A 72,089-nucleotide genomic window follows, 5' to 3' on the forward strand; every position below is an offset into this window, starting at 1 on the left:
TCTCCCATTACCAGCATCCCCACCAGAGTGGTACATTTGTTACAACAGAAGGACCTACATTGACACATCATTAACACCCAAAACCCATAGTTTACATTAGGGTTCATTCTTGGTGTTGTGCATTTTATGGGCTTGGACAAATGTACAAATGCTCCTCAATTCAGAAGGGGTTATGTCTGGATAAACTCACTGTAAGTTGAAAATGCATTTAATACACGTAACCTACCTTAAACCTGCTCAGGACACTTACATTATCCTATATTTGCATAAAATCATCTAACACAAAGCCCATTTTATAATAAAGTGTTGAATATTTCATGTATCCTGTCACTAGCTTCGGAAAAGATCAAAATTAGAAATTCAAAGTGCATCGAAATTGCAATGGTTTCACATCATTATCAAGTCAAAAAATTGTAAGTCCAGGACCATCTATATAGTGACATGTACCCACCATTATAGTATCATACAGAGTGGTTTCAATATCCTCAAAATCCTCTGTCCTCCACCTATACCTATTCATCCCTCCCTCACTCCTTCCCACTGGCAACAACTGATGTTTTCCTGTCGCCATAGTTTTGACTTTTCCAGAATGTCAAATAGTTGGAATCAAACCCTGGGGGCAGGATTTTGAAGCTTCCTGGACTCGTTCCCAAGGTAGGCAGAGAGAGTTGGGCCAGTTCATGTCACTATTGGGTCCCCTGAGATTTCTCTGTAATTGTAAGAGAACAACAAAAAGAAACCTTTTATTTTTCTGTATTGGGATGGGATGAGGGGATGTTAAAGCACAGAATGGTGAAGAGTGAAGAGAAAGGAACATTCCAAATGCACTCTAGCAAGGGGATAGGAAAAGAGAGGCAAAGTTGGAAGTGAAGGAGGCAGCCTGCTCTCTTGCTCCCCAGCTTGAAATTGGGGTGTGGAGATGGGCATGGGTTGAGGGTGTGGTAAGGAGGTAGCTGCACATCTGGGATGACTACCTTCTCAGGTTCCACTGCCATTGCTAAATTGACCCTTTCTCCCTTCTCCCTCCTTCTCTACTCCCTTTTCTCTGTAGTTCAACCCTAGCCTGCACAGTGAAAAAAGTCACATCTCATAGAAGACATGAGAGTGAGTCCTGTGCTGAGGACCAGCCACCTTGGTGTTCATGTGATGGTTCTTGGGGATGGTTCTTGAGGTTGAACTGCAATGCCCCTTCCGTGCCACATAGTTTTGCTGGGTAACTCTCCTCACTAAAATGTTCAAGAAAGGAAGGAGACATTTGCAAGATATAGATGCTACGAGAATGAGCCATTTGGATCCCTGACAAAAGCCTGCATTTTACCCTGGCCCACTCCTATTCAGAGATTGGCTTCCCAGTTTGGGCATCGCTCAGGCTCTTTGTTTCTTGTTTGCTTTTTTTCTGAAGTATCTGGTTGTTGGGTGTTTTGCAGCTCAGGCTCGCTTTTAGCAACGGAAAGAGAAAAGATACATTACAAACCAAGCAAGCTTGCCACTTGTTAGCCACTAAACATTTGGCATGGCAACAAGCTAATGCTAATGTCTCAATTCAAGGTTTGGGATTGTATTAGTCAGGAATCTGCAGAGAAATAGAACTCATAGGATATATGGAAAGAGATTTATTATGGAACTTGGCTGTCGTAATTATGGAGGCTGAGAAGTCCCACAATCTGCTGTATGCAAGCTAGAGAGTCAGGAAAGTTGGGGGAGTAGTTCCAGTCCAAACCCAAAGGTCTGAGAAGCAAGGGAGGGTGTGGCACTAATGTAAATCCCTGTCCAAATTCAAAGGCTAGAGAACCAGGAGGGCTGATGTCTGAGGGCAAAGATGGATGTCCCAGCTCAAGCAGAAGAGACTGACTTCTCCCTTCCTCAGCCTTTTTGTTCTATTCAGCCCTCAATGGATTGATTAGGTGATGACTGGCCATATTAGTGAGGATGATCTTCTTTACTCAGTCTACCAAATAAAGTATTAATCTCTTCCAAAAATACTCTAACAGACACAACCAGAAATAATGTTTTACTAGCTATCTGGGCATCCTTTAGCCCAACCAAGTTGACACATAAAATTAAGCATCACAGAGATTATGTGTGAATTGGAGGTCAAGCTAACAACTGAGAATATATGTTCTCAAAAGTGAGAGGCGAGGAAGCAGGTGGAACAGGGGGTGGTGGGAGATGATGGGTGGCAAAACGAAGAGAGGAGGCTGGGAGGTGGAATCCTCCCTTCCCCAAGCTCTGGAGTTATGCCTACCACAGACACAGTAAACTTCCTCCGGAGAGAAGAGGAGCATTAGTGCTAACTTGTGGGGCAGCTTATTATTCATGTTGGAAATAGGGGTTAAAAAATAAGGGAGAAGTAAATGAGAAAAATCCCTGCCGTGCTGCAGAGGGTGGGAGGCCTCATTGAGTCCTCGGATGTGTTGTAAATGTGGAGTTTCTCCAGGCTGATTAAGTGGAATTAACTCCGTGGTCTGGGATCTTACAACCTCCTGTTGCTCTCATCTCTCCAAACCCTTGTTTTACCTCTACAGAGCCTCCTGGAACCCTGAGGAATTTATTAATGAGGTCCAATTATGAAAAATTTCAGGATTTTAATCAACTTTGGATGCAGGGCTGAAGGTCCATCTCCTACCCCACCCCCCAAAACCGTACATTAAACAAGACCTAAGATGAGCTCTTACTTGATTTCCCCTCATTCCCCCACCTCCAGCCCTCTCATCCTTTTTGTCCACAGCCTCTCCACCCCGACTTCTCCTCCGCTGCATCCCCCACCCCTGGCCTTCACACAGAGCAGAGGACTTCAGTTACTCCCTTAGTTTAAAAACTGCAGGACAGGCAGGCCAGTAGCCCTGGCTGGCTTCTGTCCAAGCTCTCCCCACCCTCATTTGTGGCTTTCATCTAGGTGTTCAGAAGAGACTTTTCCTGGCCATTTCCACCTTGTCTTCTGCAGCAAACAATCTTCATTTCCTCCTCCAGGATATTTTTGAAGACAGATTAGCGGCTTGAAAAAGCACTTGGAATAACTCTTTAAAAAGGTTTACCAAACACCGGTGGAAGGAGACAAAGGCAGGGTGGGAGAATCAGACCCAAATTATGCTCTATTTATCAGCCTGTGTTGCCTCAGGCCCCAGGTAGCTTGGGTTCTCCTTGGCCTGTGGAAACTGCAAACTTCTGGGGCTCAGTCTCTGCAGCTGTTCCTCATGCTGGGAGACACGGCCCCTCCACCAGCTGCTGTGGGAATGCCACATCTGGCATTCCTGCAGCTACTTCCTCTCCAGGGAGAAGCCAGGGCTCCACCCTGTGCAGTTTCACAGAATGATGCCGAGCCTCCTGGGAGCAAGGCTGTGAGCTGCTAACATCCTCCCAGGTTCTGCAGGGGTTGGAGGCTCCGTTCAGCTGATTAAACATTCTTCATCTGGGAAGACATTTAAAGGGATCGTGGCACAGCATGGCCAGGTTTTCCAGAGTTGAAAATTCCTTTTATCAAAGTGGGGGGCATGGTTATTTCTTCAATTTTTTCAAAAAAAATGAAACTAAGTCGTCTGGAAAATTGGCCTTCAGAGGTGGGCGCTTTAGCTCTGTCTCTTTGACGAAGCCTTCCCTGTCCACTGTAGCCAAGAGGAACTTCTTAAATTAGCTAAGATTCTTTTGGTTGCAAGCAACTGAAAAGCCACTTTATCTCTAGGTTGAACAAATTAGAGCATTTGTAGGCTCCTGAAATCAGGGTGGGAATAAGTTTATTCTTAGGAATAAATGGAGCCTGTGGGGTCCTGAATGTGGCTCGCGCTAGTTCTTGAGAACCAACTGTTTGCTTTTGAGGGATTTTGTAAGCCAGTTGTTAAATATAACATTATTAAAAAATAAATGATATAAACTCATGAGTAAAAATTATATTAAATACAAAAGTAATAAATTCTAAAACCTCATTACTTCTCAATTATTTTACTGCATTTTGCTGTTATCTACACCTTTGAGATTCTTCATATCTGTGGTATTGGTATGGTGGAAACCCTGTACAGTGGTGTGCTATTATACATCTCTTTCCAACTTCATATGTATTGATGTCATGTTGGAAGCTTGAAAATGTCCGTAGTGGAGGCATTTAAACCATAGAAATGAATGCTTAAAACCAAGGCTTAATCTATTGTTTTGTTGATTGTCTAGATTCTAGACTTAAGAAAGTGAGGAAGAAAATGTTGACAATGCAAATTGAACTTGAAAGTGTGTTGTATCTGCAGTTCTTACATTGTGAATAGCATCAAAAATTGCTAAGATCTTTCAGATTTTAAGAACAATTATTTGACTTGGCAAAGCAGTCAGTCATATCATTGAAAAGTGAGTCAAGCTCCAGTATGTGTCTTTCATTTTACTCACCTAAAGAAAATTACCAACCACCATTTGTGTCAGAACTACATTTGGAGAACTAGTTGTTAATGACCAGCACACTGCTGTCTTTGATGTCTCTTATTTCATATTTCTAGTTATTTCTTGGTATTGACTCTCTTTCCTCAGACCAGCATCTTCCAACAGGCTAGAACTATGTGTTTTGGCAACCCCAAAGTTCATGTGCCCAAGCTTCATTTCACAAGAGGGTCAGAAAGAAGGAACTCTCTCACCTTAGTTCCAATTTGAAGACACCAAAGAAGAACTCTGATTGGTTTGATTTGTATCACATGATCAGGAATGCAGAGGTCTATGATTGGCCCAATAGAAGCACATTTTGTGTGTGTGTGTGTGTGTGTGTGTGTGTGTGCACTCGCACATCAGGGACAGGGGGATCTTGAAGACCAGATCCTCAGAAGAAAGAGATTGGGATTGAAAAAAAAAAAAAGAGGAGATGTAGATAGATGAAACAATAGATGTCTTTTTTACCATGTGACCATGTGAATTTAGGCAAGTTATTCAATCTTTCTGAACTTCAGTAAAATTGAGATAATTTAATCTCTTTCATAGGTTATTGTGAGGATTAAGTAAACAATGTGCACAAAGCATTTTGCATATAGCAAATACTCAGATAATAGTCGGGGAGCATTATTTGAGGTCGCATCATTTTTCCTAGAATGTACACTCTGAGAGGGTAGGTTTTTTGCTAATATTTTATGCCACTTTTAGCATCCTACGCAGCATTTTTCTTATACAGCATAAGTGAATATTTTTAGAAAATTTTAATAAATATTTCTAGCAATAACATCTTCACTGAGATAGACTCTACTGTAAATCTACTATGCTTATTATGTACTTACCATTTAACAGATAATGGAAATCACACTCTAGGCCTCACATGCCATCAAAAAGTTCTAACAGATTGAGTGTTTCTTTGAGCAGCAAGTAAGTGTGCATGCCTGGGAAACCCCAGTTTTTTCTGCCTGTTTACAGACCAAAAATAAAAAAGAGAGAGAGAATTCTTTGATCTAAGACAGATTTGCAGATAACCACTTACCTGGAACATATATCATTAGTTTATGTCTGGCTGGTGGAACTTTTTGTTTTCTTTGTCTGTGTTTTATTTTGGGGAGAAACAACCATTAGTGGCCAGCCATTGTTTTATATTTACATGCAAAAAAAGAGACAGAGAAAGGTTTCGAACTGAGGCCCCAGGTCCTGGGGACTAGAATATGCTTTATCTCTAGTATTCCTATCCAAGTTCCTGAAGCTGTCTGGGTGAGGCAGCCTGGGCCCTGTGCACTGGGCCTTGCTTTGCCTGTTTTTTCCATTCTCTGCTCTAGACTCCTCCCCTATCTTATCTCTTGCTAAATCACGGTAGTTCCTACAGTTAATTTGCCCAACTCACTTTGCATAATTTTTCCTCTGAGTTACCCCAGAAAGCTCTAACCAGGTTCACTGATTCCCACTCCAATCCTAGGCTCCGTCACTTATATTTCTGGGCAGCGGCATTCAGTCAAGCGGTTTGGTTTGTTTCAGTTTGTGCCCATCTTCTCCACTGAGCAGTCCTGGTACTCTCGCCTCCCTATGGAACCACAGGGCCCTGCTTGCCCAGTGTGGCATTCATTCCCAGCAGCTCCATCTGGATCCAGTGGCCAACTCCTTCTACCAAGTAGAGCTGATTGGGCAGCAGACAATGGCCAGGAAAACTGAAGAATGTCACTGGCCACAGGCCCGCTGAGAGTGAGACTCCTGTGCTCCCACTGTGTCATTTGTGATTTCCCTTTCTTGTGTCTTCTATGCCAGCATGGATTCAAACCTTTGGTTTTGTCTGGAAGTGTCCAGGTGAATAATTGTTATTCTTAAAATATTCTTCGATGTATGTGCAGAACTTCTGAATTCCATCATATGGAGAAATAAAAGCATCCATTTTCTTCAGTGCTTCATTTTATACCTCAAATTCTGCTGAAGTGATTTAATTTTCTGGGAACCACCCTCTTTTATACTTTCCTGGTGAACTTCCTTTCCTAGGTTGACAAAGCAAGCTGAGGATTTTCCTACTAAGATTTTGAGTTTCCCTGTAGTCCCAGCTACTCGGGAGGCTGAGGCAGGAGAATGGCGTGAACCCGGGAGGCGGAGCTTGCAGTGAGCAGAGATCGCGCCACTGCACTCCAGCCTGGGCGACAGAGCGAGACTCCGTCTCAAAAAAAAAAAAAAGATTTTGAGTTCCAAGCAACAGAAGTTAACTTACCTGTGTATTTATCTATGGGTGTGCAGAGCAACTCCTTGTTATACTTTGATTTACAGAAGGGCAATAGTGACAACCTAACAATGGTTAGGTCAAAAGCAGGTCCCTGCTGTTGCAGAATAGAAGCTACCACAGAATGAGCGTGTACTGTGTGGCTCCTATTGTACCAGGTACTTAATACATGATCTCATTTAGTCCTCAGAATAACTTGTTATGAGGAAACTGAGTCCCAGAAAGGTGAAGTAGCTAGATCAATATAACATGGAACCAAGATTTGGACTCGGGCCTCCCCAGGCCTAGCACAATCCTCTCTTCATTATACTGCATTGCTTGTTTTTCTTGTTGATAGGAAAGAGATTTGGCGAATTATCTTGGTGTCCCTTAAATCACACCAAGCCAGCATCTGTCTTTGTCAGGCAGCGAGTCTTGCGTGTGTACATTTTCCCACCTTCAGAACCTTTGGCTCATGCCTTTACCATCACTGTTTCCCGCTGATTCTAGCAGACAGATGGGCCTCTTACCCAACCTGGGTCTTGAGCAGAGTGGTTCGTGAAGGAGTTGTTCAGAATCCTGATTCCAGGTATAATCTGCATGAACCCCATTGAGAAGGAGCCCCTTCTCAGAAGGTATCAGTGCTCTTGTGGATTGGCAGGGTTGGTGGGGTGGGGTGGGGGAGTGGGCCTTACACAGTTCTTTCAGCCCAGGGCTACTGAATGTGTCACTGAACCCATGACTCTGCTTCCATGCTATTTCACAGAACCATTTAAAGAGCAGCATATGAAAGAAAACATTAAAAAATGTAATTTTATTCAAGAGTACATTCCAAATGCCTTGGTATCGAAATCGCTCCTTCTACACCTTAAGTTGATTTCCCCTAATTTGGTTTTCCAGGTATGTGCAAAGAAATCATCCCTGTGTTTTAGATATTTGAAGTTTCCTAAAACTTCCTGTTCATCTCTTCTGAGCAAACCTTTGCTTTTTTCCCCAGTCTTTTAGGTATTTCCTAGTCCATTTGAGCTCTTAGCTGGTTTTGCATTTTTCTCTGCATCTCATCTAAATTTACCACCTGTTTAGGTTTTAATGTGATAATTAACAGAGTATATTAATATGCCCTGACTTGGAAATTCAATTTGACAAATATTTACAGTTGGCTTTTCTGTACACAGCACAGCTATATGCTCTGTAGGACAAAAGAATGGGTGCTGGCAGGTCCCCACTCTTAACTGCCTTACCACCTGGTAAAATAAAAATGTAATTGTCTCAAAATTGGTCTTAGGGCCAAAGAGAAATGTTTACCACAATGATTTCAAGATACCACTTTTCAGATTTTTTTTTGTCTTTAAGACAGAGAGCTTGCTGTAATTTATAATTTTTCAGAAGATTTGGTCTCAGTGAAATCTGTTGTACTGTCTTCCATGCTGATGTCTCCCTTCTCTGAGTTATTTTAGTGCATATGGCCAGTACTGCACAATTTATTTGTTCTCTAGTTGTTTCCTGTATGTGTCCCTTTTCTACTACCAACCAAGGTGTAAGGTGGGGAAGGTAAGGACAATCACTATTACTTTTCTCTCCCTTAATATCTGCTAAAGTGCCAGACAAATAGTTATGCAAAACCAGCTGGTTTCTTGGCTTATGGGCTGACACCCAGGAGAACTCTTCTTCTCTCTAATGTCTACACACTTCTGATATGCTGCTTTTCATCTGCCAACAATGGGCAAAATCGAATGAAAAACTTGTTAGCATTGTGGACAAAATAAGAGTACTTAGCTCTGAGCGATATTCTAAAAGATCTCTTTTCAATGAAATTCACAACTATGAAATATAGATGTTTAACATATTAATGTCTATTTTGCCTGCTCAGAAGCTTCCCTTTTCCAACCTCATTCTTACTTTTTGGTTATTTCAATATTTTGAACAGGCTGAGGTTAGATAAGTGAGTTCTGAGTAAATGTGGTGTCATTATCATGGCCTTCCAAATAAGTTTATAAATTGTTTTTTAATTTTCAGATCCAGAAAATTGGAGCTTCTCGTAACTTTATAGCTTTTGATTGCCGAATGGCATGACTGGATTTTTGGTAGAGTTATGAAATATCTAATGAAAATATGATATTTATAATCCAAAGTATATTATTTTGTTTTCAAATATCTGAAAGGACTAAATGATTCACATTCTAAAAATAATTCAAACAAATCCACAAAGTATAATTAATACATTAAAGTTTATACAAGACAATTTTACATAAGAAATCCTTTCAACAAATCCCTGTAACTAATTTTTTTTTTTTTTTTTTTTTTTTTGAGACAGAGTTTCTCTCTTGTTGCCCAGGCTGGAGTGCAATGGCCTGATCTTCGCTCACTGCAACCTCCACTTTCCAGGTTCAAGTGATTCTCCTGCCTCAGCCTCCCAAGTAGCTGGGATTACAGGTGTGCACCACCACACCCAGCTAATTTTGTATTTTTAGTAGCGACGGGTTTTCCCCATGTTGGTTAGGCTGGTGTCAAACTCCCGACCTCAGGTGATCCACCTGCCTCGGCCTCCCAAAGTGCTGAGATTACAGGCGTGAGCCACTGCACCTGGCTGTAACTAATAATTTTTTATTGGTATTTAACAAAGTGATACAATTCATAATAGTATTCTCCATTGGTTATGAATGCAGAACAGGAAGGGATTTGGAAAATCAACCCAGGTATACTGAAGAGGGAGGATTACAATTGCACCTAAAAAAAATCTTTCAAACCCAGGGATTAGAATTTACATGAGATAATATTGGATTGTTCTTGTGGAAAACTCAAGTTGGCTTGGGTGGCATGGACATTGGAAATAGACTCTCCCAATGCAAGACAATTCCACTAGGATTTACTGAGTGCTTACTATGAGCATTATTCCCACGCAGACCCTCAACCAAGTATTAACCAGACACAACATTGCTTACTTTCAAAGATACAATGAAATTGAGGATATGAAGGCTGATACAGTCTTATACCCCAAGCAAGTATTTATTGAGTACCTAATGTGGGTCAAGAACCGTACTATATTACATCCTTTTTTGTTTTATTATTATTATTTTTTCAACAGAGTCTCACTCATTGCCCAGGCTGGAGTGCAGTGACATGATCATAGCTCACTGTAATCTTGAACTCCTGGGCACAAGGGATCTTACTGTCTCAGCCTTCTGAGTAGCTGGGACTAGAGGTGTGCCCCACCACACCCAGATAACTTTAAAAAAATTTTTTTTTTGGTAGAGATGAGGTCACGTTGCCTGGTCTGGTCTCAAACTCCTGGCCTCAAGCAATCCTTGTGCCTCGGCCTCCCAAAGTGCTGGGATTACAGGTGTAAACCACTGTACCTGGCCCCATTCTTGATTATAGATGAGAAAACTGAAGCTCAGAGAGGGTAGTTAATTTGCTGAAATACAGGAGCCAGGGTTTGCAGTCAGGCCTAACTCCAATGAAGGAGCTTCCTTTCTGTCCCATTGTCTCCTATGTGGCTGCAACCAGAATTTCCTGCCTTGATAGGATCCTTTCTCCCCTTCATTGAGCTGTGGGTACCACAGTGACCTGGGGCAGGGGCCCACCTACAACTACATAAGATGGAGACAGAAGGGCTTAGATGTCAGGAACAGTCAGTACGCCTTATGAATGGGAATTCTAGTTCCCTGACTTACAGAAATTCTGAGAGAATTGGCACTGGTATTAGCAAGAAGTACTTTGGGCATCTCAGATGAAAGGCTCTACGTGAGTACAGAGGGTGGCTATTAGAGACTGGCATGGAATTTTATATGAAGGAGAGTGCTTACTAATTATAAGATAGCTACTCATTTGTAGATTTATTTTCTAGCTTAATCTCTCATTGTTGCTATTACAAGGACTTAGAAAAAAATGCCCAAAGGTTTATGACCAAGACTCAAAAGCTAAGCTTGCATGTCCTGAATAGACCTATCTGATTAAAATAATAAAAATAATAATAGTGATTAGAATAAATTCTGTTTACACCTTGTCTTTGCCTGAATGGCTTTAGAGTCCTGTAAAACTTTGCCTTTAGTATCTACATTCGTTCATTGGTCTGTGCTTGCCTGAGCATCTGAGAACATTTTAGAAATATTAGAAACTGACAGGACCACAGAATTAATGAGGCATCATCTTTGGAGCATACCTGTTGGGAGGAGAAGAAGGGAAAGCTGAACTTTGTTCTCCTGTAGCTAGATGGCCGCAAATCTTCCAATTCCTTTCATGTTCTTAGCCAATCCCGGTTCAGCCCTAAAGATTGTTATTATAAAATCCCCTCAAGTTAATGTTTCCCTTTGTCTATTGTTTAATTAATGACCCAGGCAGTGGCTCAGAAAGGAATGCAATTCTCATAAAACATTTTCCCACATTAAACAATCAAAAATTATTTGGGGGGAAAAAGAGAGAAAAGCAGGAGCAGGAACTTGGAGTTTTAGGAAACCTTTTACAGAAATTTGATTGGTATTTTTCTTTTCTGGCTATAAATAGAAAGCCAAGGAAAGGTTAAGTGCTAGGGGCGGGGTCACGGAGTAGATGGGAGCTGCCAAGCAGGAGTGGATGTGGACTGTTCAGGTCGTGAGGTGCACATTCTTTGTGTAAAAGAACATTTCAATATTCTTTATTTTGGAGTCCTGTCTTCAAAAACCGTCCATAGATACCATCTACCAGCCTCTTCTTTCTCCCACCTGTTTCTCCTTCCTCTCTTATATAATTTACACTTGATTATTTAAAAATGCAGCCATTGGTCTCCTCAGTCACCTCTCTAGCCTCATCGTGCTATACTAATTAAGGTAATGATAGCTGCTCTAATAAACTCACCCCTAATTGTACATTGGATTGAACAATATAATTTTTTTTTTCTTGGTGATATAGAGTCTAAAATGGTTGTCATGACTGATAGGTCTCTATCCTCCAAGCAGTGATCTGGGAACCTGATCCTTTTGACTTGTGGCTCTACCATCTTCAACATTTGGCTTCCGAAGTCACCCTGAATGCGCGCACACAAGGATGGAAAACAGCACAGAGAAAGATAGGCAGAAGGTCGGTATGTGCCTGGTCTGGAAGTGACCCATATCATTCTGTTCACATTACTTTGGCTAGAACTCAGTCAGGTGACCACACCTAACTACAAGGGAGTCTGAGAATTGTAGTTGGCTGCATGTCCAGGAAGAAGAAATGGGATTGTGATCTGGCCAGACTGCCTGGCTTAACCACTTTCTCCAGCATTGGCTTCTGTGGTTCCTCCTCCTTTCATTGGAGGCTTTTACTGATCCTCTTATGTCCTCCCAGTAGCAAGTACAGCAGACTCTCCTTAGAGAGACTTTGGTCTTCCTTTGTCACCTCTTCTTCTCCAGACTCATTTTCTGTGGGAGCCCCTTGGCAGCCAGCCTGCTCCTAGCCCTGAGTGGTGCTTCTACAGGGTTCTGCTTCCCCTTTTCAAGCTTCTCTGTTTCGTGTACCTCATACATTGCAGGAGAACTACAAGCTCCCTGTCCTCTCACTTCAGCCTCCTCAGTGCCCACCTCCCCTCTTTCCTTGTGTGCCCACACCTTGTCTTCTAAACTAGAAGCTCTGGGCTTTTATTTAGGTAATACTATTTGCATAACCCTTTTGAGTTGACAGAGAAATTTCTCAGAAATTACACTAATCCCATATACAATCTGAAAGACAGACATCATCCATGCCAATCCACCCATCAGAAAACAGATCTGGGGAGAAAAGTGACTTTCCCAAGGCTATGCTGTATACAGAGGGTGAAGACTTAAGCTCAAAGCCTATTACTGCTTTGAATTTCTTAGGGTCTTAGGGCTTTTAATTTAATTCACCTAAACCACCTGTTGCAAGGACTTACTCTTGCTGCCTCTATTTTTCTACTGTTCCAGCCTCTTGCCTCTTCTGCTGTCTGTGGTCAAAAACATAGAGCACCTTCATGCCTTGACTTTATATCTGTATTAGTCTGTTTTCACACTGCTATAAAGAAATACCTGAGACTGGGTAATTTATAAAGGAAGGCAGTTTAATTGACTCACAGGTCTGCATGGCTGGGAGGCCTCAGGAACTTACAATCATGGTGGAAGGAGAAGGGGAAGCAAAGCCAGTCTTACATGGCAGCAGGAGAGAGAGAGAGAGAGCGCACACAGGGGAAACTGCCACTTTTAAACCATCAGATCTCATTAAGAACTCCCTCTGTATCACGAGAACAGCATGCGGGAAACCGCCCCATGACCCAATCACCTCCTACCAGATCCTTCCTTGACATATGAGGATTACAATTCGAGATGAGATTTGGATGGGAACACAGAGCCAAACCATGTCAATGTCTTTAAACTCAAGACTGCAGACTGGAGTGGAATGCCCCTGGAAAGAGTATATGCTGTATGGCTGAGATTCTGAAATGATAAGATTTGTAGACTGGGGAAAATTCTTTAAAATGTTATTTTAATATAGAAGAAGTAGTGTGTGGAGGATGTAGGACTGTGTACAGAATGTAGGACTATAGACATCAAATGAATGACTGACTGAATAAACAAATAGCCCACTACTTGGCTGACAGTTTTTTACTCCCAGCTACATAAAATTTTGTGTTCGGAGTTGTGAGCCACACACAGAATGAATGAGAGTCCCTGCTCTCAAGGAGGCTTAGAGAAGCACGAGAGATAAGACTAAGCCCAGATACTGATAATAAAACAGGGAAATGATAGTGCCAGGGAAGCACAAAGTTCCCCTGTTACTTCAGATGGACTAACAAGAATATACCCAGCTGGAGAGGCTGAAGGTTGAGCTCACCAAGGAAGTGAAAATTTTGAACTTGTCTTTGCATGTATTCATATAGTTATTAACTTGACAACTGATTTAAGCACATACTAAAGACCCTCTTTTAGAGAGGTATCACAGAACACAGCATGTGCAGTTTTTGTCTTTAGGAACTTACTGTCTAGCAAGGGAGAGAGCCACTCCACTGATGACTGCACAAATCATTACTTAATGACAGGAGTGGTAAGTGTTACGAAGGAAAAGCACAAAGGATGTGAGAGTGTATAATAGGGAGACACTATGGAGTCTGCACCAGAGGGATTAGATTTTAATATACTGAGAGAGAGTGGGTAGCAGGGAGACCTTCTAGGTGGAAGGAAGGAGGAATAGAGCTCCACAGTAAAGCAGTCTAAGCTGGGCTGGAAGGGAAGACAGGAAAGGTAGACTAGTACCAGCCCTAGGAGGGCCTCTTCAGACGTCAAGACTCTAAAATTGATTTGTTAGGAAATGGAAAACCACAAAGGTTGAGGTAATCAAGAAGAACACTTGTGACCCAGTTGAGAACAAGGCCACGTGAGAATTACGTAGCTCTTGTTTTTGTACATAAAACCATGCTGGTCCCTGTGAGAGGCAAGACAAGACAAGATCAGCAGGAGAGGGGTTGGACGCATGGTACCTTTCCATGGAAATCCTGTCTGCGGTTCATGACCCAGAGTCTTGGTCTGTTTGCTTGTCTCACAGTGCACAAGAGGCAAGAGCTTAGAAAGCAGATCAGGGAAGAGTGGGGAGGAAGGTATTTGTGCATCCCTGTGGGGGAAAGGTGGGCACTTCCCAGCACAGCCCGGGACAGTGCGAGGAATGGCACAGAGGAACACTCTGCTTTTTGGTTCACAGTATGGCCAGGACAGAAATGAGACCTTTCTCTACATCCTGAGGTTTTATTTTCTTTGTCTTTCTCAGGTGGAGCAGTTAGGTCAGGCCAAGCCTGGCTCTGTTCTGATACAGCTCACCTAGCAGATTTGAAGTTAGACTATTTACAACAAGAAGAAGGCATGCCCTGCCATGGCAAAACCTCACCAGGTCTCCCTGTATGATTCTTGAATGTCTTCTTTAGCAAGGTTACACCTGGCACACAGACCCTATCAGCCACTGACTGCATTCCTTACAAACCCAAACCCATTGGTGGGCAGAGCGGGAAGGTGGCTGGCCACCATCCAGACAGTAAACAATAGAGGCAATTATTATGCAGCCATTAATCTTGTCAATTACACATTAACCCAGGCTGTGTGTAAACAGGAGCACAATCCTCATTCTTTTTCTCTGCCTTTCTTAATGGCTCCCCACCCCACCTCCTCAGAAAATAAAAAGGGACTGCATTCTACCACATTCTCAATATCATCCTTAATTCCACTTTTTCACTTATGGAAACAATCATACCAATCTGGAAATTCCTTTAACTTGTGTATCGATTTTATCTTTTTGTGTGTGTGTGTGATTTCTATTACATATGATACTCTGCTGAGTGCTTGGGAAGCTGATTTTGCTGTTTTCTACAAATCTATGGTTCCTTTTTCACTTTGAACTCCCCAGTTGAAAAGGCTATATTCATATATATTACCTCATGAGGTAATATAATGATTGATAGCACAAATTTATTACATGTTTTGAAGTCGCTTTCTAATATACCTGGATAAGGATCTATTTCCTATTCATCTTCATCTGGGTAGATGCCACCCAAAGACATCCTTGTCCACTTAAAAACCTGTAGCAGTTGGCTTTGTGGTCAAAGGAGATTTTTGTTTTTTAAAGTGAGGAGCAGTTCTGGAAGCAATTAGATCTGGCATTGTTCAGGGCAGATGGTGAAGTGGGCAGAGATTCTCTTCAAAGCCTCTAGCCTTTCATTTTCCTGTGCTCACTCTTCCTTTAGTACACTTGACCTCTCCTTTCCCTCCTCATCCTCCAAAGCCATCCCTAAGAAATGGCCCACGTCAGTCATTTATCTCTTCCTGGGCATTAAAGAGTCTGGGGAATGCTCATTCCTGCTGTGTTTTCACTGAAAGCCTTATCTTTAATTGTGGAATGAAAGGAATTTCAGGTATTGGATCACAGCTCAAAGTTCAAGTTTTTAACGTTCTATTCACATAGCCGTCAGGAAAAAAAATCCTTTTTGATTGGAAGGAGGGCATTTTTCACAGGCCCTCTTCTCAGGCTCTGGTGGTGATCCGTCTCTGTTCTCTGCTCTTTGTGGAGCCATTCTGGAAGACAAGGCTTGAGGTTGGGGTGGGCAGGACAAGTAGCACAGAGATTTCTCAAACGTTGCTGGATAAGGTGTTTGGGACCGATTTCAGTAGAACCCTAATACACATTAGGTAAGATTTCTGAATCAGGAATGTGAGAAAGGTCTGTTGAAACTGGGCATCAATACCCTTTTTCCTTGGGATATGTCAGGGAATTCCCCAGGAGGCTTCAATGTTCAGGGCAGCCCTGCTACCCTATTTTTTGGGTGGTGGGGTGGGAACTTGGAAGGGGGTCTTGCTGGCTGAAATTAAATTAGCATGTTGTTTCGAGGGAGTTGGGAACATTTTCAAGTTGCTGTGCATAAACCTGCGAGCTCATTTTCTCAGATTTGGTTCATGCATATAGGGTGGTACTATGTATTCACTAGAAAGGGTTCAGACTTGTTGCATCTTGGTTCTGTCTCTAGATCTAGGATAATGCATTTATTCCAAAGTTTAATTTTGGTAAAACGAAAGAATCAACTAGGCAATCACTGAGGTTCCTTCTAGCTTCAAAAATCCCGATGATCTCTGAGATCTATGAATTAAAATTAATTGGTGCAACTTGTGGGATGTTATTTAAATGAAAATTCTTAGAGTCAGGGCACTAGTGAAAGGTAAGAGCCAGGAATGCAGGGGATACTGGTCATTTTCCATAGCTTCTTTCCTCCCAAATTGTAGCAATTCTGGGGTTGTGGGAAGTAGAGATATGAGTGGCAAATCAATACAAACTGTGTCACCAATAAGGTTGTGCAGGGAAATAAGTTTATAAAGAGTGGAAAGGAACAGGCTGAGTCTGACAGGGTTAAAGGAAGCACCAATTTCTACCAATGACAGTGGGTTTTGTTTGTTTTTTACAAAAAGCATGTTTCTCATTTGAGGAAATGATTACATTGAGCCATGGAAAAGTTCCTGGGAGGAAAAAAAAAACCCAAAAAACAAATTGAAAGTCAGCAGCCATCAGATGATCAGAGTGTTTATTTCACAAATGATCAGCTATTTAAAAAGTACTCTCAGCCACCAGAACTTCAGGTTAAAGGTGTCCAGTAAGCATCGTACCTCATAAATCAACGGAAAGACAATAGAAAGAAATTTAGAGGAAGCTGATGATTTCAGAGTTTATTAGGATTTCTATTTTGGCAGAGTGTTTCTGTCTTTGATGCCACTGTGGGTACTTTCTTCAGTAACACATTTGATTAGAGTAGGGTGTTAGCAGGGCCAGGGTCCGGGGGTGATTCCCATGGGCCTGTCATCTCTAATTCAGTAATAATTGAGCGAATCCCTTTTGTCCTTAATACTTTGCCAAGAAAGACAGGACAAAAGAAAGGCAAGATACATTCACAGCCTTGGAAGAATTTAGAATTTAGCAGAGAATGCAAAAACACACAATGAGTAACAAACTTGGAAAACTTTTAACCTTACAGCCAGACTGTGTCATCTGGCCAGGTGTCAGGGCTCACACCTGTAATCCCAGCTGTTTGGGAGAATTGCTTGAGCCCAGGGGTTTAAGGCTGCAGTAAGCTATGATTGTGCCACTGCATTTCAGCCTGGGTAACAAAGCAGAACCCTGTTTCAAAAAAAAAAAAAAAAAAGTGTTATCAGCCGTGATGAGCCATTTCCAGAATGGGGATCTCAAGAGAGACCAAATAAAGTTGGATAAAGGTATGTCTCACAGAATTAACTCACCATCACTCTAGAGCTTGTGTGTTTCTCTGTGTTAGGGTACTTATTCCATACACAAAAATTCGTGTATTTTCTAGTTAGAATGTTGATAGCTATTTCTTTCCTTAGTAATAAAAACAAGGATTTGGTGATAAAAGGACTATGGTTTTAGAGTTTTAGTTCCTCCAACTTCTTCTAATATGCACAAAGTAAAGATAAGGAAAGTAGTCTATGATAAATAGGTGGTAAAAATCTGTTAATAGGCTAATATTTTTTGAAAATCTAGTCTATGAAAGGCCCTTTGCCAGTTCGCAAATTCCTTTTGTACTCCCTACTCACGTAATCCTATGGGATTGATTAGCCATGTGTTTTGATCCTCTGAAGGGCTCTGCCTAACGGCTGAAGCATAAAGTTTTACTGCTCCTTCAAGCAAAAGCAGGTGTTAGAAGCCAAAAGATTAATAGGTACTTGCAGACCCTCTCTTTCCACCCTTACCTGTGGACAGTCGTGTTCCTTTTGTAAGCCTGATAGAGGACAAACTTGTTGAATATGAAATGGCTAGCATTCTTGTGGTTAGCAGCTTTGGAAGGTTTAAATGTATTTGGGATTTCTCCTGCTGCTCCCTGCTTAGTCTTGAAAACTATTAAGATTAAAATTTAAAAAAAATTGACTAAGTTGCATTTATTCCAAGAATTCTAGGTTGATTTTGTATGTTGCCATGTTACCAAAATAAAGGGGAATAAAAGCATATGATCATAAGAATAAATGTGGAAAATTTTTTTACAAAAATATCTTCCACTCTTGATATACACTCTTTAGGAAACTGGGAACAGAAGGGAATTTCTTAACTGGATACACAGGATGATACATAGCACAGAAACCTATGGCAAACATCATGATTTGTGGTGAAATGTAGAGTGCCTTGGGTCAGGTTCCCCAGAAGCAGAGATTGAGGGAATGTTGAGGGACAGCTCTCAGGCAAAACCTGTGCCAAAGGGAAGGAAGCAGGATAGGGCAGGGGAAAAGGCCAAAGATGTGAATTCAGATGAAGCCAGCTTCTGCTGATCCCATAGGGAACCTTACAGCAGGAATGGTACCACAGAATTATCCCACCTTCAGGCAAAAGGGCAGGCCTTTTTGGTGCCTAGTATCTGTTAGTCATTGGTTACTGGACACCCCGGGAACCATGCATAGCTTTCTACATACTCTGTTTCCAAGTGGCTGCCATTGGTCAAGGGCAGTTCTCAGGAGAAGAATATAGCTGTGAACTGATAGCAGCTCTTCACCTCTTCTGCAAGTGGGAGAAGAGTATTTCAGCCCGTTGAAGGCAATGTGGTAGGCAACAACAGTGTCTGCTAATTGACACTTTGTGTTAAAAATAATTTAATTGGCTGGGCGCGGTGGCTCATGCCTGTAATCCCAGCACTTTGGGAGGTGGAGGGCTAATCACGAGGTCAGGAGATCGAGACCATCCTGGCCAACATGGTGAAACCCCGTCTCAACTAAAAATACAAAAATTAGCTGGGCGTGGTGGCGCGTGCCTATAATCCCAGCTACTCGGGAGGCTGAGGCAGGAGAATCGCTTGAACCAGAGAGTCAGAGGTTGCAGTGAGCTGAGATCTCACCACCGCACTCCAGCCTGGTGACCGAGCAAGACTCCATCTCAAAATAATAATAATAATAATTTAATTCAATTCACCTAGAGCTAGAAAAACCTTCATTTTGACCATTTCTGGAGATCTGTCTGGCTCCATATTCCAAGTTTTGATCAGTAACATCTTCCTTCTACCTGTAGAACTTCCTTTAACAATTTTTGTAGTGTAGGTCTGCTGATAATAAGTTATCTCAGTTTCTGTTTGTCTGAAAAAGTCTTGATTTCTCTTTAATTTTTAGGATTTTTTTCCACTGGGCATACATTCTGGGTTACTAGTATTTTTCTTTCAGCATTTTAAAGGGTTCATTCTACTGTTTTTGGGCTTGCATAGTTTCAGATAAGACTCCTGCTGTCACTCTTAGCTTTGTTCCTTTGTATACAATGTTTTCTTTTTCAACTTTCCTCAAAATTTTCTCTTTATCTTTAGTTTTAAGCCACTCGACTATGATGGATCTAGATGGTTGTGGGAGTGTATGGGTTTCATTTTATCCTCCCTCCTCCTGCTCCTCCTTTTTCTTTACCTTATTGTTTAATCTCTTTAGGCTTCTCTGAACTCCTTGGACCTGTGGATTAATATATTTCATTATTTTTTGGAAATTTTTCAGCTGTCATCTCTTCAAATATTTCTCCTACTCTACACATATATTAGACCCACAGCTCTTGTATGCTCTGTGTTTTTTTATTTTTTGTCATTTGTCATTCATTCCTTTTTTTCGTTTGTGTTTCTGTTTGAGGAATTTCTGTTTATCTATTTTCAAGTTCATTGATTTTGTTCTTGGCTTGTTGAGTCTCTCGATCAGCTAGTTGAAGGCATTCTTTATCTCTGTTATGATGTGTGTCATTTTAGCATTTTCAATTTTTTTCTATAGCACTTATTGCTCCACTAAAATTTCTCATCTATTTTTATGTACTACTTGCCTTTTCCACTAGAGCATGTAAGATATTATATTAAGCAGTTATTTAAAATTCCCTCTATGATAGTTCTAACATCTGGGTTATCTCTGAGTCTGGCTCTGTTGCCTACTATGTCTTTTTTACAATTAGTTATTTTTCTTTGATTTTTTTGTGTCTTCTAATTTTTGATTGATTGCCTGATATCAATCAATCAAAGATAGAAAGGTAGAGACTGAGGTGAATAATTCCTTATGCCTAGAAATGGACATGTCCCTTCTGCTGGGCTATTAATCAGGAAGGAGGGGGTGATGTTGAATCAGTCTAATCAGGAGCTGAATTGTGTTTGGCTTTTGCTGTTGCCATGGTTGCCCTCAGTGCGTCATTGAGTTCAATTCATCTAATTTTACCTTGCCCTTGGGGTGGAGGTTGGATTACTGCAGGATTTTTTTCAATGCTTCTACTCCATCTTCAGCTTTAAGGCTGCTTTATGCCCTGTGCTTCACAGACAGTTTCCGTTTATGTTCTTGACACTTATCCAGTCATAACTCCTGTTTCAAGTAGATAGCCTGGTGGTGGGAGCAGAGGGTTTCTCTGTTGCCCTGGTTCAGAGTTTGTCTTAGGGAAGTTTTGTGTCTCTGTATCTTTTAAAAGGCTTTGTGCCTGGAAAATATATTCAAATATATTTTGATAAGTGAATCAACAAGTAGAGCCTTGGCACTAAAGCCAAAAGGGACTCCAGCATTAGCCCTGAGGTGAGATCAACACAAGGTTTTTTAGGTAGCCAGAGAGTTCTCCTCTTCATTTTTACTCTTGTATAAATGTAGGGAAACAGCCTGGGGCAATGCTGTACTACTCCAGGGGAGACCTTCACATAGAATATAATACAAATGGTATACCTGGAGTTGTGCAATGCAGCAGTCCTGGGTGAAGTCATATTCTAAACGACTGTTGGGACTTTGGGGAAGTTGATTGAACACTGTGGTGTATAAGGACATTTCTGGGTATTTGGAATACCTCTGAGCAGTTGACTTCCAATGTTCTTGGAGTGGAGGGAAATGGTAGCTGATAGTGAGATGGGAAAAAAAAAAGTACTGGGCAACTTCATGTCTCTGCTGACGTCTGCTACCCTGTCAATCAATATGCCATACCTAGAGAAGAACCCTCTAGTCTCTTTTTCAATCAATTTCTTAATGACCCAGATTGAGGAAGGAAAATGTAGGGGGAAAATACCACTTCCATTTGCCTATTCATGGAATAGAAATGGAATTTCTATTCCATGAATTTGCCTATTCATGGAATAGAAATAGAAAAAAGTTTTACTCTTTTCAAAACTCTGCTGGGATGTCATTAATATTACGTTTTTGAACAGGTGACTAGCTAGATCCCCTGGGTCCTTTTTCCTGCCTCTCCCTGTTCCTGGGGAAAGGCTTGATGATCTCCCTGCAGATGACCTCTGTGCTTGCCCGCCTGCAATCCATTCTCTACACAGAAGCCAGAATGATGTTTAAGAAATATGATGAATTGATTGGTTGATTAATTTTGTAGCAATTTTTATAAAGAATTATTCTAGTCATTACAATAAAGTCATTCAAAATGTAATGCAAAAATTCTAGTCATTACAACCACTGTAGAGTTTTTATAATAGAAAAACATTAGAAGCAACATAAATGTTAAAAATATAGAGGCTTAGAAATATAATATTTTGTACCTATCAAAAGAACATTTATGAAGAAGTTTTAATGGCATGGGAAAGTGCTCGTAGTATTAAAAAAGCAAGTTTTAAAAAGTATATGTATCTTCTCATCATCACATGGCACATACTCTCAAATCCACCACATAATTGGACATAAAACAATATTCAGCAAATACAAAAGAATCCAAATCATACCAAACACACTCTCGGACCACAACACAATAAAAATAGAAGTCAAGACTACAAAAATTGAATTGCTCAAAACCATGCAATTACATGGAAATTAAATGACATGCTCCTGAATGACTTTTGGGTAAATAATGTAATTAAGGCAGAAATCAAGAAGTTTTTTGAAAATAATGGAAACAAAGATATAACATACCAGAATCTCTGAGACACAGCTAAGGCCATGTTAAAAGGGAAGTTCATAGCACTAATTGTCCACATAAAACATTAGAAAGATATCAGATTAACAACCTAACTTCACAACTGAAAGAATTAGAGAAGCAAGAACAAATCAACCCCAAAGTTAGCAGAATATGAGAAATAACACAAATCAGAGCTGCACTAAAGGAAGTCAAGTCATGAAAAATCATTCAAAAGACAAATACCATTTGACCCAGCAATCCCATTACTGGGTATATACCCAAAGGATTACAAATAATTTACTATCAAGACACATGCACATGTATGTTTATTGTGGCACTGTTCACAATAGCAAAGACTTGGAACCAACCCAAATGCCCATCAATGATAGACTGGATAAAGAAAATGTGACACATATGCACCATGGAATACTATGCAGCTATAAAAAATAAAATGCCCAAGAATACAGCTAACCAGCAAGGTGAAAGATCTCTACAATGAGAATTACAAAACAGTGCTCAAAGAAATCAGAGAAGACACAAACAAGTGGAAAAACATCTCATGCTCATGGATAGTGTATTAGTTTGTTTTCATGCTGCTGATAAAGACATATCCAAGACTGGGCAATTTACAAAAGCAAGAGGTTTAATTGGACTTATAGTTCCACATGGCTGGGGAAGCCTCACAATCATGGCGGAAGGCAAAGAGGGGCAAGTCCAATCTTACATGGATGGCAGCAGGCAAAGAGAGAAATGAGGAAGACGTGACAGCAGAAACCCCTGATAAAATAGTCATATCTTGTGAGATATATTTACTTCCAGGAGAACAGTATGAAGGAAACTGCCGCCATGATTCAGTTATCTCCCACCAGGTCCCTCCCAAAACATGTGGGAATTATGGGAGTTCAATTCAAGATGAGATTTGGGTGGGGATACGGAACCAAACCATATCATTCTGCCCCTGGCACCTGCCAAATCTCATGTCCTCACATTTCAAAACCAATCATGCCTTCCCAACAGTGCCCCAAGGTCTTAACTCATTTGAGCATTAACTCAAAAGTCTACAGTCCAAAGTCTCATTTGAGACAAGGTAAGTCCCTTCCACCTATGAGCCTGTAAAACCAAAAGCAATCTAGTTACTTCCTAGATACAATGGGGGTACAGCCATTGGGTAAATGCAACCATTTCAAATGGGAGAAATTGGCCAAAACAAAGGGGGCTACAGGGCCCATGCAAGTCTGAAATCCAGTGGGACAGTCAAATCTTAAAGCTCCAAAATGATCTCTTTTGACTCCATGTCTCACATCCAGGTCACACTGATGCAAGAGGTGAGTTCCCATGGTCTTGGGCAGCTCCGCCCCTGTGGCTTTGCAGAGTACAGTCTTCCTTCCAGCTGCTTTCACTGGCTGGTGTTGAGTGTCTGCAGCTTTTCCAGGTTCACGGTGCAAGCTGTTGGTGGATCTACCATTTTGGGGTCTGGAGGATGGTGGCTCTCTTCTCACAGTTCCACTAGGCAGTGCCCCAGTTCACTCTGTGTGGGGACTCTGACCCCACATCTCCCTTCCACACTGCCCTAGCAGAGGTTCTCCATGAGAGCCCAACCCCTGCAGCAAACTTCTGCCTGGCATCCAGGCATTTCCATACATCTTCTGAAATCTAGGCAGAGGTTCCCAAACCTCAATTCTTGATTTCTGTGCACCCACAGCCTCAACATTACGTGGAAGCTGCCAAGGCTTGGAGCTTGCACAATCTGAAGACACGGCCAGAGCTCTATGTTGACACCTTTCAGCTATGGCTGGAGCAGCTGGGATGCAGGGCATCAAGTCCCTAGGTGGCACACAGCAAGGGGTCCCTGGGCCTGGCCCACAAAACCACTTTTTCCTCCTAGGCCTCCAGGCCTGTGATGGGAGGGGCTGCTGTGAAGACCTCTGACATGCCCTGGAGACATTTTCCCCACTGTCTTGGGGATTAACATTTAGCTCCTTGTTACTTATGTAAACTTGTGTAGCCTGCTTGAATTTCTCCTCAGAAAATGGGATTTTCTTTTTTATTGCATTGTCAAGCTGCAAACTTTTCACTTTTATGCTCTGTTTCCCTTTTAAAGCTGAATGTTTTAAATAGCACCCAAGTCACCTCTTGAATGCTTTGCTGCTTAGAAATTTCTTCCTCCAGATACTCTAAGGCATCTCCCTAAAGTTCTGAGTTCCACAAATTTCTAGGACGGGGGCAAAATGCTGCCAGTTTCTTTGCTAAAACATAACAAGAGTCACCTTTGCTCAAGTTCCCAACAAGTTCCTCATTTCCATCTGAGACCACCTCAGCCTGGACGTTGTTGTCCATATTGCTATTAGCATTTTGGTCAAAGCCATTCAACAAGTCTCTGGGAAGTTCCAAACTTTCCCACATTTTCCTGTCTTCTGAGCCCTCCAAACTATTCTAACCTCTGCCTATTACCCAGTTCCAAAGTTGCTTCCACATTTTCGGTTATCTTCTCTGCAGCTCCACACTCTATTGGTACCAATTTACTGTATTAATTCGTTTTCGTGCTGCTGATGAAGACACACCCTAGATTGGGCAATTTACAAAAGAAAGACATTTAATTGGACTTACAGTTCCACATGGCTGGGGAAGCCTCAAAATCATGGCGGAAGGCAAGGAGGAGCAAGTCCCATCTTACACGGATGGCAGCAGGCAAAGAGAGAAATGAGGAAGACACAACAGCAGAAACCCCTGATAAAACCATCAGATTTTGTGAGACTTATTCACTACCAGGAGAACAGTATGAAGGAAATTGTCCCCATGACTCAATTATCTCCCACCTAGTCCCTCCCACAACATGTGGGAATTATGAGAGTTCAATTCAAGATGAGATTTGGGTTGGGACACAGAGCCAAACCATATCAGATAGTAAGAATCAATATCATTAAAATGGCAATATTGCCCAAAGCAATTTACAGATTCAATGCTATTCTTATCAAACTACCAATGATATTCTTCACAGAATGAAAAACTATTTAAAAATTAAAATGGAAGCAAAAAAGAACCTGAATAGCCAAGGCAATCCTAGGCAAAAACAACAAAGCTGGAGGCATCATGTTACCCGACTTCAAACTATACTACAAGGCTACAGTAACCAAAACAGCATGGTACTAGTATAAAAACAGGAACATAGATCAATGGAACAGCATAGAGAGCCCAGAAATAAGGCTGCACAGCTATGACATATGATTTTTGCAAAGCTGACAAAAATAAGCAATGTGGAAAAGACTCCCTATTCAATAAATGGTGCTGGGATAACTAGCTAGCTGTATGCAGAAGGTTGAAACTGGATCTGTTCCTTATACCATACAACAAACAAACAAACAAAAAACTCAAGATGAATTAAAAACTTAAATATAAAACCCAAAACTATAAAAACCCTGGAAGACAGACAACCTACACAATACCATCCTGGACATATTAATAGGAATGGGCAAAGATTTCATGACAAAGACACCAAAAGCAATTTCAACAAAAGCGAACATTGGAAAATGGGATCTAATTAAATGTAAGAGCTTCTTCACGTATCAACAGAGTAAACAGACAACCTACAGTATAGGAGAAAGTATTTGCAAACTATGTATCTGACAAAGGTCTAATATCCAGCGTATTTAAGGAACTTAAACAAATTTACAAGGAAAAACAACTCCATTAAAAAGTGGGCAAAGGACATGAACAGACAGTTCTCAAAAGAAGACATACATGTAGCCAACAAGCATATAAAAAAAGCTCAGTATTACTGATCGTTAGAGAAATGCAAATCAAAACCACAGTGAGATACTATCTCATAATAGTCAGAAAGGCTATTATTAAAAAGTCAAAAAATAACAGATGCTGGCAAGGTTGCAGAGAAAAATACACTGTTGGTGGGAATCTAAATTTTTTCAATTATTGTGGAAAGCAGTATGTTGATTCCTCAAAGAGCTAAAAGCAGAACTACCATCTGACCCAGCAATCACATTACTGGGTATATACCCAGAGGAATATAAGTCATTCTACCATAAAGACGCATGCATGTGAATGTTCATTGCAGCACTATTCACAATAGCAAAGACATAAAATCAACCTAAATGACATCAATGGCAGAGTGGATAAAGAAAATTCCATACACCATGGAATACCATGCAGTCATAAAAAAGAATGAGATCATGTCTTTGTGGGAAGATGAATGGAGCTGGAGGCTATTATCCTTAGCAAACTAACGCAGGAACAGAAAACCAAATACCACGTGTTCTCACTTATAAGTGGGATCTAAATGATAAGAACTTATGAACACAAAGAAGGAAGCAAAAGACACTTGGTCTGTTGTTGATGGGGGAGGGTCGCAGAAGAGACAGGAGCAGAAAAAATAACTATTGGGTACAGGGTTTAATACCTGGGTGATGAAATAATATGTACAACAAATCCCTGTGACATGTGTTTACTTATGTAACAAACCCTCATATGTACCCCCAAAGCTAAAATAAAAGTTTTAAAAAGTGTACGTATGATTGTTTCTTAACTGTGTAAAAATATAAGGTTCATATAAGAAAAAGGCTGAATGAAACGTACCCAAAATATTAGCCATTAATTCTGGGTTGTGGGATTATGGGAGATTTTCCTTCAAAATGTGGGACAAATTCTTTATAATATTCCTGATTTTCCAGCTTTTCTTTAGTGAGGAAATACTACTTTTAAAACCAGAAAAAGTGAATAGGTAACAATGTGAATGTAATATTTAGCAATTATGAAGGACTAGAACAAGTGGCATTTTTTCATTAGTGATTATCTTTATGTGAAAGCCCTGACTTTTTGTGTAAGTATTGAAAGCAACCATACTATTTTTGCTTCAAGTGTTTTATGGATATCTTAGCCATGATTCATTGATTCTGGATTCTTGCTGTTATGGTCCAAGTACACTATTTACGTATATATGGAAGGAATGCAATGCTTTCTATGTTAATATTTCCCCCTCTCTTTTTTGGTTAGAGGCCAAATCTGTGTGACTTAAGTAACACATGTGGTTTGTTTGTTTGTTTTCAGTATTTTTGGTGTTAGGAAACTCTTCCAGATGAAATCCATTCAACTCTTTCTTGGATAAATGAGCAGAACAGTCAATCACCATTTTTGTTTAAGAAGTTTCCCAAATGGGAAATGTTTCTAATGAGTCCCAAAGAGTGTTGCAGAAATTTATCTCAATTTTGGAGACATAGGTCACCAGTAGTTCTATAAATATTTTCCATCCTTAGGAAAAGATCTCGCAGCACTCGACACAATATCTGATCTAGAGGAGATCTTTAATAAATATTATTATTATTGATATGGCTAATTTTTTATTAGTACTGCATCATTGTGTCTGTAGACCATAATGATGTCCTGTAGTGGATGTGATTTGAGTAGCCTGTTTGTTTCAAGAAACAGATCAAGAGTTCCTACATTACTTTTGTTTAATCACTGAAGTTCAAGGTTTTACTTTTGTTTTTCCAATATCTGTTTCACATATTGAACACAGATATTGAACATCATTTATTTGACTTGAGAATATTGTAGAAGGAGAATGAGAGATGCATGTAGATGATTTCATGATGGACACATCAATGTTCAAGATTCCTCTGATCTTTTCTCCCTCATTATGGGACTGATCTCATATGCCACATTATTAATTCCCCCTTGTCCAACAAAATCTGGAGGATATCTACCTCAAAACCTTTTTTTCCCCTTTAGTAATATTGGCAGGCTGAGTTTTTCCACTGTCATGAGAAGTTCCTCGATCACATCTGGATCTTAATTCTTCTGGAACATACTATTAGAAAGACAGGAAAGAAATTCTTTGGGTAGAGTCATCCTTATATTATAGATAACAGTTGACCCAAGTCAGACACATTTCATTCTAATGCATTTCCATGTAACTAAAGACAGTTTAAAATGATTTTTCCCCCATTACCTGTGTGTGTGTGTGTGTGTGTGTGTGTGTGTGTGTGTAGGAATTGGGTTATGTTGGCAGGTAGGTCAATTGCTGCTACAACTTTGAGTTTAAACATATAAACAAAAAGACAGTACTTAACCACATGGGCAACTGATAGCGAATTGGGGCTCTAATTGGCACTGGTCAGCCACTATAGAGTGGGAGAATGTAGTATGCCCTAGCTGTGGCTGAATTACAGAGCAGGTCAGTGGCTTAGCCTCCTGGTTCCACCTTCCCAGGGGAGGCCTCCCTGCTCCAGAGGAAAGGCTTCATGACCTTCCTGCAGATGACCTCTGTGCTTGCCATCCTACAATCCATTCTCTACACAGAAGCCCAAATGATGTTTAAGAGACATAATGAATCGATTGATTTTGTATCAAATTTTTATACAGAATTATTCTAGTCATTACAATAGAGGTATTTTTAAAAGAAATAGGCTGGGCACAGAGTCTCACGCCTGTAATCCCAGTACATTGGGAGGCTGAAGCATGAGGATCACTTGAGGTCAGAGGTTCGAGACCAGCCTGGCTAACATGGTGAAACCCCTGTTTCTACCAAAAATACAAAAAGTAGCCGGGCACGGTGGCCCGCACCTGTAGTCCCAGCTACTTGGGAGGCTGAGGTGGGAGAATTGCTTGAACCCAAGAGGCAGAGGTTGCAGTGAGCTGAGATTGCACCACTGTACTCTCCCTGTAGACAAGGGGAAATGGCACAGGGTGAAGACCAAAGGGAGGTCAGAGAACAGGTTATGGTGCTTTACAAGGGTCAGGGTAAAGCCTTTGTATGGTGTTTAAGTGTTATGGGACTTCCTGGTAGACATTTCCCCTTGTCTACCGTGCCCTGGCACAGCGGGCTTCTTTTGGCCTCTGGAAGTGGTTAAATTTGTTGCTGCATTAGTGCCTTGCCTCCACCTGCTCTCTGCCAGCAATATTCTTCCATTTCCCCGCACATGTTGTCTCCTTCTTGTCAATCAGAATTCACCTCCTCAGAGATGCTTCTCTGATTGCCTAGTTCATTGATGATTATCATAACCCTCTATTTTCAATTCTCTGCATAATAGTTATCACTCTAAGTTATTTTTCTTATTTCTTTGTTCATTGTCAACCTCCCCCATCTGCCAATGCCTGAATAAAACTTCATGGGTACAGAGACTTTGTTCAGTCTTATGAATCTCTAATCCTTCTGTCTAGAACAGTGCTTGGTACATAGTAGGCCTTCAAAAATAATTGTTAAATGAACAAATGAATTTGAAATTGAAGCAACAACACTGACCATAAAACATTATTGTGAAGATTAAATGAGATAATGTCTATAAAGTGCTTAAAATGGAAAAGGCACATAATATATTCAATAAACCATACTTATTATTAGTGTTGTCATTATTATTTTGTTATTTCCCTGGTGTTTTCCCCCCAGTCTTTGTAACTGGGAAGTTCTTTCTTTGATGTTAACCAATTCCTGTTGCAATTATCTAATTTTCCTTTTTGTGGGTCATACAAAGTTGTAATTCTTCTGACCTATTAGAAAATAGCACGTTTAGCTTTTGGTATTCTTTCTTCCAAGTCAAATAATTCTAATTCTGTTCATCTTTTCCTATAGTTATTATGCTTGAAGAAGTTTAAAAATACTTATGGTATCCTGATCTGAGTCCTGAGGCAGGGCTACTGAACTGAGCCATCAACACATACTAATTAGCAAATTCCTGCACAGCTCTAATTTGTCCAGACATAAAGGAAGCTACCCACACACTATTCACTTGAAAATGACAACTTTGCAATAATAGTTCTACCTACTCCTAATGAGCAGGGGAATCCTTGCACAGACATTCTCATATACACTTAAAAAAATAACGTTGGTTGCTAAGGGGTTCTGGTCTGTTCAACTCTTGGTTCCTTAGATATTTTTAAATATCTCCCCTCACTACGCCTTAGATTTCCCCATTCATAAAAATGACATGATCGTTAAAATTAGGATCTGTGAAATCATTTCATATCTGAAGTACATACTATATTCCAACATGATCGGAGAAGTTATTTGTTCTGAGTTTTTCAACACAGATGGCATTTATTTTCTGGGGATTTAATGTTTAATTTAGATCTTAAGAATTGAAAACACTATGATTGCTATACCTTTCTTTTGTTACTTTGGACAGGATTTTATTTAGGGACTCTTGATTTTGATAGAGGACAGTTGCTATTTCATTAAAAAAGAAAAAATAATGTACAAATCTACTTAATGTATCAGAGAAGTTGATGGAATTTTTTAACAGTCTGAGAAACAATTACAGTTTACATATTATAGAACTGTATATTTGGAAGGGAATTCATCAGCCCTCTCTTTGGGTGCGGCCAAACTTACTCATGTCTGGCTACTTTCCTAAGTTTCTTCTCAAAATGGAATGTACATTTGGAGAAAAGAGACAAAACAAGAGCATGTAAAAACATCACAAATGCCAAATTTGTACATTTATATATATGTTATATATTATATTTACACTTTTTTCTCAACGATGAAGTCAATTATCTTTTTTATTTTCACTCTTCATACAAGTTTTAAAACATTGTGAGATTGAGGCCAGTTTAAATCTGAAATACTATGGAATATTCATGACTGCAGCCTGACTAGCCATTTTGTTAAAGCAATTTAAATGACATTAGAAGTAGTAAAAACAACATTGATACTATGAAGAACTAAAATTAGTGAGATAAAAGATAGAATTGAGAAAAATCCAAAAATAATTGAGGAAAAGAACTGAATTGCGAGAGATTAGAAATGACATTATGGCTATGAAGAATAGTCGATGGAGATTTAATACACAGAAAATAGCAATTCATGGACAAGAAAAGAGAAAAAATAAAACATTCAATGATATAATATAAGAAAACTTTCCTAGAATGAAGGACAATCTGAATCTGCAGATTGAAAGGGATTATTGTAACCTGGGAAAACTTAATAAATAACAACCCATATCAAAGTATATTCTGGTGATGTTAAATAACATCAAAAAAGAAAAGGAAATGAAAAAAAGAAATTTCTGTAATCATCCAACAATAGAAACAGAAGCAGATCACTATTACTTTATTTCTACCCCTACCTCCATAAAAATCAGCCCACAAAAACAAAAACAGGCCAACAGTTTAGCCTGATCTCAAGCACTTCAGGAACACTTTCTGATGAAGACAATGGAATAACATCTAAAGAATGCAGAGGGGAAAGAGTGTCACTCAGCCAAGATGTCTTTCTCATGTAAGGGAAATACTAAAATATTCACAGGAATGGAATTATTCATGTACCCTTCCTGGAAAATTTTTTGAGAAACATAACTCAGCTAACCAGATTAAATGTAATAACAATGATGTAAAAAGAAAGAAAGAATCCTAACTTTATAAGTGAAATAAAAAGAACTGGAAATAACATCGAATTGATTTAGATTTTAAATTAAGGGCAATAATTTTAATTGAAAGTATAGAGAAATTTCTTCTTATACGGATACCTGAAATTAATATTTATAAAGGCAGGACTGAGCTGGTGGTAAAGTGGGGAAACAATTGGAGACCAGAGACGGAAGAAAGGATGATACCACAGGTAGAAGTGAACTCTGATCTGTGTTTGCCTTGTGCAATATCCCCTTATACTCCCTTAAATCCCTGGAGGATTTTGTCTAGATTTCCATGGGCCAAATATTCTCAAAGGACAGGAGCAAAAACTGGAGCTTAATCCAGGAGAGTGTGGATTGAATGCCTTCACATAAATTTAGAACTTCTAAAAGATGTCATCTTCAGTGAGTAAAAAATCAATGAGGCAAAAAAGGACTATTCAATTAGAAGTAATGGGGGGAAATTGGTTGTCCTTACAAAGGATAAAAAAATTAAAAATGCCTTTCTCTTTAGACCTTACACAAAAATCATTTCCAGATGCATTCATGACTTAAAAATGGAAAGGCCAAATTTAAGCCTTTTAGAAAAAAATAGGAAATATCTTTATGATTTTGAGGTAGGGAAAGACTTCCTATGCAAGACACCAAAAGCATCTAAACATAAAGGAAAAGATTATTATACTTGACTATATTAAAATCAAGAACTTCAGCTTATCAGAAGAAACCTTATTTTCTCTGAGAGAGAAAAAATAAGAGTCATAAAGAGAGAGAAGACATTTGCCACACATGTGACGAAAGGGCTAGTCTCAGAATGCAAAAGAACTCCTTTGAATCATTAAGAAAGAGAGGAATAAACTAATAGAAAAATGGGCAATTTTCATGAACAGTCATTTTCTAGAGGAGGAAATACAAACAGCCAGTAAATATATAAAATATTATTGCTCTTATTATATGTCAGGACAATGTAAATAAATACTACAGTAGTATCCTTTCATATCAGATTAACGACAGTTAAAAAGTCAGTTAATACCAAGTGTTGGCAAGAAAGCAACAGGAGCTTTCAAAGGCTGCTTGTGGGAGTGTAGCTTGTTACAATTGCTTTGTTAAACAATCCAGCACTAACTGGTAAAGGTGAATATGTGCATATTCTAAGACCCAGGAATTTATCTTCTATGTATAAATCTTAGAGAAACTTTTACAGGTGAACCAGGGCATGTTCAGAAAAGCGTTATTCCTATTAGCAAAAATCTTAAAGTAATATAAATATCCATCAACAATGAATTGGATTAAAAAACTTAAGGATGTATATATACTGTACTACCACGTAGCAGTAAAAATAAATGAACATGCTGTATTCTATCTGTATATGTAAACACATATGATGCTGAATCACAGAAGGAAGTTACAAAAATATAGAATGATTTCGTTAAGAAAAGTTGAAACAAGGCAAATGAAATGATATATTGCTTGGAGGAAACACAGGTGGTAAAACTATGAAGAAAAGCAAGGGAATGCTCAGTGCTATTTCAATGTAGGATACTGCTGAGGGCATAGAAATGGACAGATCAGAAAGCAGCACATAAGCCCTCTGCATGGATCAGAGCACAGTGTGAGGGACATGGGTGTCATTTTTTATTTTTCATTAAGTAGTGAAAATATACCGTATGTACTTTTAGTACATACAATTTTTAAATAATAAACATTTTAAGAAGTTAAATGGAAAACTATAATAAATATGGTGAAAAGTGATTTTATTGTAATAAGCTGACAAAAGTACAGGTGTACATCAAGAAAATTAATTTAGGGTAAAAAGTATTAATAAAAGCAAAGCAAATGATTTTATATGTTGGCTCAAATACAAAATTAAGACAATAATTATAAAGAGAACACATAGGAACCAAAAAGAGGCAGCTTTTAAAAAAATAGGATGCAAAGCCCAGAAACAGACCCAAGCACATATAGAAATCCAACATGTAAAAGCAATGATAGCTCTTATTTTGATCATATTTACTAGGTACATTGCTGCTTGAACTTAAATTAACTCCTGATTTAAATGTAGAATGAAGCCATAAATATAAGACTCAGAATGCAGCTTAAATGTCACTTCCTACAGGAAGATTTCTTTGACGTCCCTGGAAGTCCATAAATGCTCCTGCTGTGGGCTTCCAAGCAGCCTATATATTCCCCATTACTACAGATAACATTCTTCATAGCAGTTCTATGTTCAAATCCACCCCATTCTAACCCCCTAGAAGACTATGAGCTCAATGAAGGTATGGTACTATTCTTGTTTTTGTGTTTTGAGACAGGGTCTCTCCCTGTAGCCCAGGCTGGAGTGCAGTGGTGTGATCACAGCTTACTGTAGCCTCCAACTCCTGGGCTCCAGCAATCCTCATGCCTCAGTCTCTTAAGTAGCTAGGGCTACAGGTACATACCACCATGGCCGGCTAATTTTTTTTTCATTTTTGCAGAGACAGAGTCTCACTATTTAGCCCACGCTGGTCTCAAACTCCTGTGCTTCAAGCAATCCTCCTGCGCCTCAAGCAATCCTCCTGCCTACGCCTCCTGAGTCGCTGGGATTACCCATATGAGGCATTACACCCAGCCCCTTATTTTATCTTATTCACTAGCAAAGTGGAGAGTGCCTGGCACAGGGTAGGTGTTCAATAAACATATGTTAAATTCACACATAAATAATCAGAGAAATGGATTTCAATTTGATATGGGGCAGGCCTATGAAAGCAAAAGCCATAGCAGCAAATAATTGAATAATTGACTACATCAGACACAAAAACACAATAATTCTATAACCAGAGAAAAGGCAAATGGCAAAATTGAGAAAATGCATGGTATTGAGATAGAAGAATAGGGAATTAGGGTAACCAGGGGTTAAGGCATAAGCAAGGGAACAGCAGGTGCAGCCAGTTCTAGGCAAGATTAGGCAGTAAACAGGCCACATATTCACTCCTGTGACAACAAGACAGAAGTCTCCACTTCAGCCTCGGACTGGTCATAGGGCAGTCCTTCATAGGGTGTAACCAATTGGAGGCCTCTAAAGGGCACCTAGGGGTGTTACCAAGTTTTTTGTTTTAGCTTAATAAAAACCCTAAAGAACATTGCAATGGGGTGGGAGTGGCTCTTGAGCCGCTTGCTAGAGCCTGCTCACACTCTGTGGAGTGTACTTTTGCTTCAATAAATCTGTGCTTTTGTTACTTTTTTTCTTTTGTTGCTTTGTTTGTGTGTTTTGTTCAACTCTGTTCAACAAGCCAAAAACCTGGACAACTTACAGTCAAGACCTTTCATTTGGTAACAGTATTAAAATGTTAGGCAAAGAGTTACTATCCCTCACTCACAAAAAGCTCTTATACGTCAATAAGGAAAAAATGAGCAAAGTAATTTCATACCCACTTCATATATATGCACAAATTTATTATGTCTCGTGGTTCTGTGAATTAATGGGCCTCAGCTGGACAATTCTTGCTTGGCAACTTTCATGAAGTTGCAGGCAGGTGTTGGCTGGGGCTGCACAACCAATATGGCTGACTGGCATGGTCAGCAGCTCCTGATGGCCGATGGTTGACAGCCCAGATGAGGCTGTTGACCAGAGTGCCTATGTGTGGCTTCTCATGAGGTTTGAGCTTCTCACAGTGAGATGCTGGGTCCATCCTAACAGTGAGTATTCCAACAGATCCGGGGGAAACTGCGCAGCCCTGGTAACTAGCCTCAAAAGTTATGCAGCCCCATTCCTGCCATATTTGTTGTCCAGCTAGGCACCAAGGATAGCTCAGATTTCCAGATGGAATTAGATTCCCATCTTGATGGGGGAAGCAGCCCATGTGTCTAGGAAGTGCAGGCATTGATGGCAGCCATCTTTGGAAGCTATCTACCACACCCACATATCTGTTGCCTGCTTATTGAACTATCCTGGACAAAAGTGCTCAGATTTCTGTCCCAGGAAAGGTGCACATCTGTTCTACTGGATCTTGGTTTGAAACCACTTGGTGTTCAGTGGCCGTGTAATTTGTGCTCTGCTCTGCTCATGGTTTTATTATTTTTCTTTAAATCATAATTTCTTTTTCAAAACCAGCTTACTCCTAGAAATCTGTAGTGACTTTTTTTTTTTCAAATGACTAGCTTTGATATCCATCCTTAAGTTCATCTAGACAGTGAAGGTGGCTTTGGAAAAATGATGACCAGGTCTGCTTCCTCCCACCTTTTTGAATTGTCCCTTGCAGTTCTCAAGTTACAGGAAATTTTGTCATGTTTGCTTGCAGTGTGTGTGTGTGTGTGTGTGTGTGTGTTTGTGTGTGTGTGTGTTGGGGGAGTGTCACTTCACTGGGAAAGCTCTTTGAATTTGAAAGACAGTTTTGCATTTATTTGAAAGCTTTTATTTGTGAGCTTGAGTAGTCCAAAGTGTCCTTGTGTACAAGCCCCGCCTTTGCTAATTCCTATTATTATCTTGCTACAGAAGGTCATGCCAACTGCTTAATTACATGGAAAGTTATGAAACAGCTAGGGCACCAGAACATTGTTCAACTGTGGGCTCCTAAAGGAAAATAAACTCTTCTTACACTGAGAATGGCTGCCAATAACCAGGCAAGTTTGTCTGTTTGTGGCCACATGTATAGCTCGCTTGTATAAAGGCATTCTGTGCCTGGGCAAAAATCCTGGATTCACCTTTGCTAACAGCACCAGCATCTTAGTACAATAGAACCCTTTTAATTCAGAGAGAGATTATATCTGACTACTTCAAGTCAGACTTTTCCTTTCACTGAATGTAAACAATAAAACCTCTCTATGAAAGCTTTCCTGCTTCACTCAGAAATAGGCTAGTATGTTTCGTGGTATATCCCTAATCAACCGTTGGTGTGGTAAAAATGTTCATTTATTAGAGACGATTATGTAGTTTAGGTTCCTATAATCCACCTGCCCCTCAGTGATCTGCCTTCAGGCAAAAACAATTTGTGCAAAGAAAATTCATGTTCAGAGAAGTGAGGGCTTTTCATTTGGTTCAACCTGTCAGATTCTTGTTTTGGTCTAATTCTCACCTTGAAAACAAACAGCATCGCCTTTGCTTTGTCCGCCTTTATGCAAAGACCATGCTAATTCTAAGTAAACTCCTTGGAGAGTTAGGCATTGAAAGAGAAACAGAAACAGACCCCTTGATAAAGAGTTTTTCTCCTGAAGAAGTATTTTTTACAAGGAATAACTGGGATAGCCACTAACTCTTGCTTCTACAGGAAACAGCTTGCCCTGCTGCAGAGGGTGGGGCGCTCTCTTATTTCTCTAAACACTTTTGGAGAAAAAAAAAAAAAAATCAGGCTCCAGTGCCAAAAGACAACTTTAACCCTCAAATCCCAGAACCTAAGGTCAACCAAAGGTCACACATGCAGTGCTTAAACCAGAAGGTTGGCAAGCTCTCTGTCCAGGCAGTATCTGTCCCTGCTGAAATCGAGGCCATGGAAACAGGGTTTGTGCATTTTAAGTCCAAGGTACCTGTGATTTATGAAGTGGTGTTAGGCACTGGTCAGGACATAAAGTTAAATACTGAAAAAGGCTCCTGCTCCCACGGCTGCCCTTCCTTCTTGAAACCTAATTTAGACCATATCAAAGTTTTTATAAAGACATTCCTGATACCATTGTGCTGTAAATCCTGTCTGATCCAACCTTCAAATATTTATGTAAACTGAAATATGTCTGGAAAGAAGTCAAAACAAAACAAATATGCCACACCATCTCATTCCAGCAGGTCCTTCCTTCCTCATTTACATTCAAGCATAAACCTCTCCAACTGGCTTCCAACTGTTACGGCTGGTTAATTAGTGATAATTGCAGAGACTATTTCTTTGAATGCCCTGATGGTCTTATGTCTTGCAACCAATTTAGCCTGGAGTTTTTAGCACGTGTGAAATGCGTTGGTAGCCTTAAAAAAAATCATTACAGATAAGTGCAGTTGGTTTAGTCTTCCTGTGACCAGCTGTACCAATAATTAGTGCTTTTGAAATATCTACAGGTTGGTCCCAATGTATTCCTTAAGCTCCGCACTCAGCCTTTGCTTTTACTCTGTCATTAGAGTGGGCTGTTTCTTCTTGGGATCCTTATGGGTGAAGTGCTCTCAGTTTCAGATGCAGTTTGCTAATGATATTTTGCATCACTTGTAAGTTGTAGCAACATGAAGATCTCATGGTCTATCTTTTAGTCCATGATATCATGGAATTAGAGAGAGTGGAAAATAGGAAAGAATTTAAAAGTGGCTGTGTACTCACATTACAGCTTTGAAACCCAAGGGAAGAAAAGAGGAGGCAGCCATTTGTGTTAAGAATGGAATGCTCTTATGCCCTTTGGAAGGTATGTTGTACTCTTTTGACACTGGAATTAAAAATGGAAGTAAATGAGCTTTGTCTACACAAAGTATGTTTAGAGAGACAAGAATGAATGAGTGAATGGGGCACTGAAACTGCATGGGGAGTTCACTTTCACATACCATATCTTATTTGAGATTTACTACAGTTCTGGGAGGTAATGAAAGGCAGATGTAATTACCCAATTTCTGTCATTTGCAGGTGAGGAAATTGAAGTGCAAAGAGGTTAAGTGACTTGCTCTTTGTCATACAACTAGTGGGAGCCAAGATTAGGAACCAAGGCTCTGACTCCAAGTTTAGTCTTTTTTCCTGACATCTTGAGGTCTCAAGGTTGGGAAATGGGACAAATACAAATAGGCTTGTAAAAAAAAAATGGCAGCCATAGTCACATTCCATTGACTAATTCAGTTATATATACCAGAGCTAGGTCTTCTGGCCAGTAAGAGATGCAAATATATAGGGAGAACGCAGGAGTGATGAGAGTTCCTACAGACATGGAGTGTGCTCCTGTGTGAAGCTTATGGGGCCTTTATTTTGAATTAAATAAACATTGCTTCAAGTTTGTAAATTTTCTTAGGGAAAGGTGGTGATAATGATGATGATGGTGAAGAAGAATAGGAAGACACAAATAACAGCGATTGAAACAACAGTCAGGGGTTATATTTAGTGAGTGTTTACTATGTGTTAGGTGCTCATCTAAGCACTTTTAAAAGTATTAACTCTTTTAATCCTCCCAACAACCCTTTGAGGTAAATATTATCATCCTAATTTGACAAAGGAGGAAAAGGAGGCATGTAGAGTTGAAGAACTTTGACCCAGGATGTCCTGTTGCAGGTGTAGGATTTAAACTGGCAGTCTGTCTCTAGCACCTTCTGAGCAGTTTTGCCTCTCAATCTTCTTCAGCTGATGCTTCTCCCAGTAGACGAAAATATATGTAGAACCTTTCCCCATGGTTTCAACTCTTGGAACTGAAGTCTTTCTCAAAACTTGCCTGACCACTACTTCTAATCCAGGTGGTGCAGAGAAGGGGCCAATAAAAGTAAATTTGGGTATTTACTGATGTGGGCTCGTAGTGGTGAGCAGCTTGGGAGAAGGAGGCTCAGACTAAATGGAGAACTGTGAGAGGCTGTTACCATGTTTCTCCCTATAAAGTGGCTAGTTGTCACACTGCCCTTTGTGCAAAGTGAGAAGACAATCATGGCTGACTGTCCTAGGCGATCAAGAGGGAGCCTACTGGGTTCTTTGTGGCTCATCAGTGTGCTCCAAATGGGGAAGAAGCAGTTGCATCCAAATTGGTGCGACCCCTCCAGGAATTAGAACCTCCACTTGTAGATTTCTAATGAGCTGCCGTCTCTCTGTCTGTTTCATAACTAAAAGTTCTGTGGTATAGGTCTTTTTTATAGGCTAAAGTCCTTTAAATGGGTGCATAATGTACCTCTATTGATTTTTCTGTTGACTATTACTTTATTATATGATTCAATCAACTTAGCTTTACACCATTCCATATAAAGAAATAGGTATTGAATTTCACTAAGAGTTTCATTTTAGGCATATTTTGACTCTTACCTGTATGGTCTCTTAACTTTCAATAGATATTCAGTATGCCTGCTTTCAAGTGGACTGTTTATTCAGTCTCTTCAGATACTAGAGGAGAATGGCAGTCAAAATAGATTGAAAAACAAAGGGGAAGAGTAAAAACAAATTTGAATAAATGTTTGTTTGCGACGGTGATGTCCTTATATTTATAAAGAGTGCTTAAGAAGTCACCGCTTGAGAGGTGTAGTATTTTGAGATTTGGGGTGCCTTATGCGGAGATTATATTCCAGCTACTCATGCCTGAGACCTGCATTCTTGTCCTCTTTGAGTGCTGCTTAGAGACCAGTTAGTTTTATAGCACAAAATCAGAAGGTGAGCCAGTGTGGTAAAGCTGAGTAGGTCTAACAACTTGTTTTAGGTTGGGTTGGTAGAATCACACCCAGTATACAAGTTATTTAGTAATAAAGTGTTCTAAGAAGAAACCAGGAAGGAAGTGGGGAAGCAAGCAAGTAAGAAGGGAAACCAAGCAGTGGTGTGATTTCAGGTGAACTCCCATCCCTTAGCAGAAGGATGCAAAGCTGAGGGACTAACACACAGATCTGGGTGGAACATGGCAAAATTTGCTACACAGCCTATTCCTCCAGGTGCAAACCCTGGATGAAGAGTCCAGATGTGTCCCTAAGGGCTCACAGAGGGGAGATATTGTGGCATAATTCTGGAAGGGGAGGAATAGACAGCTGTGCTTGGAGGCATAGAAGTAGGCAGCAATTCCCTCAAACTGAATGGGACAGGGCTTGCATCCCCAAAGGATGGACCATTGCTACGCTCTTTCCTGGAAGATCAGAGAGATGAGAGGACTGCTTAGGAACAGATTGCTCCCAGCCTTGGCATGAAACAACTACTTGTTTTCAGTGATTAATGAGCATCTCAGGGCTGACTCCTTTGGAGAAAATCTCGAGGCTCTTGTAGCATTTTCTGGTTACAAATCAAGCCCTGAGTTGACCTGGATGGAGACCCTTGATGGAGAAGAAGGGATCCAAAGTAGGTTTCCTAATCCATTTTGGGTCAGTTTGTTGTTTTTTGTTTTTTGTTTTTTTTTTTTTAGTTTTTAATTTTCGTTGGTATACAGTAGGTGTGTATTTTTATGGATTACATGAGATGTTTTGATACAGACATACAGTGAATAATAATCACATCATGGAGAATGGAATATCCATCCCCTCAGGCATTTATCCTTTGTGTTACCAACAGTCCAATTATACTCTTTTAGTTATTTTTAAATGTACAATTAAACTTTTATTGACTATAGTCACCCTGTTGTGCTATCAAATAGTGGGTCTTATTCATTCTTTCTAAATATTTTCTGTAGCCATTAACCATCCCATCCCCACCTCCTCCTCACCCACTTACTATATTTCCTGGCCTCTAGTAACCATCCTTCCACTCTCCATCTCCATGAGTTCAATTGTCTGATTTTTAGATCCCGTGAACACACACTATTGTCTTTCTGTGCCTGGCTTGTTTCACTTAACATAATGACCTTCAGTTACATCCACATTGTTGCAAATGACTGGATCTTGTTCTTTTTTATGGCTGAATAGTACTCATTGTGTATATGTGTCTTTGTAGGAAATGAGTTCACTTTAGGTGTGTGGATTTGTTTCTTGGTCCTCCATTCTGTTCCATTGGTCTATGTGTCTGTTTTTATGCCAGTACCATGCTGTTTTGGTTACTATAGCTCTGTAGTATAATTTGAAGTCAGATAATGTGATTTCTCCAGTTTTGTTCTTTTTGCTTAGGACAGCTTTGACTATTCTGGGTCTTCTGTGGTTCCATATAAATTTTAGGGTAGTTTCTTCTATTTCTGTGAAGAATGTCATTGGTATTTTGATTGGGGTTGCACTGAATATGTAGATTGCTTTGGTTAGTATGGACAGTCTAACAATATTGATTCTTCCAATCCATGAACATGGAATATCTTTTCATTTTTTGGTAATATGGTTTGGCTGTGTCCCCACTCAAATCTCAACTTGAATTGTATCTCCCAGAATTCCCATGTGTTGTGGGAGGGACCTGGAGGAAGTCATTGAATCATGGGGGCCAGTCTTTCCCATGCTGTTCTCATGATAGTGAATAAGTCTCACGAGATCTGATGGTTTATCAGGAGTTTCTGCTTTTGCTTCCTCATTTTTCTCTTGCCACCTCCATGTAAGTAGTGCTTTTTACCTCCTGCCATGCTTCTGAGGCCTCCTCAGTCATGTGGAACTATAAGTCCAATTAAGCCTGTTTTTGTTCCCAGTTTCAGGTGTGTCTTTATCAGCAGTGTGAAAATGAACTAATATATTTGGTATCTTTTTCAAGTTATTTCACCAATGTTTTATAGTTTTCATTATAAATGGGTCTGAAAAATTTTTATGTGCCCACTGTACATTTGTAGCACTGTATCTTAATTCTTACAGGATCTCAGTTGAGACCCTATAACTGTCACTCTCAGCAAGTGGAACTCACAGAGTTTAAGCAGAGCACAGCTACTTTCCTTTCCCAAACTGCCTCTTCAAATTTATCCTGGTGGCTGGCCCCTCTCAGGCAACAGATAGTGGTCTGTCACTCCTAGTCAGAAAAACAGTCTCAGTTTAGTTATTATTATGTCCAGTCAAATGTAGTAATACAAATGTACACTTATTTTGAAGTTAAAGTTTCTATCACTGCTACCCCACCCCAAGCCCAGACCTGCAGTGGAGGAGAGAGGACTGCCTTCTCCATCTTACTGCCTTGATTTTTTTCTGCCTTCTCATTCATTCTCTAGTTTGCCTTGGGCCCCTACTGGGTTGAAGCAAAGGAAGGGGAGGAGTGCAGAGGTAGGACCATTCTGACTTGACAATCCCATTGTGAGTCATCTCAGAGCCTACGTGTGTTTAAGGCTGGCTCTACCAGAGAATTTGGCAAGTTCTTCAGGTATAGTCTGCCCATATGGGGATAGCTCATGTGGTTCTCTTGCTGGTGGCATAAAGTTTCTCACCTTGGGGGTGCTGGTGGTTTGCCACCAAAGGCATGGGGGATCTGTTTGCCTCTCCAGACAGTCCTCTTGTTTAGGATCCAAGGTGATCTCAGCCTGCCGTCTCTTCTCTGTGGCTGATATCTGATCCATGGGAAACACTCAAGCTTCCTCTACTCTGACTGCCTCTGGGTGAACTGTCTGATCACAGTGCAGCCATCCCTCTTTTATTCCACTGGAGAGGTAGCCTGCTAGCCCTTACTACTCATCCTTTACGTGGTTTATGCATGAGACAGACACCCGACCACTGTGACCCCATTTTCAGTCCACACCTATTAGAGTGGACCATTTATGCCAGCTTCCCTTGATTTCAGATAAAGGAAAAGCACCCACAACCCTTACCCCATGGGTGGGAGTGGGACTCTCAGCACACCCATAGTCCTCTCCAAAAATCTTATTCTATTTAGTGCCCTTTCACCTTTTAATTTAATAGGGTGTACTCTGAATGTGGCAAATGGCTAATCATGACTAAAGCCTGGTTTGTAGATACTGCCTTTGCAAACCCTACCTTGTAATCTCACATTTCACTTCAGAGTGTGGTGTCTGTTTTCTGGTCCCTAAATACAAGTTATTATTGATGAATTATTGCATGTATTGATTCCTTTATTCAATGAACATTGAGTACATTCATTCAACATGCTAATACCTAGAATATAGCTATGGTATATGCAAGAATACATATTTTAGAACTGTGAAATCCCTTCTATATATAAAAGCTGTAAGTTATTGTCAATGGTATAGTTTTCATGTTGAGTGGTAATTTTGTGGATATTTAGCATAAAATGAATACATTAATAAGAAGGACATTAATAAGAAATACATTAATAAGAAATAAGTACATTAATAAGAATACATTAATAAGAAGGACCACTCACAGATCAATAATGAGAATACATCATAAATCAAAGATTATAATTAATCTAATTCTGTATACTCAAGTTTTTTTAAAAAGCCTTCTTGGGGATCTCTTGGGGATCTTGGGGACACTAAAAGCAACAATCATAAACATTTATCAAGCATGACTGTGTGCCAGACATTGTGCTATGTGTTTTACAGACATCACTTCATTTATTCTTTTTAACAGCCTTAAGAGGTAGGTAGTAATAGTCTCTTTCCCATTTTATATATGAGGAAACTGAGTCTCAAAAAGGCTAAATAACTTGCCCAAATTCCCATGGCAGAGTGTGGAACCAAATTCATGTCTGGCTGACAGCCAACCTCGCCACTGCTTTCCACACATACATGTCTGAATATTTAATGGGTTGTGCTCCAAGTCAGGAAGAGACGGTATGTTGGCCTGGAAACAAGAAATGCAGTCAGTCACAGCTCAATTCAGAGATGGCTTCAGTACTATTAGCTGTATGATTAGGGGTGAATTCAAAGTGATAGAAACTTTAACAAATCAATCTTGACCACTGAGCCCAACTATAAACTGGAGGATGACAAGACTTACTTTTCAGTGTTGCTGTGAGAGGAGATTATGACTCTGCATCAGCAGGCACATTTGAGACCCTCAATAAATCACACGTATTATGGTTTCATTCCTGCTCTTATCCATAAAATGTCTTGTGAGCAGAGAAAAGGAGACAGGCTAGACTGGGATCTCAAACTCCAGTGATCTGGAACGTTTCCGCTTGGGGGATCAAGTGCCACTGATCTAGAACTTGTCTCTATTATGGTTAAGCTGTATGGTTGTTAAACCATGCTAGGCAGTGGAGTCACAGAGCAACCTTGGGTGAAGGGCTCAAGATCTATATTTCTCCTTGAGTTGGACTTCTGAATACCACATTCTTCTCCCCACCAGAAAACACACACTTCTTCCCAGGGCCTTGGTGCTTCTGGCCAGCATGTGATTTGCATCTGGCAAAAATCTCCCTTCTGGCAGGAGAGCGGTTGGGTTTTGGCTGGGGCAGATATTATAATGCTGCAGAGTCACTCTGCAGGGGACAAAACGAGAGAAGCCCAGGGGTTTCCATCCCCCGCTCCCTGCCCCTGCAGAATTCTCAGCTGAGTGCAGTAATAGCATGACTGGGCACTTTAAGTCTGCCATTGTGCCATAACTTCCTCCTTGTCATTGCCCGTTAGCATCTCCTTTCTGAGAGGGTGGCAGGGGCAGGGCCACATATGAACTTGAATGGTGAGGTGGGGTGCAGTTGCTATTTCCTGCCAATACCCAAACTTCCAGCTGCATATCCAAGTCTCTGACTTGGAGCCGGGCAGCCAGAGAGGCAGGAGAGAAGGACCTGGGCAAGAAGAACAAAAAGGCCCCACTGCACGGCTCCATCCCCATCCTCTCTGTCTGCATCCCTCCAGTGTGGAGCTCAGGTGTGGGGTCCCCAGCACCTCCTCAGCAGGTAGCTTCCTGAAGCCCAGTACGCTCTCACTCCCAGGCCGGCTTCCTCTCCACGCCTTTCCCGCTCCTCCCTGCATCTCAAATTGGTTCTTAGAACCCCTGCCACATCCAAGGAACTACTTGTGAAATACCTTTGTGATTACAGTTTATATGTTTAATTAGAAGCTGGGAATTAAGCTTCCAAACACCACAAAATGAAAGCTTGAGATTCTTCCAACAAACCCCAGCTTTCCACGAACATGGGCTGACTCATCCGTCTCCTGCTCTCCCCTGTCGCCCCAGCCCTGTCTTTCATGCTGAAGTCATTCACTTTCTTCACCTGGATTTGGAAAACTGCTGATGTCTCGTTTAGCTTCATTCCTAAGTTGTCTTTCAAAAGCAGGGACATGCAAAGTGGCTGCCTGTGGCAGAGGCAGCAGGAGAGGGGCACACTTGTTGAGTCTGAGAACTTCACAAAGACTGTTAATTAATTGCTCATTTCGACAAATGAGAACAGATTTCAAATGCATAGTTGAACGTGGAGCAGGAAGAACATCTTGCTCTTGTGACTTGGTTTTAAACATTGCATCTAGAAGATGGGGTGATACTGAAAGATGTCACTTATTTCCTCTTGTGAATTGAGATAAAATGGTTCTAATTCTTTCACTGTTTTCTGGCTTTAGGGCCCTGCGAAAGAATGTTTATTCTTTTGCTCTTGGTGGGAATTGGATGTCTGTCGATTTAGCATATGTTTAAAATATTTTAGCTTTGGAAAACTGCCCTGATAGCCTTCTCCCTCTAGTCAAAATTAATCTCATCTTCCCGCAGCTCTCACAGCCAGTGATTCATGGCTCTAATACAGCCCTTCTCATATTCTTCTTTGTTCTATAAAGACTTACTTTTCTATAAAGACTTTTATTTCTGTTTGTCTCTTACATCAAATTGAAAGTTCTGTGTGGAGAAGAACTCTGTCTTACACATCTTCGTGATTACCTGAGTCTAGTCTGGTACATTATATTTGGCAGCATTCAGTACGTATTACATTGAATCTGGAAGATCACACAGAGAGGGGGATTCTGAGGGGTGGCAACAACCACTTTTGTAGCAGACGCTGTTGGTGTCCAACCCATGTCCCCTTGGCCACCACAGAGTTTGGCTGTAGTCACATGCTGTGTAGACAGACAACCTCCTGCTTCTCTCTGCCTGAGGGCATTCTTCAGCCATAGAATGAGCTTGGAAGCGGCTGGGTATGGTGGCTCACACCTGTAATCCCAGCACTTTGGGAGGCCGAGGCAGGCGGATCACAAGGTCAGGAGTTCAAGACGAGCCTGGCCAATATAGTGAAACCCCATCTCTACTAAAAACAAAACAAATTAGCTGGGTGTGGTGGCGGGCACCTGTTATCCCAGCTACTCAGGAGACTGAGGCAGAAGAATCGCTTGAACCCAGGAGGCAGAGGTTGCAGTGAGCCGAGATCGCACCATTGCACTCCAACGTGGGCGACAGTGCAAGACTCCATCTCAAAAAAAAAAAAAAGAAAAAAGAAAAAAAGAAAAAAGAAATGAGCTTGGAAGCACACAGGTTAGTCTGCAAGTGCCAGGGAATTATTGCCCAAGGAATGACCCTTGGCCAAAGAGGGAAAGTCCTGGCTGGATAAATAATCCAACGTCCTTGCCCTCATTCCAAGGAATGTTCTGCAGTCTCCTAAGGGTTTCCTGCTAGAGGAAGCCCTGATTGCCCAAAGCTTCTTAACACATTCTTTATGAGCTTTCCTCTCTTCCCTGTTTCATATTCCCTGTGCTCCCCTGGGATCAACAGCCAAATGAACAACTTCACCTGAGCCCTTACCTCCAAGGAAGTGCCACAGGGGAACCCAAAGGCCCTTAATCATTAAAAAAAACTATAGAGATGCTGGCTGAGCCATCAATGAGAACATGGATGCATACACAGAACCTACACCTTGTCATCTCTGCTCTTTGAGGAATGGAGCTGGAGAGGCACAGAAGCAATGAAGCCGAATTCTGTGAGTGGGACTTCTGCGCAGCGGGAGAGGGAATTTCTACTTCTGGCCAGGAAATAGAGCTGGTGCCTTGTAGAAAGGCTCGAGGTAATGCAGTCAAAGGGGAAGCTTAGAGCAGTATGTGAAGGAATTCACCAAGGATTAGAACCAGCCAAGGGTCAGACAAACCAAAAGAGACCAGAAGAGGAAAGTGTTGTCTTGGCAGAAAAGGCTTCCAGACCCATAGTCACAGGAATCTTCAGGAGAGGGGTGAAGAAGAAGGCATGGATCGCCAGGCCCAGGAGAGTCTAAAGCTGGTTTGGTGGGGAAGAATTTGGCCACATCTGTGCAGGATCCTAGAGAGTGGGGCAGAGGAGCTGGGCATCTGCTGTCAATGAGGCCAATTAGGAACAGTCTCAGGCTTGGGTCTCAAGCCTCAGTGATTTAGAACTTATCTGGTTTTAGCTGCTCTATATTCATTTCTTAGGAAGAGAGAGAGTGTGTGTGTGTGTCTGTGTCTGTGTATATGTGTGAAATTTCTCTCAACTGAAACACAGGGCAGAACACTAGATGAAACTAGTGCTGTACTTTTCTGCTTATCTGTCGACACAGTCTTAGTGCGCAAAGTCTTGGTCTTAGTGGCTGGGCGTGGCAGTTTCCCAGAGGTGGGGGGCTGTAATAAAGAGAGAGAAAGGGAGACCTGAGAGAAGATGGAGACTAGATAGAAGCATCTGCTACGTGCATAGGTGCCCGTTTCTGAACAAGCTGTTTTTTGGTTACGAGATCCATTCCTGAAATCGATTTTAAGATATTCTGTGTTGGGTGATGTAACAGAAGCACTACTGGTGCACGGATTTGAAAAATAATGGCTCATCCCTCCTCAGGGTTTGACAGCTTGGTAACTTGCAATGAGGTTTCTTTTAACAATGAAGCCAAGTCCTTTGAAAGACAAAAAAAGAACAAAACATCCACTAATTTTTGCGTGCAGGAGTAAGACAACAGTATTGGGAGATCTCAGCTATAAATGTGCCAGCTCTGGGAACTTTGGTTAAGTCATTTCACCATTCGCCTGTTTCCTCACCTATAACCAAGGAGGCAGCCAAGCCATCCCTAGTATTTCCTGGAATTCTGAGATCCTAAGTCAGATTGTTGAGTCTGGAGAGGCTGGATTCAGTGATTGACTAGGAGGGGCCTGTTTGTGTGGCTGTGCTCTATATGGCAAAACTTTGGTTCAGCACTTTGGCCAAGTCGGCCTCCACAGAAATGAGGATGTAAGAGCCTTTCCGAAAATCATATTAATTGAAACTATGTGGAGTCTGACTTTACTTCCATCTATATGCCTCCTTTCCCTTCTTCTAAGTTGTTTTTTCCCTAGTATTCCCTCAAACAACCACCTTTGTTCAAGTCTGAATGAATGTCTTTGGTTTCAAGATAATTCTCCCTTTTCAAGCAATTTCTGAACACCCTGTCCTGCAGAGAGTGGCCCGGGGTGGGGGGAAGAGTGGAGGCTTGGCTTGAGGAAGGAGACTGAGGGGCCTGTGTAGGCCACATGTTTGACCTGATCTGCCCCAGCCCCCAGCTTTCTGCACTTTGGGAGTTTTGCTTAGTGCTGTCATAAATTTTAGTACTAAAATGGCCAGCAGAGACCAAGTAGTTCATGGCAGATCCTCTCACACATATAATTGGGCTTCTCCGTTGGCACAGCAGAGTGTGCAGACTTATTATAAGGAATGTTTGGTTATCCTGAACTCAGTCCCTGAAGGACAGGTGTATGTTTTACAGCTGCACGCAGGGAATTTTATTCATGGGCCAGCTTCCAACTGCCCTTAGCTTGGCTCTTGTACCATTTCTCCAGCTCAGCTCCCCACCCTTCCCCCTGCTCAATTTTGGTATTGGCCTAAATGAACAAATAAGATCTTAAAAAAAAAAAAAAACCCTCATGGCTTCTAGAGATGTTTATTTTTGTTGTTGTTGTTGTTGTGTGTAAGTGTGTGCGAGAAAGGTGGCACATATGTTTTATAGATTTGGAAAATGTAGATGAATGAATTTAAACTATTTACCTAAAGGTCAAAAATTGGGAGCATGTTAACTAGAACTACACTCATCATTGCCTCCTTCAAAAAGCAATGCTCCACAGTTGATGTGCATCTGGAGCCTTTGTGCTGGGCCCTGCACGGCCTAGAATCTGACATTGAGTTCTTTTATGCAAACTTTATACCTTTGAAATTGTCTTCCAATTATTCAATCAGACACTTTTTTTTTTTTTGTGACAGAGTTTCTCTCTGTCACCCAGGCTGAAATGCAGTGGCACAATCTTGGCATACTGCAGCCTCCACCTCCCAGTTTCCAGTGATTTTCCTGCCTCAGCCTCCCGGGTGCTGGGATTAAATGCACGTGCCACTACACCCGGCTAATTTTTGTATTTTTAGTAGAGACGGGGTTTCACTATGTTGGGCAGGCTGGTCTCGAATTTCTGACCTCAGGTGATCCTCCCACCTCGGCCTCCCAAAGTGCTGGGATTACAGGCGTGAGCCACCGTGCCCAATCTCTTCAAACACTTTCTACAGGATACCTACTGTGACTTTTGCAGTCAAAGTGAAACTTGATCAACAATAAAAGCTACTAGCGAAAAATCTTGTGGTGATAGTGGGCAGGGAGAAGGGGTAGAGGAATCCCTTATGATTGTGGTCTATGGTAAATCATTGGAGCATTTACCCTTACTACTGACATATTGACATTACATACGAAAACAAATTGACTAATTTGTGACCACTAAGATGTATGGTTTGACCCCCGACTTTCAGAGTAGCCCCTTTGGTTCCGTTTTCTCTAATCTGACTGTGGAGTCTCAGACTAACTCCAATTTTTCAGCATTTATTGAGTACTTGCTATGCTCTTGGCACTAGGGTCACACAAATGTTTTTTATAACACACCCCTACCTTTGAAGGAAAGCCAATCTGCCTTTCTCATGTGCTGATTTTTAGGGGATTTAGAAGATGGCAGTTGCTGGGCAAGGTTATTGTTTATGTAGAAGGTATCATTGTTAGGAATCTAATCGCTCTTTTGCTGTGACTCATAATTATAAGATCATATTCGCATGATGCTCTGCCATTTAGAAAGAGATTTTGCATGTTCAATTTCATTTGGTCTTTACAACAATCTTTTGAGGTAGGTTACTGGAGTACCCTTATCCTCAGTTTGTAGAGAGAGAAACTGAGGCATGGAGAGGCTAGTGACCTGCCCAAAGTCAAAAGCTAGCAAGTGGAGAAGCCAAATCTCAAACTTCGATCCCATGACTCTTCTGATTCAGAAGTCTCATTATCATTCTGTCTCTTTTAGAAAAAAGGGAAGAGCCACACTGTGAACTCATCTGAGGGCAGAGACTTTGTCTTTGTTACCTCAGGATCCTCCCTGTTCCCATAACTTCTAGCATAATGTCTGGTATACATCAGGCTATAATACAGGTTTGTTGATTGAAATCACATCAAATCTCTCTCAATGAGAGAGAAAAAAGAGATGGCCACCTTTCTCCCTTCATATTACCAGACATTAAAGATTATGATGATGACCTACTCTACTTTATTCTTGCCCACCACCCTGTATAGAATTGCACATAAATATTTGTTAGTGTGGAACATTTCATTTCCCAGCAGTCTAGAGCTTCGTTGGGTAGATAGTAGGCTGAAAGGTGACACTACTGAATATGCAGCATGCTTCACTCACATTATAGCCTATTTATCTTCAGTATCATGACAACTTTGAGGAGTTCATCGGAAAATTTGGACTCTGTGACTGCTCCAGAGACAGGCCTAGTGGATGATTTTAATAACCTCCCTGTGAATGTCATAAAGGCAGGCAGGAGGAGAGGGGTTATGAGCAGTCTTTTCATATCTACCACTGTGGAAATAAGCCAGGTACTTGTCTCAGAGTTCAGGCTGCAGAAAATACTCCTCTTGTTTCTATCCTCTAGAATCCTCCTCAGCAAAGGACAATTTTTTTCAGGCTAAAATAAATGTTTATTCCAGTCTGAAACCACAGTTGCTCAACTCCAAGAAAGCTGCATAACCTCAAGCAGGTGACATTTGATGGTTTTCCCTTTTGTATCAGATGAATTTTAATTTTTCTCTGAGGTCAACAGGCACGATGCTGAAATACTTCAGTGGATGCTCATTGACCTGAGCTATCCAACTTGCATTCAGCAAGTACAAAATCTATTTCAGATGAGTCTCTGTTCCCATTCTGCCCTGTCAGCAGGGAAGAAAGGGAACAATTATTTGGTGATAATCACTCTGACGGCAGTAATCTCTGGCAGCTGCTAGAGAAGAGACATAATTGCCTCCTACACCCCTAACCTTTAGAATAGAGCTCTGAAAGCTTGATAAGAGGGGCTGAAGATGTGTGAACAGCCTCGAAATAACTTTCTGTCCGCTTCCATCACTCGGGCTTTGATTAAACACAATTCATACCTCTTCAGAAACTTGAGATGATGCATGTGAAGGAGCTTTATAAGGGCAGGGCCATACGAATGTCACACATTGTCATACATTGTTCAGTTCCTCTTAGCCAAGTCAGGGGTCTTTCAAGGCTGCTGCCCTCAAGCCTGCCTTTTCTTTCTGGGAGGAAGGGGGTGGCCTTGGAGAAGAATCATATTTTCTCCTGGAAATTTTGAAAGAGGATTTTGAAGTGGAAGATCTATGAGTAAATATGGAAGATAAAATTCAGATAAGTACTATGGATTGGCAGTCTTATGCCATGAAGCCCTTTCCCCATATTAATGGACTCCTTGAAAACTAAGAAACCACATCAGGCCTTTTTCCACAGGGGCATTTTCTAGTCTTTTTGCAGCTGTCTGTGGAACTTAACCATCCTCCTCACTACAGGATTTGGAAGTAGAAGGATGCTAATTCAGTTGAATGTTGTGATTTTTCTGGCTGGTCTCTGAAAGGCAGAGAAGAATGAGGGCAAAGAAGCATCATCAGAGGCAGGATCTTGGTGGCACAGTTGGGCTGGTTCACTTTCACATTACACCCAAATAAGCCTATTTTTATATGTTTCATAGAGACTTTGGGTGCATTTTTAAAAATCTGATAAAAATGCTCTGGTATGGAAGTTTTTCTGTTCAGTTTAAACCATTTCATCAAATATTCTAATCATAAATTGTCACAGATGTTCCAAAAGTCAAAGGTCCTTAAGAACACATGTGAACTTATTTAATGAAAGCCACAGATCAGCATTTGTTGTTAACCCCTCTCTACTTTTTCCCATCCCTATCTTAAGCCTGAAACTCTGTGCATCATACTGGTCACAATTCCCGGTAAGTTGTAAAACATCCCTCCCTCTCTTTGCCTCTTCCTTTGTCCTTGGCTCCACTTCACTGATGTTGTACAACCTGTTGTCATTACACCTTCCAGTGCCTCCCTGTTATGACCTGGCTGCTGGTTGAAAGTTTATGATCATGGCCAGAAAGACCAAGACCAACTTGCTACTTTATAGGCCTTGTGAGTCTGAAAGCACAATTCTGGGCTTCCTGTGGGAGTCATGCAGCTCCGTGGGTACATTAGCACGTGAATTTTTTGCTCCTACCTCAAGAGTTCACCACCACATTGGGGCCATTAATTTATGTGAGTAGGAGTGTGTCATGGGGCCTTTGAACAAAGGTGCTGTTCTCCTACCCTGGTGAGTAATGTCACAAATGAGCACTGTCCCTTTAGAGTTGTTTCATGGATGTGACAGAATAAATCTGCCTTTCCTGACCACCCTCAGAGAATAACCTGGTGCAGTAACTGCTTTGGTTTCTGATGTTCTAAAACAGCCCTTCTCGAATCGTAATGAGCACACAGATCCCCTGCAGGCCTCGCTTAAGTGCAGATTCTGATTCCATAGATCTAGAGCAGGGCCTAGGACTCTGCATTTCTAACAAGCTCCCAACCTTTCTGGTCCATGGGCCACGTTTTGAGTAGCTCTGTGAGATGGAGCTCTGAGCAGGTGCTCTCTGCAGGGAAAGGTGGGCATCTGGAACAAATGTTAAATTCTTTGGTGGCCCATCCTCAGCCCTAGATATAAAAATGGTGCCCTCTTCAAATACTTTAGAAAACTGAGGACTGTTGCTGAATATTAAAAATCGTTTATTATTATTTGTGGAGTATTTATTTTAGAAAAGGGCCTTATTGTACACTTTTAGTGGTCAATGCATTTCAGCAGGCCTAGCTTGTTTTATAGTTCTTTATTGCACATGGCAGATATTATGCTTTTTACAAATTGAAGGTTTGTGGCAAGTTTATCAGCACCATTTTTCTAACATATGCTTGCTTCGTGTCTCCGTGACATATTTTGGTAATTCTCACAATATCTCAAACTTTTCCATGATCATTGTATCTGTTATCATGATCTGTGATCAGTGATCTTTGATGTTGCCATTGTAATTGTTTTGGGGCACTAGAAAACACACGCGAGTAAGATACTTAATTGACAATTGTTGTGTGTGTTCTGCTGCTCCACTGACCCACTGTTCCCATTCCTCTTCCTCCCCTCAGGTCTCCCTGTTCCCTGAGACTCAACAATATTGAGATTAGGCTAATTAAGAATCTACAATGGCCTCTAAGTGTTCAAGTAAAAGGAAGAGTCACACATCTCTCACTTTAAATCAAAAGCTAGAAATGATTAAGCTTAGCGAGGAAGGCATATTGAAAGCTGAGATATGCTGAAAGTTAGGTCTCTTGCTCCAAACAGTTAGCCAAATTGTGAATTTAAAAAAGAAAAAGAAAAAAAAAACTCTTGAAGGAAATTAGAAGTGCTACTCCAGTGAACACAAAAATGAGAAAAAAAAAAAAAAAAGCAAAACAGCCTTATTGCTGATATGGAGAAAGTTTCAGTGGTCTGGATAGAAGATCAAACTAGCCACAACATTCCTTTAAGCCAAAGCCTAATTCAGAGCAAGGCCCTAACTCTCTGCAATTCACTGAAGGGTGAGAGAGGTGAGGAAGCTGCAGAAAAAAAAGTTTGAAGCTAGCAGAGGTTAGTTCATGAGGTTTAAAGAAAGAAGCCCTCTTTATAACATAGAAGTAGAAAGTGGGCTGAGTGCAGTGGCTCATGCCTCTAATCCCAGCACTTTGGGAGGCCGATGTGGGTGGATCACTTGAGGTCAGGAGTTCAAGACCAGCCTGGCAAACATGGTGAAACCCCATCCCTATTAAAAGTACGAAAAATAACTGGGGGTGGTGGCACATGCCTATAACCCCAGCTACTTGGGAGGCTGAGGTAGGAGAATCGCTTGAACCCTGGAGGTGGAGATTGCAGTGAGCCGAGATTGTGCCATTGCCCTCCAGCCTGGGCAACAGAGAAAGACTCCATCTCAAAAAACAAACAAACAAACAGCAAGGCTAGTGTAGAAGCTGCAGCAAGTTATCCAGAAGATCTGGCTAAGATCATTGATGAAGGTGGCTACACTAAACAACAGATTCTCAGTGTAGTTGAAACAACCTTCTATTGGAAGAAGATGCCATCTAGGACTTTCTTTATTTCTGTTTTTTGTTTTTTTTTTTTTTGAGATGGAGTCTTGCTCTGTCGCCCAGGCTGGAGTACAGTGGCGCGATCTCAGCTCACTGCAAGCTCCACCTCCCAGGTTCACGCCATTCTCCTGCCTCAGCCTCCCTTGTAGCTGGGACTACAGGTGCCTGCCACCACGCCTGGCTAATTTTTTGTATTTTTAGTAGAGGCGGGGTTTCACCGTGTTAACCAGGATGGTCTCGATCTCCTGACCTTGTGATCTGCCTGCCTCAGCCTCCCAAAGTGCTGGGATTACAGGCTTGAGCCACCATGCCCGGCCGCCATCTAGGACTTTCATAGCTAGAGAGGAGAAGTCAATTCTTGGCTTCAAAGCTTCAAAGGACAGACTGACTCTCTTGTTAGGAGCTAATGTAGCTGTTGACGTAAAGTTAAAGCCAAAACTTGTTTGCCATTCAAAAAAATCCTAGGTCCTTTAAGAATTATGCTAAATCTCCTCTGCCTATGCTCTCTAAGTGGAACAACAAAGCCTGGATGATAGCAAATCTCTTTACAGCATGGTGTCTTGAATATTTTAAGCCCATTATTAAGACCTATTAATCAGAAAAAAAGATTCCTTTCAAAATATTACTGTTCATTGACAATGCACCTGGTCACCCAAGAGCTCTGATGGAGAGGTACAAGGAGGTTAATGTTACTTTTATGCCTGCTAATAATATTCATTCTGTAACCCATGGATCAAGGAGTAATTTTGACTTTCAAGTTTTATTATTTAATAAATGTATTTTGCAAGGCTATAGCTATCATAGATAGTGATTCCTTTGATGGATCTGGGCAAAGTACATTGAAGACCTTCAGAAAAGAATTCACCATTCTAGATGCCAGTGAAAACATTCGTGATTCACGGGAGGAGGTCAAAATATCAACATTAACAGGAGTTTGGAAAAAGCTGATTCCAACCCTCATAGATGACTTTGAGGAATTTAAGTCTTCAGTAGAGGAAGTAACTGCAAATGTCGTGGAAATAGCAAGCGAACTAGAATTAGAGGTAGAGCCTGGAGATGTGACTGAATTGCTGTAATCTCATGATAGAACTTTAACAGATGAGCAAAGAAACTGGTTTCTTGAGATAGAATCTTCTCCTGGTGAAGATGCATTGAACACCGTTGAAATGATAACAAAGGATTCGGAGTACTCCATAAACTTAGTTGATAAAGCAGCAGCAGAGTTTGAGAGGATTGACTTCAGTTTTGATAGAAGTTCTACCGTGGGTAAAATGCTGTCAAACAACACTGCATGCTTCAGAGAAATATTTTGTGAGCCGGGCGTGGTGGCTCACACGTATAATCCCAGCACTCTGGGAGGCTGAGGTGGGTGGATCACCTGAGGTCAGGAGTTTGAGACCAGCCTGGCTGACATGGTGAAACCCTGTCTCTACTAAAAATACAAAAATTAGCTGGGTGTGGTGGCGACTGCCTGTAATCCCAGCTACTCAGGAGACTGAAACATGAGAATTGCTTGAACCTGGGAAGCGGAGGTTGCAGTGAGCCAAGATCATGCCACTGCACTCTAGCCTCGGTGACAGACCGAGATCCTGCCTCAAAGAAAAAAAAATTAACGGAAATATTTTGTGAAAGGAAGAGTCAACTGCTGCAGTAAACTTCATTGTCCATGAAGAAATTGCCACAGCTACCCCAACCTTCAGCAACCACCACTCTGATCACTCAGGAGCCATCAACATCTAGGCAGGACTCTGCACGAGCAAAAAGATTATGACTTGCTGGAGGCTCCATATTGTTAGCGCTTTTTTTTTTTTTTTTTAGCAATAAAGTACTTTTAAATTAAGCTATGTGGATTGCTTTTTAAAACATAATGCTGTTGCACACAATAGACTATGGTGTAGTGGAAACATAACAGTTACATGCAGTAGGAAACCAAACAATTAATGTGGCTTGCTTTATTGTGATGCTCACTTTATTGGGATAGTCTGGAACCAAGCCTGCCATCTCTGAGGCCTGGCTGTATACCACTTGCTGTTTATTCACACTGATCATCTTCATCTTCACCTTGTCAGTGTTGCTAATGTGCACACTCTCAGTCCACAGAACATTATCTCATCTGGAAAACACTCATAGCTGGGAGGATTAGCAACAATGCTCCCTTGGTACTAACAATGAGCCACAAGTCATTGGAGCAATCATCAATCAGTGGCTCGTGATCTTGTTCAGTCTCAGTTCACATGTCACTGGGAGTCTGGTTACTCAATGGTTATATCTCTGCCTCTTCCCTTTAAGGGAATGGTGACTTACCCATGATAGCCGTGCTTTCCCTCCATGAAGATTCTTCCTCGGTATCCCTGCATGAGAGTTGGTTAGTAGAATCAACTTCTACCAGCTCCAAGTTTAAATAGAAGAAAACAGGTTCATTTATTTACCTTATTTCAATGGCTTAAGAGGAAAGTATACCACATTTTCCTTTTTCTTTATTTCTTCTCAGAGGCAGAAGGTATAAACCCCAGACTGTAGGTCTGTGGAGAAAGGACTCCCCCCAGCCCTGCCTCTCCCATTTACTTCCAAGCTCTCCTCCTTTGCCTCCTTCCCCAAGCCTGTCACAGATTAGGAGTGGTCCCACAGGGCTGTCAGGGAGGTGGAAAAAGAAATTTGCTAGCTCTCCAGGCTGCCTCTGGAGCTGTGGTCTGTGGTAATTGGGAGGGCAGAGGCTAGGTGACCACAGTGGTTGAAGAGTGAAGGAGGATCCAGGCTATTTCCACAGCCACAGGGCTTGGAGGGTGGTCGCCTCAGGATGGAAGCCTACAGGAAGGGAATTCCTGAGCTGACACTTGGGGAGTGGGCTGGGAATGGCAGGATGGGGGGAAGTATCTAATGTGGTTGAAGCTCTTGGCACCAGAAAGGCACTGAGCTGGTGCTTCCCACATCTCACCTGATGGAGTCCTCGTTACAACAGCTCTGTGAAGCCAATCCTCATGGCCCTGTTTTACAGGGAAGAACCTGCAGCTAAGAGAGAAAAAGCAAAATGGTTGGCTCAACTGGACTGGTAAGAGGCAGAACCAGTATTTGAACCTGGGTTTGTTTGATTTGAAATCCCTTCACATCCAACTCTACGAAGCAGGGCATTATAGGAACCTTTTGTAACCTAAGGCAGGTGAACAGGGTGGCAGGCTGGCTGAGGTCCAGATACCAGCATTGCTTTGGGTTATAGTTTATGTTGTTTTAAAATCTACTGCATTTGGTAAATACACATGCTGGTGGTTGGGAGACTAGTTTTGCAGAAAATGAATGAAGTGCCCTTTTAGAATTCCATTTGTACTCTGTGCAGAATTGGATTTCTAAACGCTACCTGGCTGTGGCTTGTTACAACAGTACCTCCCAGGTGTTCCAGTGATAGTCCTGATGGCACATCCCTCAATGCTGGAGGCCAGAGGTTCCCCACGGGATGTTTCATAAAAGATTATAGAAGTCAGCTCAGCTTCTTTGTGGTCAAACCACAAAATGCTAAGGTTTCCTTAAACTCCCAGAATTCCAAAGGGTGTGGGCCCACCCTGAAAAAGAATGCTGAGCTCTGTAAAACCCTAAAGGGAGGAGCAAATTCTACTTATGGAAACTTGGGCATGAGTTGAACTCCTGACGTGTTCATTATGGGGAATTGGAGATTTTAGGTGTAGGAGTTATCTATGCCAGTATGGGTCAAACTTTACTGTGCATAGGAATAAACTTGCTAAAATGCAGATTCCGGTTTCCTGGGTCTGGGGTGGGACCTGAGATGCTACATTTCCCAAGCTCCTCGGTGATGGTAATGGTAATGCTTCTGGTCCACGGACCGCACTTTGAGTAGCAAGGGTCTACAGTATGGCACCTCTCCCCATTGTCCCTGTTCTCCTTCTCCAAGCTGAGCAGAGATTCATTTACTTGGGGATAGTTTTTTTAGGAGGAAGGGAACATGAGAATCTTCTGAATAAAGTATCTTAAGAAGCTTTATTGCAGCATGCTTTGGATGTGAAAAAGTGTTATAAAGACAACAACAAAAAATGTGGGGATGGTTTGTAGTCAAATACGCTTTGGAAGTGTTGGGTTTAAAAGTTAAATAGGCTTCTGCATTTCATGACTTTCCAGACCTTCAATTACCTAATGTGCATTGTGACTCTCACAGGGAAACTTCTCTTAAATTCATTTGACCAAAGAATAGTACTTTTTGAAGACCATCTTAAGAGCATAATGTTCACTGAGGCTGGCTGTTTCAGACATTGACATGGGTGGGCACATGAGAGAAGGAACCCTTCCCTAAAATATTGTGTAAATGTGAATTTGCTCCCATTCTAAATAGGTTAAGGGTAATTCTGAAATAAATTGAACTTTAGAAATAAGAAAGAGTTGAGCTGTGAAATGGACTGACTGTGGAGTTACCTGCACGTAGAATCCTGGGCACATATGACTTTGGAGGAAGAAAACTGATACAAATGGATGAAAAAAGAGTAAAGAAAATGAAAATATTTGAACAGGGATATGGGGCAGGGAGGAGTCACCTAGAGCATGCTTGTATGTGGAGAGTGGTCAATTAAGGACTTAGTCGATGAGGCTAGCACGGGTAGAGTGAGGAAAGACTCGGGAAATAGGAGCCGAGTCCATTCCAGGGGATGGCAGGCAGTTGTCAGTGTTTTAGATGTCCAGTGACTGAACCCCTTTCCTTTTGGGGAGGAATTCCTGAGCTGATAAGGCAGAGGCTTCTCTCATAGAAAAGCTGAACGTGGCAGACCTGTGTTTCCTCAGCCTGCTTTGCAGCGAATTTATGGGCACGTTAACCTGGGTTCCACCAGTCAGAAGTGCCTTTCCTAGACTTTTAAAATGTTTTTTATTTAATTTAATTAATTAATTAATTAATTTTGAGACGGAGTTTCACTCTTGTTGCCCAGGCTGGAGTGCAATGGTGTGATCTTGGCTCACTGCAATCTCCACCTCCTGAGTTCAAGCGATTCTCATGCCTCAGCCTCCCACGTACCTGGGATTACAGGCATGCGCCACCACGCCCAGCTAATTTTTTGTATTTTTAGTAGAGACGGGGTTTCTCCCTGTTGGCCAGGATGATCTCAATCTCCCAACCTCAGGTGATCTGCCCACCTCGGCCTCCCAAAGTGCTGGGATTACAGGCATGAGCCACTGTGCACGGCCCCTTTCCTAGACTTTGAAGCAGCGCTAAAAGAGGCACTATGGACAGACCTCCATTCTGATGAGGGCAAGACAGCAGTGACTCTATGCTTAGTTCCCAGAGGCAACAAGGACTGTGGTTCCATAGCCAGCATCCAGCATCCAGGGCCAACCACACACAGTACTTGGAGCTGGCCTGTGCCTGGTGTCAACTGCAGCAGCATCTTTCATGGCCCAGCTCTGTGGCCTGATGTGGGGTATTGTTCTTGAGGGAGAGCCCTTGCACCTGGTTCTGCATCATTCTAGAAACTCCGAGCAGCCTATTTACTTTTGAGGACTTCCTTTTCATCTTAGATGAAGGAGTTCGTTCCCATTTCTTGCAGCTTAGAACACTTACAGACACAGTGGATAATGAAACCTCCCAATTCAGCTTCAGAGAGCTCCAGAAAGCATTTTCAATCTTGAGTTAAAATTCTAGGGCAGACTTTGGGATTTATGAAGGAAGGTTTGAGTGGCCTGAGAGTCAAGCTTCCCTGAGAACCATGGTGAGCCTGTTCGGGTAATAAAAGAAGTAAAGCAATTAATATTACTGCATGAGCACTCACAAAATGCCAGCTAGATGTTCTTATCTATATGTTTCTCATAACAATCTTGTGAAATAAACATGATTATCCTCATTTTGTAATAGGGGAGGCTGAGATACAGGAAGTGTAATCAATTGTCCAAATAGTAGGTGTTGGAGCTGGCATTCCAACTAAGGTCTGTCTGACTCCAATTACTGGTACATCAGGCTGCCTCCCAGTGGTTTGGTCCACATGTGGGGCACCTTCCATGTGTCAGACATGAGGATAATCGTGGCCCATACATGCCTTTGTGGAAGTTAAGATCTGCTGCAGGAGATACAAACTAATATGTCGCTACAAACTGTGAAGGAGAGGTATAATGGGACAATATAGTAGAGAAACCTGCCCTAGATATGAGTGTCTGTGAAAGGAATTGGTTTCTCTGAAGGGGTGCTCTTTGAGCTGAGTTTTGAGGGCTGAGTAAGAGAAAACTGCTTTGGATGGGAGACAGAAGAGCTTTCCTAGCAGGGAGAACTAAGTACAAAATCAGACATACCCCATGCTTGGTTTGTACCCTGAGAACTCCCCCAAGTACAGCAAGCTGGCCTTGTGATTTAAATGGTCTCTGCTCTATTAAAGACAGATACAGAAGAGTAATGAAAGGAAAAGGCTAAGAGTTCCAAAGTCACAGAAGATGGAGGATAAACCTAGTTCTTGGGTAAAATGGTTCTGGAGCCACCTGTCTGCCCAACGTCTTATCCTATCTTGGGAAACGAGCCCCCTCCTGATTTCTGAATAAAGAATGAGAAATCGGCTGGGTGTGGTGGCTCACACCTGTAATCCCAGCACTTTGGAAGGCCAAGGTGAGTGGATCACCTGAGGTCAGGAATTTGAGACCAGCCTGGCCAACATGGAGAAACCCCGTCTCTACTAAAAATACAAAAATTAGCCAGGCGTGATGGTGTGCTTCTGTAATCCCAGCTACTTGGAGGCTGAGGCAGGAGACTTGCTTGAACCCAGGAGGCAAAGAGTGCAGTGAGCTGAGATCCTGCCACTGCACTCCAGCCTGGGTGGCAGAGCAAGACTCTGTCAAAACAAACAAACAAACAAACGAGAAACTGGGCTGACGACAGCCTCACAACAGTGTCAGACTTTTTGCTGGCTGCTGCAGGCATGTGGTTACCAGTGAGGGAAGAGGGGCGCAGCACACATGGAAGCCTGTCATCTATTTTATATGGGCTTAAGAGAGACTCAGGTGCACCAGACTGCTGGGTTCTATTTCTCTGGACACTGCCCTTTTTCTTTCTTGGTCTCCTTGGAGATGCTCCTCATCAAGGTATGTGTAGCAGGATGATGTTGTAAATATTATTCCTATTTTTATATAGAAATTTTAGGGGTAAAAATCCAAATATAAGGTCCAAATGTATGGTTTTAAAAGCCAACATCGCCGATTTTTGTCGATTAAAATCCCATGTGACATTAAGGTCAAGCTTTAAAGTCACCGCCTCCAGGAAGTCTTCCTTGATTATCCCAAATAGAAGTGATGTCTCATCCTGTGGACTTCCTGGTACTCTACAGGGCACCATTCTTGGGGCATAGAGCATGTCTGCTTTGTATGGTTGTTATTTGGGTCTATGTCTTCTTATCTTCTCAGCTCTAGTGAAAGTTTAATGAGTAGAGGCGCTATGTACCATATGGCATTGTAATGATCAAAGTGTTTTGTACATAGGAAATGCTTTTGGAAAAAAATTGCTAACAGAATGGCAGCTGAAAATCAATTTCTTGGCCAGGTACAGTGGCTCAAGCCTGTAGTCTCAGCAATTTGGGAGGCTGAAGCGGGAGGATTGCTTGAGCCCAGGAGTTCGAGACCAGCCTGGGCAACATGATGAAACCCCATCTCTACAACAAATACAAAAATTAGCAAAATTAATTGAGCACGGTAGTATGCACTTACAGTCCCAGCTACTCAGGAGGCTGAAGTGGGAGGATTCCTGGAGCCTGGGAGAAAGAGGTTGCAGTGAGCTGAGATCACACCACTGAGCTTCACACCACTACGCTTCAGCCTGGGCAACAGAGCAAGACAGTGTCTCAGAAAAAAAAAAAAAAAAGAAAGACAATTAACTTTTAGTAAAAGCCTTCTTTTTTCATGATCATTTGAATGCCTACCATATTTATTTATATTTAGATTATTGTTGTTATATTTTATTATTGAGGAGCTAAAACAAGCATTGAAAAGACAGGGCTTGGTACCTGTTATGGAGTGAATTGTATCTTCCCCCTCCAAATTCATGTATCCTAATCTCTGATACCGCAGAATGTGACTGCATTTGAAGAGAGTCTTTAAAGAGGTAATTATTGTTAAATGGGGTCACTGGAATTATCCCGCTAGGATTACCAACGTGACTGGTGTCTTCATAAGAAGAGAGTAGGACATAGACATGTACAGAGGGAAGAGCATGTGGAGACCCAGGGAGGAGGCGATGGCCACCTACAAGCCAAGGAGAGAGGCCTCAGAAGTAGCCCACTCCTTCATCTTGGCCTTCTAGCCTCCAGAATCGTGAGACAATAAACTCCTGTTGCTAGCCTCCCAGACTGTGATACTGTGTTATGGCAGCCCTGGCAAACTAATAGAGTACCTATGATTTTGTTTATTGTGTGGGATAATCAAGGAACTGAGCCCTTTATTAAAGACTTTAAATATGCCTCTACAGTATAATGTGAGATAGGAAATCTGGATTCAAATCCTGGTCCTGCGACTTGCTCACTGTGCAATCTCAGACAAGTCACTTAACCTCACTGAACTTTGATTTTCTCAGTTGTACACATGTGGAAAATACTATATTTAACTTGTGGGGTTGTGGAAATAACTAAAAAAACAGCATAGAGGTGCCCTCTTCCCTCACCCTCCTGTGGTGGATACTCACAGAATGGAGGGAAGGACCCTGGTGTCCTGTTTCCCAGCTGAGCACATGGAATTCTCTGGTTGCAACTTGAACAGCAACCTGAGAGATGAAACGTGAGCTAGCCCAGCACCCCACAGTTTGAGGCAGGGCGATATGGGTGCTTGCTTCCGAGCGAGGGCATCTCTGGTCCTGGATGTCCATTTGTGAGTTTACAGGCAGGGCAATTTGCCCATTCCCCAGTCATTTTCACAGCAGCTGGTGTCATAAATTACCACAATCACAAGTCCTCTCAAAGCGGGGCATTCCTGACATGGAATGAAGACCTACAGCCCCAGAGCATCTGATGAGATTGGATTTGTCAGTAAGGGCAGTAGCCAGGCCCACGGGTGTTTGAGTACAAACTCTGGGGTCAGTAGCTGGGGCCACACCTTGGGAAACTGCCCACTTTACTTAGGTTGTTTGCAGTAAAGTAGCTTCCGCAGTGGTTCTGAGGAGGAGGCTCCCGGCGCTCTCCCTAGGCGACATTCTGCTCCATGCCTGGATCTGGGCGTCCCACCCTCTCCCTGGGGTGCTGACAGTCAGAAACCCAGGCGTGTCAGGAAGAGCTCAGAGTTGGGCAAGCTCTGAGAACCATTTCAGCTCAGTGAAAGAGGCCGGTTAAGTTTTTGGTTTCAGAGGAGATACTTTCAGGGGGGTGAGAGAAAAGGGAAGAGGCCAAGATGCAAGGTCTGGCTGCCATTGGTCAGGGTCAGCCTGGGCTGTGGTGTTAAGGGGGTTTCGGCAGCCACTGTTGTTTCTGTTGCTCTGGCAACCAGAGGAGAAATACACAACGCCCAGTGCAGGTGCACAAGTGTTGAGTGCAGGCCCATTTCCTCCAATCGGCCCCAGCCAGCCCAGAGGCAGCGACCTCGGGGCTCCTCCCAGGATGGCTAGCTGAAAGTTTTGGTGTGTGGAGGCTGAAATGTGGAAACTAAATTTGAAGGGCATTGACTACAGGGGCTGTGGGCAGCACCTGGTGGCACCCTCCCTCTCACGCAGGAAAGTCGGGCCTGGGGCTTGGATGGGTCACCTGGATCTCCTGCCTGTCCCTAGTTGGTTTTCCTGCTTCCGGTGGCTGCAGCCCCAGCAGCTACATCCTGGATCCTGTTGAGGAAGCTTGGTGCTAGGTCAGACCCGTGACTTGCAGCTCCACCCTGGAGCTCTGGTGCGAAGCTGTGGCTGCCTGGGAGGGTGTGAGGGTTCTCTTATTCTGGTGCCTCCCTTTGCTGAGCTTGCAGCGACCCCCGACCCCTGAGCCACTCTGCTAGGCTCTCCCTCTGTAAAGGTCTCTGATTAACAGCCCTGGGGACTGGTAGACACAGGTTCAGATCTCCGTCCCTGACTGATGGAACTTCTTTGAGATTCTGGTTTCCTTACCCATGAAGTGGAAGTAGTCAAACCCATCTCAAAGATTTGTGAGGAAGAAGTTTCTGTGAAAATACCTAAGGCAGCACCTGACACATAGTAGGTGCTAAATAAATGGGGTCTTTGCCTCTTGCGTAAGAGCCAGAATTCAAGAGGCCTTGATTTCTGATGCATTTGCACTCTCTAAGCTGACAGCTGGGCCTATTCCCTTGCCGGGAGTTTCAGGACCAAGGCCATCCCGCAAGCCCAGTCCATCAGCACTTCCTGAAGCTCTCTCTTCTCAGTATATCCAGAAACTCTCCACTCCCACCTCTCTCACTGCTACCTTATCCCAGCTCCATCACCTCTTACCTGGATTACTGCAGCTGCCTCCAAACTAGGCTCCCTGTTTCTGTCCCTGACTGCTCAAACTCTTCCTACTCAGCAGGCATCCTGCTATGCCAGTAGTCAGATGGTGCCTCTCCTCTGTTCAGAGCTTGCCAGAGTCTGCCTTTCTCATTCTGGGCCCCGCTTCTATTACCTCATTTCCCACCGCTTCCCTTTACTCTTCCTACTCCTGGCCTCTTTGCTGCTTCTTGAAAGTAAGAAGCATACTCCCAAACAGGACATTTGCACGTGCTTTTTCCTCTCCCTGGGTGTCCACTCTGATGTCCTTATGGCTCATGCTCGCTTCCTTCAGCTTTCCACTCAGCCTTCCCCTTCTGAGCAAGGGCCTCCCTGACCACCCATCTAAAACATCACCCTCAATCCCCATCACTTCCTACCTCCCTGCTTGCTTTTTCTTCATATCCCCTATCATAACCTGAAATATACATTTATGTGTTTATTTTTGTCTTACTCTACCAAATGTAGGATTACCAACATTTCCTATCAAAGTGCAGGAAATGCGGTTTCTTCCTGTTGAGTCTTCACTGCCTAGCCAGTCTTCACCTGGCTCTTTCTTCCTGTTGAGTCTTCACTGCCTAGAACAGTGCTTGGCATACAGTAAACACTAAATGAATTTAAGTTGAATAAATGAATGAATGGATGGGATAAGGGAAAGAATATATATACATGTATCTACATATATTTAAATCTACATTAAGTGAAAGTGTTCATATATTTAGTTATACACATATATTTCTCTAGGGATATCTCCTTCGAAGAGAACATATGGAGATATAAATATAGAGATACACACACACACACACACACACACACATATATCCTGAGTTGCTTCTGTCAGTACAGTACAGTCACTACTGTATTTGGGTGGCCTGTCCTAGCCCTTCTCTCAGATGATGATAACATTCTTGGGGCATTGGCTTGGGTGTAGGAGTTGGTTGGTGTGGGATCTGTGTAGACTCTTTGTGAGAGACCTGTGGAGAGCTGCATTTGTGTTTGTTGATGGTGGGTGACTGAGGTAGGCTTGTTGGGGGGAGGAATAGGGACATCGAGGCTATTGGAGGAGGCAGGAAGATGGAAGGGAAGTCATTGAAATAATCTTATGGCCATGGGTTTGAAATTAGTATCTGCCCATAGAGAGGTAAATCAGAGGCATCCAACGGGGAGGAGAATATCTCCAATCAGGAGGTGCTCACACAGTTTAGCGGCTTCCTGTCAGGTGCTCCCGGTGACACTCTGGGTCTTTTCTCCTCTCCCCCATAATTTTCTTTAAAACACAGTGTAAAGATAAGGGTAAGAATCACTTCAAGTAATGTGAGAAAACTGTAAGGAAAGAGGAAAAATGAAAATGCTGCCAATGGCAGGAAACGGCACATTTTAATCTTCTCAAACTAAATGGACTCCGCGTTGCATCTGGAATTGTGTGTGCTTGATAAACCTAATGTGGAAGCCCTTTGCTAAACATCTGACAGGAATCAGCCTCTCCATGAAATGTGAAAAGATGCCCCCGCCCAGTTGTTAAGAGGCTGCATAAGAGAACAGAAAAAGTTTGCGCAGCTAACACAACACGGGGCTTGCCAAAATCATCCTGCCCTAATTCTCTTGTCAGCAGAGCCACTTTTCTGAAGAGCTAGCGACTCGTGACTTGGTTGCTGGATTCTGCCTGCCCTTCCTGCTGTGTATCCCCCACCCCACCCAGGACCCCTGACCAGAGCACACCCTTTCTCTGTATTTTCACTTGTTGGGTATTCTTCAGGGCTTGAAGCCTCAGAAATTCCGTTGAGAACACAATGCTCTACGTTCAGGATGTGAACGGCTACAAATGTCGTGTTGCTTATCTCGCTCTGTGCAACACCCAGCAGCTGCTGGCCTTTAACGAGGAGGCGGCACAGGGCTCAGGGAATCATCCTGTGTGTGCTTTGTTCATGCATTTTGCAGCTGATTTAAGAGCAAGAAAGGAACAAACCCCATCTGATGTCTTTACTCCAGAGATCATCTCACATCCTTCCTAGGGCAGGAAGAGCAGGTGACTGGGACACCGGACATTTGGCAAGCTGGTGGCTTTCCTGCGTTGGCATGCTTTGCCGGGGTTTTCATGAAAAGACAATGACCTTTACAAAAAACAATGACCTTTGCAGAGATCTCGAAACCCTGGCAACTCAGCAGCAAACTCAGTTCCAAAAGCGTTCCTATTGCCTTTCCCAGCAGAGTTGAATAATTGGAAAGTAAAGAAGGACTTTTTAAAAATCACCAAAGTTTTTGGCAAACTTTAGGAGCTCTTTCCCCCACCCTGTAATTAAAGCAGAAGTAAACGGTAAAAGAATATCAAATTGCAGCTCGCTTCAGGAATAGATGCCCAAATAGAGCTGCTGCTTGTCCTAACCTGTGCTTTGAGACAGAAGGACAACCTCTCTGGGGAGCACTCCAATAGGTCCCCAGATCTGACACATCAAGATTAAGACATGAAGATTTGGAGCTGAGAGAGGAGAAAGGGTGAGTCATCTGGGCATTACCAAAGAAAGAAAAAATGTCTTCCTCTTTCAAAGTTGCCTTCTCTGCACCATCCCTGAGCCCCTTCTGGTTGTTGGAGGTCATCTCCTGCATGGTACTGCCTCACCTTGAAGGGGTTCGTAGGTCCAAGGGTCTCAAAGCAGTCCTGCTCCCTGCTACACAGTGTGTGTGAATACTCTGCCAGACTGACTTGGTCTGTGTCTCATCCACTCATCAGCTGGGTAACCCAGACAAATTGCTGACCTTCTCTAACCTTCAGTTTTCTCAAGTCTACAAAGAGGAGAACAATAGTATTTACCTTATAGGGCGGACATGGGACTTAAATGAAACAGTGTAAAGTTCTTGAGGCATAAGAACCACTCAAGCATTGATGTTACATGTATCAATAGTTAATTTCTTTTTACTGTTGTCCCATTGTATGTACATATCACGATTTGTTTATTCATTCACCTGTTGATGGATGTTTGGATTGCTATTACAAATAAAGCTGCTACTGTTTGTTTACAAGTCTGGTATAGATACATCTTCCCTTTTTTCTTTTTCTTTCTTTTTTTTTTTTTTTTTTTGAGACAGAGTCTGGCTCTGTCGCCCAGGCTGGAGTGCAGTGGCACAATCTTGGCTCAATGTGACCTCTGCCTCCCAGGTTCAAGTGATTCTCCTGCCTCAGCCTCCCGAGTAGCTGGGATTACAGGTGCATGCAACCATGCCCAGCTAATTTTTGTATTTTTAGTAGAGATGGGGTTTCTCCATGTTGGTCAGGCTGGTCTCGAACTTCTGACCTCATGATCCATCCGCCTCGGCCTCCCAAAGTGCTGGGATTACAGGTGTGAGCCACTGCACCTGGCCATTTTCCCTTTTTTCTTGGGTAAGTACTTAGGGGTAGAATGGCTAGCTCAGATGGTAGCTGTATGTGTAACTTTTAAGGAAACTGTCAAACAATTTTCCAAAGTAGTCACATCATCTGGTGTTTCCATCAGTGGCTTATAAGAGTTCCAGTTCCTCCACATCCTTATCAGCACTTGGTGTGGTCAGTCTTTCTAATTTTATCCATTCACATATGCGAGTAGTGGTAGGTGATTCACATTTACTTTGGCTTGTAGTGAAGATATTTAGGTGAACATTCTGTGCAACTATATCATTCATTCATTGCACAGTGCACAGGCCTCAAAGCTCAAATATTATCTGAAGACAACCTGTTGTGAACTTAAATCTTTGATGGACAGTTGGATGCATCTGACTCTGAAGATAGAGTGAATTTCAAGTAGGAGCAGCCTAATGATTCAGGGCCATAGACTGTTACAGGTAGTTAGGCATGAGGGGGGCAGGAGAGGGTTCTCCCCCGACCCACTAGAAATGTTGGGTGATGGTTTGGCAATTATTGCATTGCCTCTCTAAAAATATGTATTTGGCAGCTCCAGGGAGAGGCCATTTCCTGATGGTCCACACCTGTTAACCTCAAAATGTTAATTGAATGCAGGCCCCAGGGAGAAGCAACTTCCTGGGCATGCATGTTAAGAGACAAAAATGGTGAAGTATGATCTTCTGGGGGCACACTCCACCGGAAAAGGGAAGAAAGCCTCAGATGGGCATGTGTATAACTCCCTAAATACATTGTGCATTCTCAATTCCAACGGGTAAGGAAAGCACTGGGCATGTGGAAAGCCCACCCTAAAGGAAAAATCTTGGGAAAGAGGCAAGCCTATAAAGTCCTAGGATCAAGGTTAAAGGCCCCTCTTTTTTGCTGTCTTCTTTTGCTCTCTTTTCTTTCTTGGACCTTCAAGCACCTGCTTGGGTCTCCTACAAGTGAATTTTCCTCTCTTTCCTGTTCTAAAGCCTTTTAAATAAACTTCTACTCCTGCCCCAAAACTTGCCTTAGTCTCTTCTTCTGCTATATGCCCCTCAGTCAAATTCTTTCTTCAGAGGAGGCAAGAACTAAAGTTGCTGTGGACCCCTTATGGATTCACTGCCGGTAACTCGGGTCTCTTCCACTGGTAACAAGACCACTTAATTTTCTTCTCATTACTTCTACTAAAGCCAAATAATTGCCGTGATTTTATTAATTCACCTACAAAGCCAATAATGAGCCCTGGTTCATATCACCTTTAGCTCCTGTTACTAATAATAACAAACATCATAAGATTGGCAACACTATTAGTTTTGCCCTGTGTTTATAATAATGAGGTTAGGGAAGGTATTCTTCACTACTTTTGGGGACTCAAAAGAGAGAATCCATAGGAGAAATTTAACTCTGGCTTTAGTTCTAGAAGTAGCTTTGTTTGTCCTGAGCAAATGGTTTGTTTTTCCTGATGAACACTGGAAATCATGCTGTTTCTTTCTTCACGCTGGTAACCAGAGACTTAGAGCCAAATTTGCCTTCTACTCCATAGCAAGTTTATCCGACTTTATGCTATGTATTTAGTAAACTAACCTATGCCTGGCTCCACGTTACTTTCCTATTTTAATTTTCTATTTGCTTTACTTTCCATACTAATTAAAATATTTTGAATTTAAATGAATTTTTAAAACTATGTGTTTATAATCAGAATTCCAAAAGGCATAATTTAAGCTATCTCTCACTCTTGCTCCAAAACCATCTGTTCCCCTTTCCCAGGGGAAACTGCTTTTATCAGTTTGTACTGTGTCTTTGCAGAGAATCTAGGTGACTATAAGTATCCATGAGAATAGAAGTATAATATATGTATGGGTGTGTGCAGTACATATTTGTAAGCAGTCTATTGAACAAGTTGAAGTTGGTAGGGTATAAATAGAAAGCAACTTTATTCTTGCTCATTGTTGACTCTTGAAATTCACTCTGTTGTTTCCTTGCCTGCCTATGGATGAATTCTGTGGCAGATACCTTGGCTTTTCTAGTTACTTTCAGATATAAATAGGTAGTCTAACTTTCCCTTAAAAAGTCTAGACTGCTGGTGAGGATATGGAGAAAAGGAACGCTTGCACATTGTTGGTGGGAGTGTAAATTAGTTCAACCATTGGGGAAAGCAGTATGGCAATTCCTCAAAGAGCTAAAAGCAGGACTACGATTTGACCCAGCAATCCTATACTGGGTATATACCCAGAGGAATGGAAATCATTCTACCATAAAGACATATGCATGCAAATGTTCACTGCAGCACTTTTCATAGTAGCAAAGACATGGAATCAACCTAAATGCCCATCAGTGACAGACTGGATAAAGAAAATGTGGTACATATAAACCGTGAAATACTATGCAGCCATACAAAAGACAGAAATCAGGCTAGGCACAGTGGGTCATGCCTGCAATCCCAACACTCTGGGAGACTGTGACGTGTGGATCACTTGAGGTCAGGAGTTCGAGACCAGCCTGACCAACATGGTGAAACACCGTCTCTACTAAAAATACAAAAATTAGCTGGGCGTGGTGATGGGCGCCTTTCTTGGGGGTTGGTGGAAGGTGAGTAGAGGGGAAAATTGGGCAGGAAATGAGGACTCTACTGAAAAGATTAGGCCATGTTATGCGATTTATCAAAATATTTTTCCATTGGGAAAATGGGACAAGTATTGTCTGACTGAGTTCTTGCAGAAATTTCTGAAAATACTCAGAGATTTAATGTTCTGCTTGAAAGGAACTACAGAAAAGCAACACACTATTTTAACTCATTGTTTAGCATGAGTAGACTTTAAATTGCTCTAGAATGAGTTTTGTACTTTGACGGTTTTTTGGTACACATATCATACACAAACAAAGCCAAAATGAAAAAGTACAGAATCTGAAAAACTATATCATTTGGGTTTCTCCAGACTAAACAAAACATTTCCAGTATGGCTAGATAAAAAGATTTTTCTAACCCTCCCTGTCCCTCACCCCACCTTCCTATGGGAGGACCAAATTTGCAGCACAGTTCAAGAATGTTGAATTAAGAGCCTTGAATGGTTTCTATTCATGGTAAATCTCTTGGCTTTGGGCAGAGGGCAAGAACTCAACCATACCATTGGACAGGTTTGTTGGAATTCAGTCAGTGAGTGTTTCCTCTAGATTACAATTCTTTCCACAAAAATATTTTTCTAGGCAAGTAGTTCCATAATTTATTAGCTTCAAGAACCTACAAAGTCAAATAGAGGTAAACTTTGATTGGGAGAAAATAAATAGTAGATTTTAGAAGATGCAGACCACAGCGATTTGGGAAAATATCATTTTCCATCATTGCTATCAATGCAGTGTTAGTGCTCTGTGAACCAGAACCACTATTCTCTTACCTTGCCACCTCACAGTCTTACCTCCTGCAAGCCAGTGCACCAGAGAGACATATAATCACAATCACATGATCATCTACTGCTACCAAATCTTTAGTAACTTCTTTTCAGTATTGGGTCAATTGAGTCCTCAAGATCTGTTTTATTGCCTTGTCTTTAAGCAGTCCAAAAAACCGATGAACGTATCTTCACATCAGAAGCCTTGACCTTACTGAAGTTATTATCAATTTCTTGTGTGGGTCTAGAAACAACACTGCACACTCCTTGTTTCTACTCTACAGGCTAGTTTCCTGGGGTTGGCTTTCAGTTCCCCCAGGCTTCTTGGCAATGCCTCTTCTTGTTCAGAGATTGACTTAGCCACTGAAGTTCTAGGTTTCTAGCAAGCAAGCTGGACAGAGAATCTTTGTGGAATATTACCTCTCCAGCTGATTTCCTCCTGCCTGTCTTCCTTGTTCCCACTCTGTTTTCTATTTTCTTGTTTTTCTCTGCTTCTACCCTCTCCTTCTTCTTCCCCTCTAGACATCAATTAAGCATTCGTAGGAGCTAAGGAAGACCCAAAGATAGACAAGACAAAGTTCCTGCCATTGAGATGCTCAATATAAAGTTTTATAACAGATAGTTTTATACAGTTTTATAACAGATAATGATCAGATAGAATGCTTTCACCATGTGGGTGTCATTGTGCATGCCCTGTTTCTTGTTTCTAAATCCTATGAACAACCATGCCCTGTCAGACTTCAAGGGTTCCTCAAATCTCCATCTTTGTCTTTTCCTCTTCTTACTCTACATGTTCTGTCTCGGAGGCATTATTCCATCAATTACTATAGCCTTCGCGACATCCTAGTATCTCCTAAGTC

Source organism: Pan troglodytes, chromosome 4 (assembly GCF_028858775.2).
Source record: "Pan troglodytes isolate AG18354 chromosome 4, NHGRI_mPanTro3-v2.0_pri, whole genome shotgun sequence".
In the NCBI taxonomy this organism is placed as follows: Eukaryota; Metazoa; Chordata; class Mammalia; order Primates; family Hominidae; genus Pan; species Pan troglodytes.